Source organism: Misgurnus anguillicaudatus, chromosome 16 (assembly GCF_027580225.2).
Source record: "Misgurnus anguillicaudatus chromosome 16, ASM2758022v2, whole genome shotgun sequence".
NCBI lineage: Eukaryota > Metazoa > Chordata > Actinopteri > Cypriniformes > Cobitidae > Misgurnus > Misgurnus anguillicaudatus.
In genome coordinates this window covers 23,534,283-23,606,371 of record NC_073352.2, presented here as the reverse complement: position 1 = coordinate 23,606,371, position 72,089 = coordinate 23,534,283, and the positions used below count along the sequence as shown (strand labels likewise).

General features: G+C 39.0%; 1 protein-coding gene across 1 annotated transcript; it reads left to right on the top strand.

The window, feature by feature from the left end:
* Nucleotides 1–29,321: 29,321 nt before the first annotated feature.
* On the top strand, nucleotides 29,322–70,397 carry fgfrl1b (fibroblast growth factor receptor like 1b). Its single transcript, XM_055178863.2, has 7 exons — nucleotides 29,322–29,557; nucleotides 29,783–29,872; nucleotides 52,950–53,222; nucleotides 65,820–65,906; nucleotides 66,123–66,401; nucleotides 68,126–68,479; nucleotides 68,619–70,397. Exons 2-7 carry the CDS (start codon nucleotides 29,800–29,802, stop codon nucleotides 68,987–68,989), a joined length of 1,437 nt encoding a protein of 478 aa, XP_055034838.1. The 5' UTR covers nucleotides 29,322–29,557; nucleotides 29,783–29,799; the 3' UTR covers nucleotides 68,990–70,397.
* The last annotated feature ends 1,692 nt before the right edge of the window (nucleotides 70,398–72,089 follow it).

Below are 72,089 nucleotides of genomic sequence, written 5' to 3'. Positions count from 1 at the left end.
AAACAGATCTATCTGCGCTTTGCCGAAACGTCTCCAAATTTGCTGAACCGCAATGGGGTGGAGTCGCCATTCGCCGGGACGCGCAGCCCGAGAGAGCGCATCCGCCTCTACATTGAGCGTGCCCGGGATGTAAATGGCACGAAGAGACCTCAAATTCTTCTGACTCCAAGTGAGGAGGTGACGGGCGAGATGCGACAGGTGACGCGAGCGTAAACCGCCTTGACGATTGATGTACGCCACGGTCGCAGTGTTGTCTGTACGAACTAATACATCTTTGCCCCGTAACTCGTTGCTGAAACGGACGAGCGCAAGATATACAGCCCACATTTCCCGGCAGTTTATGTGCCAATGCAGCTGGGGTGTCGTCCAGACCCCCGAAGCCGCAAGCCCATCGTACGTGGCCCCCCACCCCGTGTCTGACGCATCTGTGCATACTATCGCGTGCCTGGAGACCTGTCTCAGAGGCACACCGGCTCGGAGAAACGCACGGTCTGACCACGGAGTGAAAGTGCGACGACACGCAGGTGTAATGATAACACGGTGAATGCCGCGCAACCACGCTCTCCTCGGGACTCGATCGTGAAGCCAACGCTGAAGCGGTCGCATATGAAGCAGTCCGAGCGGAGTTACAGCTGCGGCTGCTGCCATATGCCCCAAAAGCTTCTGAAATTGTTTCAGCGGGACCGCGCTCTTGCTCTTGAATGTATTCAGGCAAGTCAGAATCGACTGTACACGCGCTTCTGTTAGACGAGCTGTCAAATCGATCGAGTCCAGTTCCATACCGAGAAAAGAGATTCTCTGCACGGGGCAAAGCTTGCTCTTTTCCCAGTTGACCCGAAGACCCAAACGAGCGAGGTGTTTTAAAGTTAAATCTCTGTGATCGCACAGCGTCTGACGTGTTTGAGCTATTATTAGCCAATCGTCCAGATACGCGAGAATGCGCACACCTCTCTCTCTCAGGGGTTGTAAAGCCCCCTCCACTACTTTGGTGAATACACGGGGCGACAGAGAGAGCCCGAATGGGAGGACTTTGTACTGGTATGCTCGCCCCTCGAACGCAAAGCGGAGAAACGGCCTGTGTCGGGGGAGAATCGATACGTGAAAGTACGCGTCCTTCAGGTCGATAGATGCGAACCAATCGTTTGGACGAATGCATGGAAATATGCGCTTGGGCGTCAGCATTTTGAACGGCATTCTGTGAAGTGCACGGTTCAGCGAACGCAGGTCCAGGATCGGTCGCAAGCCGCCGCTTTTCTTGGGTACAATAAATTAAGGGCTGTAAAACCCCGACCTCATCTCTGCTGGAGGGACCGGCTGAATCGCGTCTTTCGCCAATAAAAAAGAGATCTCCGCACGGAGGACGTGCGCAGCGGCAGCTCTCACCGTAGTGAAACGAACGCCGGAGAATTTGGGGGGACGCCGGGCAAATTGGATCGCATAGCCGAGACGAATCGTGCGTAAAAGCCAACGCGACGGGCTGGGAAGCTGTTCCCACGCCCCCAGATACCGTGCGAGAGGGACTAAAGGCACGATCGGTGTACCCGCGGCGGGCGCAACGGAGGTGATCGCCGGTGTGTGCGTAACGGCCGCACCGACAGCAGTGTAGTGTGTGATAACACTCACCTGAGTCCGTTGCTGGGTGGTTGAGTAAGGGAGGCTCTGCTGAAGACACCTCACACCACTCGATGCACCCTCTGGCGAAGGAGGAGGGAGACGATGGGTTATGAGCCCGTAGCTGTCTCCTACCGGCTGAGAGCGCGGTGGGGTTATGAGCCCGTGCGTCGCTCTCGTTCTCCTCTGATGAGTCGGAGAACGAGGGGGGGTTATGAGCCCTCTCGTATCTCCGGAGCTCATCTGAAGACCTAGAGATGGAAGTGGAATTCGCTCTTTTTGTGGATTTGTGGGTGCCGACTGAAAAGTCGGCGGAACAGAAAAATGAAACAAAAGATTCCCCAACCGGCCCTCCTCCGGTGGGGGGAGTGGTGCCTTCACCATCTCCCGAAGAGCGATCCCCTCCATCTCTAGGTCGCCCGTCTCAGGGCCGCTTTGATCTTCTTTTACCACCCTTTGCAGCGGGCTGAGCGGGCGGGGCGGGCTGCTGACGACCGGTTCCTCGCTTCTTAGAAGAGCCCCGGGGAGGAACGGGGGCGGCCGCCGCAGGACGCCCTCGGCGAGGAGCAGGCTGAGGCGCCGACGTGGATGGGGAAGGCGCAGGACGCTTCCGACGTGGCATGATCTGAGCGATGGCCTCAGTCTGCTTCTTGGCCGCGGAGACTTGCTGGGCAAACTCCTCGACCGTCTCGCCGAACAGGCCGGTCTGGGAAACCGGAGCATTCAGGAGCCGGGTTTTATCAGCGTCCTTCATGTCCGCCAGACACAGCCAGAGATGGCGTTCCTGGACTACCAGGGTAGACATCGCACGCCCGACGGCGCGTGCGGTGACCTTGGTCGCACGAAGCGCCAGATCAGTAGCCGCACGTAGTTCCGAGAACTCCGCCGAGTCGTGACCTCCCGCGTGCAGATCCCTCAGAGCCTTAGCCTGATGGACCTGCAGCAATGCCATGGCATGCAGGGCAGAGGCTGCCTCCCCACAAGCCTTGTAAGCAGCACCGGACAGCGCCGAAGACTGCTTACAGGCCCGTGAGGGGAGAGTAGGCTGGTCCCGCCAGGAGGAAGCGACACCGGCCGGACACAACTGCATCGCGACCGGGCGCTCCACTGACGGGATACCAGTGTACCCCTTGGCATCTCCACCCTCGAGAGAGGTGAGAGGTGAAGGCTGATACGGCCGGTTCCGGGCGGAAAACGGGGTTTTCCACGACCGCGTCAGCTCTTCATGCACCTCGGGGAAGAAAGGCACCGGGGGCGAGGACTGAGAAGCCCTGGCACCCCCGAAGAACCAATCATCGAGGCGGGACGGTTCAGGTGGGGGAGGTTTAGTCCACTCCAAGCCGACCGCCTCCGCCGCCCGAGCGAGCATGGCTGCCATCTCAGGGTCGAACGCAGAAGCCGCAACCTGGCCCGAAGGCGGGAGCGGATCCGGATCGACGTCTGAGGCTGACAACCCCCCCTCCGACGTTACGGTGGATATCGCGTCAGGTGGAGGCTCGACAGAGCGCGAGGACACCGTAGAACACGGGCCACTCGTCTCCATCGGGACCTCCGCTGGCAACGGATCAGGGCGCTGGGAGCTACTGGACGAACCAGCAGACCGACCCAGCACCGTTATACGGAGGTCATCCTTCGCAAGTCTGGTAGCTGCGCCCTTAGCAGCACCAGACTGGGAAGGCGGGGGCCGTTGCCGGAGGAACGACACCCGTCTCCGCAAATCCGCCATAGTCATACCCTCACAGATGGGGCATGAGCTATCACGCAACGCTGCCTCTGAGTGCTGGAGACCCAGACACGAAAGACAACGCTTGTGGCCATCCTGGGGGGCGATAAACACACCGCATCCAGAAACGGAACACGGACGGAAATCCATCTTTAAAAAGACGACCCCGACCGTGACACGAATGAGTGGCTGTCTTTAAAAAGACACAAAGCTCAAACGTGCTGCTCTTTCAGGGAAATCACTCTTTTGTGCGAGCTGGTGAAACACACAGGGAGAGGCAAACGCACTCACTCGAACTCAAGTCCTAAATTAAGAGACAGAGAGAGAGAGAAAGGGTGGAAAAAAACACTGCGAGCCTCCGCTGAGGTGTCGTTGCCCAACCAACTTCAGCAAGCTGAGACTTTTCTTCCCAGAACAGGATCTACGAAGATCAGATTTGGAATAGCTTCTCGTGAGCAGATGTCTGCCGGCTTCGAAGCAATAAAGCTGATTTGGTATTATGCACCTGTGCCTTATATACGCACCTGGCGGGGCGGCGCCGGCATTATGCAAATACCTGCATGCCAAGTTCATTGGCGTTTTTGATAGTTCTCGAAGTAGATAGGTCACCCGCGAAGCGGTTCCCAATTCGTCGGTCACGACGTGACGTCGTAGTGACCGACTGAAAGGGAACCTTCCTATAGTTTTATAAATCCAAAGAGGGCAGATGGCTTTACTTTTATTAGTCCCATCTTTGAAATATGTAAACTCATATACTGATAAATAAAAGTCCCAATATGGGAATGGTATTAAGTATTGTTCAGTGTCTATATAAAATATACAAATATGTCCGTGTGCATGCACTCTGGAAAGTCCTGGGTTGTTTTCGGCCCGGCATTGGGTCAAAATGGAATGAGCACAGCCCGCTGGGTTGTAATTTAACCCATGCTAGGAGGTTGTTTTTACCCAAAACGCTTGGTTATTTTAACACACTGTTGGCTCAAATATAAAAAAAATGTGTTAACTGTAACCCAGGTGTTGGGGTCGCCCCTTTTTGACCCAGTGCTGGGTTGGAAACGGCCTAGTATTTTTTAAAGTGTGCATATGAATCAGGTTACCCCGGTGCAAGACAACAAATGCATAAGTAGATTTTTAAAGCAATTAAATGACAAAAGCACACGTGCACAAAATGTGTCTTAATCACGATACCCATGACATCAACGCTCAAATGTTCTGAATCTTCAACACACATTGAAAATGATTGAGTGCTCATATCCACATCACAACAAAGGGAAGTCCCTGAAATGATTAAGGGCCCAACAGCATGAAATAAGAGATTAATTAGTTTCTGAGATGAAAATCAGAGTTACCATAATTATGGCAGAATGAGTAATGGAGTGTGTTGTGATTGGGAATGGCTCCACAGTTGCAAAGTACCTGTCAGGCCTCAGAATACTGTGAAATCAACCAAAAAGTGCAACTCCCATTATTGCAGCAATTATGAAGTACAACTACTGGTATACATCATATTTTTCATGAATCTCTGAACAGAAGGACTTGTCCATCATTTTCATGTTGGGACTTCACTTACAGGCACTTGTTCGCTGTAGTCATTTGTGTGCAATAGTGTGAAAAACAAATATGTCTGAAGATTTATGCTGGGCATTACACTGAAGTATTAAACAGTGTCCCACAGATAAAATATAGCTGGGAGTATAAAAGTATGAGACAGCATAGTTCAGGCATGTTTGTTACATTACCTGATTTGCATAATTATTTTAGTGAATTGGTTCGTAAACTAACACAGACAGCGCTATAAAATATGTGGTGTATCTCAGAGCACGATAAATTCTGTATAAATGATCCAAAGAAAATTAACTTTAAACTCCAAACCAAGTAACCCAGTGAATGATTTAATCCTTTGATGTTGTTCTTTTATATTTCTGGAGAATTTAATTTAATTTAATTTAATTTAATTTAATTTAATTTAATTTAATTTAATTTAATTTAATTTAATTTAATTTAATTTAATTTAATTTAATTTAATTTAATTTAATTTAATTTAATTTAATTTAATTTAATTTAATTTAATTTAATTTATAATAGTCTATATAATAGATTAATAGACTCGGTTAAGGGTCCATTTACATTACATCCGTAAACATGAACGTTTTTAAGCGGTTTGGCTCTTTGTTTACATCACAATGGCATTTTGGAGTCCTGAAAATGCAAACTTTTGAAGTTGGGTCAGGGCTCGAAATTGCGACTATTCTGGTCACATGTGCTCCTGAAATTTCATTGCAGAGACCTCAAAATATATTTGGGAGCGTTTGTGCAAGTGCAAATGATTGTTGTGGTGCAACCTGTTTTATTTTTTTTTACAAAACATTTACATACATGTGGAGTAATGTGCAAATGTGCTTAAATGTGCCCTTCCTCTGTCGTTTTTATTGTTTTATACTGTTGTCTGAGGTCTACTCATGACGTTTGCATAGTTTTTACATCCAAAAACATCAAAAGCAATAAGTAATAGTCCATTTTGTACCCTGGTTTTGAGGCTGGTTAGAGAAATTATCCGTTTTAATGGGCGGGCAGCATTGACGACTTGGAAGTAAACGCCCACTGCTATGATTGGATAACAGTTTTTCGTAGTCAAACTAACTTTCAATACTTATTTAATCTCATGTGTAATCAGTTTAATGTTAAGTGAGTGTCTTAAGACACAGCGTCTTTCTTACACACACATATTTTATCATAAACCCTTTTGACACACACACGCTTATCTTTTATCGTAAACCCACGCACAAAAACACACAAACAAACACACACACAAAAACACACACACACACAAAAACACACACACAAAAACACACAAAAACACACACACAAAAACACACACACGTGTCTTTTATCGTAAACCCTTTCGATGCGTGTGTAGCAGTGCGCGCACGCACACACACACGCACGTGTCTTTTACATAAACCCTTTCAACGTGCGTGTAACGAACGTACAAACACACACATGTGTCTTTTATCACATTCGACGCATGTGCATCATGAATTCGCGTCCCTCTGAAGAGAAGTCCCGGCCGCAACTGATAGTGACACATAGTACTAAAGTGTTTTACTCACACACACGCGTGACTTTTATCATAAACCCTTTCAACGTGTGTACAGCATGAATTTGTGTAAATTCGCGTGCCTCGGAAGAGAAACCTAGACCTAGAACTTTGTTCTACACCACGCTTTTAACCTAAGGATCGTTTCACACTTGTAATTTTGAAGTGGGGTTATCCCTGAAATAAACCCAGGGATATGTGCTTTTGTGGGGTTAACCCCGTATTGTGTTGCCAAACGTTTTGGAATTTTGGAAAAGGGTTGGAATGTTATGACCCCAATTATACACAGCTAAAGCAGCTGAACAAGGTGTTTAGGGTTGCTTGATAATTACAGACAGGTGTGTAGGAGCAAGGTTGGAGCACCTGACCTAGGGTTTAGGACTGCACAGTGTGAAATGTCAGATTATGGTTATCTTTTAACCTGTGGTTAAGTATGAACAGTGTGAAACGAGAAACAGATAACCCAGGATTCTGTTAAAGCAAAGCTTCCAATTTACCCTCCGTTTAATCTCACTGCATTCAATTGGGATATTAAAGAGCTCTCATTTTGGATTTTTCTTTTTAATGGATATTGGAACAAAACAGTAAAGTCTTTAGAAAAATAAATAGATGTTTGTAATTGTATTAGTGACCTCCTGGAGTAAAATCCTTGGCACAGAGCTCTGTCCCAGTCTAAGACTAGTGAAGGCACTAATTGAAATGGCAGTTCATTAGGTCTGGGATTGCAGAGGAAGAGAATTGGTTTGTTCATCTCATTTTGGAGATCCAAGGAGAATTGACCTTGGCCTGCTAGAATCAGTGTTTGAGAACTAACAATACAAATGAGCCAATGTGACCTTATTGCAAGTCTGAGACACTTGGTGCTAAACTTGAGAAAGTGCACTGAACCACCGCTGGTGAACAATCATTTTAAGTGGAAGTTAAAAAATCGTATATAATTAAACATAGAAAATATTCAAAATATATTTAGTTTTAAAGGTGTGTTGTGTAACTTTAAGAAGGATCTCTTAATAGAAATGCAATATAATATTCATAATTATATATTATTAGTGGTGTATATTACGCTAATATGATTTTGTTTTTCTCTCCCTGTCTCGTCCTCGACCCCGACAATGACAATGACACAAACAGACCCAGTTCCGGTAAATGTGAAAGTCGGCACACCTCTGATCTACTGGCCGTCCTTCAACGTGATGCCCAGTTGATGCCTGACCAACGATCACCGGCAGAACCCGCTTAATCTCCGCTTAATCTCTGCTTAATCTCCTTATCAGTTTATATGTATATATATATAATCTCCCAAGGGTTTTTTTTCTCCTAGGACTTTTTTTATTTCCCCGGCTAAAAAGCCCGGGGTTTTTTTCTCCTAGGGCAGTGTTCTTCACTCCCAATCCTGGAGAGCCGGTGTCCTGCAGAGTTTAGCTCCAACCTTAATCAAACACACCTACCTGTGATCTTCTAGTGATCATGAAGACATTGATGAGCTTGCTCAAGTGTGTTTGATTAAGGTTGGAGCTAAACTCTGCAGGACACCGGCTCTCCAGGGCTGGGAGTGAAGAACACTGTCCTAGGGGGTTTTTAAACCCGGGGAGGCAGCCTTCTTGGGCTTAATTAGCATCCTCTTCTAGACGTTACATTAGTAATACGCTCGCTTATAATGTTGAGTCATAGTCACAGCAAATTTAACTGCTTATGCTATCGTGTATTATGTTGTGCTATCTGTCGTTTTTCTGTGCTTTTCACTGCTTCTATTAATGTAAAGCTGCTTTGAAACAATTAACTATTGTGAAAAGCGCTATGTAAATAAAACTGAATTGAATTGTATAAAGACCTTACATAATGAACTGTAATGTTTATAGTAACTTAGAATGGGTCATTTTATTGAGGGTGTTTCATCCCTACATTGTTTCAGACGATGACATGTTTGCCCTGTTGCCATAAACCATATGCGTTTTGAAATTGAGGAGTCAGCTGTTGGTTGCAATTTACAATCTTACCACTAGATGCCGCTAAAATGTACACATACACCACCTTTAGTATTCACAGTTAGCGGACGTCACCAAAATAACAGGAATGTAAAGTAAATCATTTAAATCAAATATAAGTTTAGGTGATTTGATGGGGTGTGTGAGTTACTCACAATAAGGATTCATCATTTTTGTGTTTGTGTGTGTGAGCACACGGGAGCATATGTGTGTCACGCATAGAGGGTTCAGGATGCATTAAGTGTTGAGAGAGGAGGTCACATTGTACCAATCTAACAGCCATCAGCTTAATGTACTATGATACATCATTAAAAACCCATCCTACAGGCTGTCAATCATAGTGCTAATGTGAGAGAGAAGGAGAGAGAAAAAGAGTGAGAGGCTTAGAGAATAGAAAAAAGCAGTTTGTGAAGGTTAGTCACCACCCCATCACTTCCTGAGAAATGATCGTTTGATGGTTTGAGGGGGCTGATCATCACTTCATAGAAAAGGATTAAGCTGTTATTAAAGAAAGGTAATGTCTTTGATGTTGAATGGTCTGTCTAATGTGCAAAGAAGAGCACAGACGTCCATGCTGAAACCTTTACAAAATACAAGGGATTACTCTTATTTTTACTTCTGATGTATGGACTGTAGAACAATTATATACAGCTACTGTTATACAATAGTCGATTTAACATCTAAATGTAAAGTCTTAAGGTTAAAATATGTGTTTTTTATGTATCCTTCTCACTTTAAATACTTTGGTGAGTTAATAAGAATAATGGCAACACTCTAGTGTAGTTTACAATTCTCACTATTAACTGGTTGGTTATTAGCATTAAAGGTGGAATTTGTAAGAAAATGTCCAAAAACCACTAGGCCAGTGTTATATATTTTGTCCAGCTGATTACTATCAATATCTGTAATGTTTTCAACTACTTGTAAATCGTGAGAAAATTGGCATTCAAAACATTGCCGCGTGGCAGTGCAGTCTCCTGTCAATGACGTTAATATCCATGTGACCCTTTGTCACCGCCTTTACTGACGTAAAAACCACATGACAACAGTGGTCGAGTTCGAAAATAAAATGGCGGCCAAGCAAGCGACTGGAGCACAAATTTAGTGTAATAAAGCTATATTTTCACTTTTTACACATTTTAATTGCATTTCTAGCGAGAAATTAGTATTGTAGTTTTCAAATATGTGATTAGTTATCACAAAGGCGCTCTCTGTTTATATTTCAAACACGCTGCCTTTGAAGTGCATCTGAAAGTCTTTCTCTGAGCTGCCTTCATGCCTCCGAAGTCATTTCCTCATGAGGCAGCGAGGCAACAAGTCACTGCCTTGAGTTTTCGGACGCAGACAGTGTCGTGGACAAATGCGGAACTATTCGTTAGCGCCTGTCGGGCTATGTGCTTGCTTATGGACTTATGGATTACTCTTTACTGTCTGTCGCTGGTTGTGTCAGCAAAGACAGCTCATGTAAGCGTACGGGCCAACCAAACGACCCAAGAAGAGTTTGGAACAAAACGAGAGTAAGAATGAGGATCAATTTGGTGTTGCATTATCTGGATGGAGAGAGCTTCACGACAACATTTAACCAGACAGAGATGCTGATCTTGCTTGTGTTTTACACGACAGGTGAGTTGTTTTGATTTGTAACCCTTCAAAAATCGTATGCTATTATATTGATCACAACATTAGTGTGCAGACTGTAATCAGCGCGTCTTCCCGCGGACGATATGCACATCAAGAGGTATTGTACAGCAATATAAATGGTCATTTTAAAACACTTCACAATAAGATTTGTGCTGTCAACATTATGTGAAAAATCATTGTAGATTGTAAGTTGAAAACTTAATTCTGTGCTGTGTTAACCATCAAATTTGGACTAATACTGTAACATCTATGACTAACAATTTCATTTTGAACATCACATATAAACTTACATAATAAAAAATAAACAATGTCTTCAAACGCAACGTTTATAAGACTTGATTACTTTATCAGTCAACGTGATTTCTTGTTCGCGTCTGATTGATGGCCATCAGCGGTTGAGTTAAAGACTACAAATCCCATAATTCCACGCTGCTTCAGAGCGTCATTAAACAACGTCATTTGATGTTATTGTGTTTTGGCACCATCTAGTGGTAAAAATTCTATAATTGCGTGTATGAGTAATTTATACAGTAATCTAATAACATGATTAAAGATGTAATTAATAATTAGTACCGTAATTAATTACTAATTTTGAGTGACTTACCCAACATTGCCTCTGAGGTACTCTTTGGGGAGCTTGAATGGTTGACGTCAATAAAACAGTTTTTGACTAAACTCAACACACTAAACACAACACACTAAACAAGCTACATTACACAATCAGAACTCATTACGTATTTCTGAAGGAGGGACTTCATAGAACAAGGAAGACATCAGTCTATTTTGAGGACAGTGATAACAGCGATACACAAATAAGTAAATTGTGTGAAAAATATATTTTTTACACGTGAAACATGAACATATGTTATTTTGCGCACTGTAAACACAATCCAAGCTTCAAAAACACAGAAAGAACGGGACCTTTAAGATGTACACCAGTAATGTTTTTGTAAGGTATGTTTGTAAAAACAGCGTAAATGTCCTAATATAACTTAACTAAGACCTAGTCCTGGCTTTTCTAGACACTGTCATGCAACCGCCCATTTAAATGCAGAGCTGTACTTTTTAAAAGAGCACAGCCCCAGTGACAGCTATAGGGTACCTATTTTGCCCATTTCTGACAGTGTACTATGTATTCTAAAGTGTGATCATGGTATTTTTGTGAGCTAGCAGTTTTAAAATACCAACAATTGACAGTTTAAGTATTGTTCACTGCTGACCACAATTTACGTTAGTCCATCCTTTGTAGCTTTTATCTGTAAAAAAATCAGTTTCATCTGTTTTAAAAGATCCCAACCAATCCACCCTTCAACTATTAATATAACAGTACAAAAGGCAGACAGAATTTAAAAATCAGCTGTATTTCAATTTATGAGTTGGAAGTTCAAATTTAATTGAACCTGCCAAACAGGATATTAAATTTGAATCAAAATCAGGATGCCAGAAAGATGTATTTTCAGGTCAGCTCAGTCACACAACAGAGGAATTTCATAATTAATAGTCATTAGTCAACAACAAAATGGTAACTCCATAGCTGAAAACTGATATGCTGTATACTAGTCAACATTTAAAGTGGATCAAAAAAGTTGCCCTAAGACAAAAACGGGTATTGGGTATTGGTTTTAAGAAAAAGTTTATGAACGGTTTTGATCCAATTCAAATGTATATAAATGTATATAAACATTACACTTATATCAGTTTTCTACATTTTTAAAATTCAATTCCATTTCAACTAACCTCCTTAAATGTAAATTATTCTGCATCTCGTTTGCCAAAACTTATTTAAATTCTGGAATTCAGTATAAAACACAACTCCAACACATCTAATCCCTTTTGCTTGTTTGATACAATACCCTCTGTGTGTTTTTGTGTGTGTTTTCCTCCCTTGTGTTTGCTGGAGGTAGTCCAGTCCCAAATACAAGCTTTGCTCCCTGTCATTAAAGTTTATCTGCAGCATAATAAGATTTATTGAGTATATTAAATGTGTGTGTGCGTGTGTGTGCATGTCTGCATGTCTATTGTGAACCGATATTGCTCATCACTGGTGCCAAGAGATGCCCACAACATCACCTGTGAATCCTATTAACTTCTTATCATTCGGTGATTAATGTTTGCTTTCAGCCAATACAATGGAATTTGATATCCATTATCAGCTAAATCACAAGATATGTTGACATTCTTTGACACTGCAATAAACAATGCAATTACATCTCTGAGAATCTATGCATAGCTCACAATTGGGATCCAGAATGGCGAATAGGTCTATTCTCTCACTTAAATGGCACATCGTAAACAACTTCATGTATTGTGTTTGTTTGTGTGGGTGTAGGCATAAAGTAAAAGGAGAGAGAGGGAGACAAGAAGCATTGAGAGATGGAGCGACATCAGCCAGGGCCTACAATGAACACTCACCATGCACCAAATGCAAGTAAAACCCCACTTGTGAGTATATGAAACAGTGTCAATCGACAATTGGTTGGTGACATTTTTATATTTTCTAGGCACAGCATTAACATGTGTTGTTGATTTTATGCAGCAGTGAACGGACCATTCGGTGATTATGACAATAAGGTAAAGTTAGAATGAGTCAAGAACAGTGCTTCTGAATTCAAGGTACTTCAAAGTCAAAATCCAGTCGCTATGCGCAGCACTACAGGAACTCGAACTCCACCAAAACATTACAAACTGACTACGGTGCTCAGTGTTTCAATGACGATAAATTAGAGAGACACTGGCTTGTACAGATATGTGAATAAAGACACACGAGGAGCATGAGGTGAAAGAAGAATTGGTGTAAAAAGAGACCCACTAAACACAGGACGTCGGATAGACGTGCAGAGCATGTCTATATTGGGTCTGTCGGTCAATGACCAATTCTGGACATCTATTTGACGTCAAAACTAGGTCCACTATTTGGACGTCCAACCATGACCCTACTTGGACGTCATATTTACGGGCAACATTTGACGTTTAAACTGGGTAATTTTTGGACGTCATTTGGACGTCTATGACAGGCCTATGTCTATATTACATGATTAGGCTTATAAAAATGTGTTTATTTACAAATATCAGCATTATTGTACCAACATGTTTAAAACTTACGAATAGTCTATATTATTTATACAGTACTGTTTTTTCTGCTTTCTTGAATTATATACAAATTCATCTAAATGTACAATTAAAAATCTGTAATTAAATGTGTAGTTTGTTATATTAAAAGTTTATGACCATACTAACAATTTAACATGAAAATATTGTCACATATTCTCATAATATATCCTGTAGTGATATGGCTGTGTGGCTGAGTGGTTAGTGAGGCTTGCTTTTAACCCATAGATTGGTAGTTCGAATCCCATGGCCAGCAGGTAATGACTGAAGTGTTTTGGTGTTGCAATGGATGGGTGAAGTGCAGAGACAATCATCTCTTTTAGGTTTTTTCATGTCTCTTTTCCGTACACGGAGGTCCTACAGATGTCAACCTTTAGACGTGCAGAAGACGTCAAAAAAAAGACGGCGCCTGTCGTTACAAAACAACCCTTTTCATCGACCGGAATCGGACGTCCAAAAATGACACTTTGCGCAGTGGGGAGTGACTGAAAGGCATAGGCCTATGTTGTTTTAAACCTCACTAAACATATTTAAAGGGATAGTTCACCCAAAAATGGGAATTCTGTCATCATTTACTCACTTTCATGTTGTTCTTAACCTGTATGAGTTTTTTTATTCTGTTCAAAACAAAAGAAGATATTTTGATAAATAATGGTAAACACACAGTTTATGGTACCAATTGGTACCCATTCTTGTTTTTCTGACCGTGGGAAAACTGTGTGCTTACCATCATTTATCAAAATATATTTTTCTGTGTTCAACAGAATAAACACTTATACGGGTTTAGAACAACATGAGAGTGAGTAAATGATGACAGAATTTCTATTTTTGGGTGAACTATCCCTTTAACTATGTTTAGTGAGTGCAGATTTAAACATGGCCAGTAAAAAATAATTATGTCCGGTAAATTTTCTCAAGTCACCGGCCATTGGCAGGTGTGGTAAAAAGTTACTTTTAGTCCCTGCCTTTACCCATGGACTCTCTGACATTTTAAAGGTCAACAGTAAGTGTAGTCGGGGGAACGAAATGTGTCGAGGTACAAAAAACATCTATGAAAAATACTCACACATTGAAAGCCGAAGCATTTTGTTTATGTACAGACTACGCTGCTGATCACTCTGTCTAAATGTATTACTGTCATTGTAGATGAATGCACAAACATTAAAACTGAGTAGGAAAAGTTACAGTTGTATTAATTGTTAGGCACAGAAGATGACTATAAATAGAATGACAATTCTATAAATCACACAAAAATGCTTAGACATACAGTAGACATTTATTAAGTAGATGATGCAAATTAGCAGGCCATAATTATACGTTTGTCAAGACAGCTGACATACTTGAGACTAAGGACACCTGGGGCCACCCTGCTAAAAAAAAACAATAGACACCATCAAAGAAATTCTATTGGTTTTAATGGGAATTTTATTGGTTCTAATGGAATATGGCCCAAAACACACAGTGTTTTGGTGTTTGTTGGTCTCTAATGGTATGTATTGGTTCTATGTATTGGTTCTAATGTAATATGGCCCAAAACACACTACAGTATAATGGTTTTAATGGTAAAAGCTAATGGTTCCTATATTGGTATTTTAATGGAAACCATTTAAATTTTCTGTAATGGTTTTATTTATTTTTTCTGCAGGGCATTTTCAGTAAGGACGTTCAATCAACTATGAGTTAAAACTTTAAATACTCTGAGTTGACTTACTCTGAGATGGGAAACTCTGAGTTTACAGAATATCGCCTGCTTTTGATCAGGTTAGGATCACAGAGTAAGTTACCCATGAAACAGATGAGCATAAGTTACCTCTCCTTCTGAAACATGCTTGATCTACCCTGCTGTCTTGGGTTTGACATACGTTCCCTCATTTCAGGGTTAACATACTCAAGAGTTTTTACTTTAGTTTTTAGCTACGTTTAGGTTTTTTTTCTTTAGTTTTACTTAACCTCCTTTCTGAAATGGGCCCCTGGGGCTGTATTCACAAAACATCTTAAGGCTAAAAGCAGCTTCTAACTTGCTGATTTATGAGAAACTTAAAATAATGGGTCTGTTAGTCCTAATTTTAGGACTCCTACATTTTTGCTCTAGGAGTATTTCACATTATGTTTTAGCACTCTTAAATCTGTGAAAAGTTGGGGGTAGTCAAAGGGACTCCAAAGTCACTAAGACCAAATCACAAACAATACTAACATGGCTGTTCTTTACATTTACAACTTGGGCAGGAAGTATCAGCTGTATCCAGTTTGATGATACTTTTTTGTTTGTGAACACTGTAAAACATTATATCAAGTTTTAAGTGTATGCAGCCTTACTACTAACCTGAGAAACACATAAGAAAATTGTAAGTGTTTCCACTGAGGACTAGTAAATCCTGTATATACTTTATTGGGTCCACTTACTGAAAGCACAATTATAATTATATAAGTTTGATATTGTTGGTGCAGAGTGTGCTCACTGGCTCACTATACTCTCAGACTAATTGAATTTCTTCAGTGGACGATATGAAGATATTAAACACCCACAGACCATGCGAGACCTGTTAACTTCTGAAAAAAGTATTAAGAAAAAGGTTATCTATGCATTACTTACTAAATCATATAGATACATTGCACAGTGGAATACAGTGATGTTCTTTATCGCTCCACTCTTTCGTTCTCTCTCTGCAGGATAAATTAAATTTTTGGAATAGAGGGGTGTAAGAATAGGCTATGCGAGTGAATAGGGTGATGTTGGGTGAAATGATGCAGAGCGGAAAGACAGAATGGGATGGGAATTACAACCGGACTTGGTAATGGGAAGCCTGGAAACAGACCAAGTTAATAAAGCCACCGGCACTCTGGCCCAAGCTCGAGAGTGATTCAGGCAAACTGCCCAATCCAGTCATTAAGCTGATGATACAAATGAGAAGCGAAAAACGAGTGTGTGAGTGTGTGATCGTGCATCTCTGTGTGTGTTTCGGTGGGAGGGACATCAAACAGCAGACTGATTGGTGCCTCTTCAGCCTGAGGAAGAATAGTCTTGAATTCTGGCTTGCGTTCTTGTCTTCGGTCTGTGCATCTCGTGATTAAAACTAATTACTCTCTTGACTGAGTTCCCCTTCGCCAAATACTCTTACACACAGTATCAACCGAGAGCTGCTCACATACCAAAAATTTTCGCACTGGTATTAAATAAAGAGCTCAGATGCAAAACCCCCTAAGTGCATCTTAAATGTTTTGTTGTAAATTAGCACTTTTATCACACTCTTAATGGATTTTGCCAAAATTACGGTATTTCGTAATGGCCTGAGGCCATGATTAAGCAGATTTGAAGTGAAAGTATTTCATGAACATACAGTATAATACATGCGAAGACCATTTAGTTAATGTCATTATCTCATTTTTGACATTTAGTGGATTTTGAGCACCTCAGCGATCACAGCTGGGTTCATACATGGGTTGAAACAACCCAGATATTTTAACCCAAAGTGTAGGGGACATAAATAAATAATTATAAAACGGGCAGTTCTGATTCTTCATTCTGATTGGTTGAAACGCGTTCTATGCCGTGATAAAATACCCCGGTAAACCCACAGTTCAGACCGCATTACATAAGTATCACTGCACCACTGTTGCTGCGTACTGATTTATGAAACTAAACACCACAGTCTTTAATCATATTTTTAACTCTTTCACCGCCAGCGTTTTTTAAAAAAGTTGCCAGCCAGCGCCAGCGTCCTTCATGACTTTCACCAAAGTCCAATGCCTTCCAGAAAATGTTCTTCTTCAAATATATAAACATACAATATACCAAATGAAAGAACAGACCCTCTGCTTTCAAACAAAAAAAAACCCCGTTTCATCCTACCTTCAGTAGCTCTTTTGTAATCAGCTTTGTAATATGGGTAGATTTCTGCAAAAACACCACATTTTGAGCAAAAAGCTGAAATAATTCCATTTTTGTGCCGGACTTTTCATAGAGATCCCATTCAGAGCGATCTTTAAAACAGACACGGACATGTAGCAGCTTGCCATAGGGCAATACTTCTGGTTTTAAAAAGTTGCGGAACTACCCACCTTGCAGAACTACCCACCTAGTGAATAATAGCGGTATTGCGGAAATCTCGTCAATGGCGGGGAAAGAGTTAATTTGTCTACAATTGCACAATTAATGGCGATATCCAGATAAATGTCAACAAATATTGTTGAGTCATCTCGTCAATAAAGAGAAAACGCTCCCTGAGGAGTGTATGAATCAAATCCGTATTTCCGATATTATCCACTGGATGGCGATCTTACCCAACTTAAAAACTGACGCATTCACTCAACACTAAAAACACAGTATAAGTTTTGATGGCTTTGAGTCTTTTCTGAAAAGTTATTCACAAAAAGGGAATTATCTCAGCTTTAGCTGAAAAATTGAGAGGTGATAAGAGAACAAATGAAGGTAGGATAAAACTTTTTTTAAGGCGGAGTGTCTGTTCTTTCATTTAATATATTTTATGTTTGTTTAAAGAAGATAATTTTTCTGGAAGCCATTAAAATAAAACTGGGTGGCAACTTAAAAAAAACGCTGATGGGGAAAGAGTTAAAGTTAAGCATGCTTCCACGCATAATTGATCATCACTTCAGCAGTTGCACAATATAAATGTTAATGTATAAATGAGATGAATGTTGATTTAAAAAAACACCAAAGTGTTAAATCATATTTTCATTGTGTCTTGCTGCATCTGTGTTGGTTGAGAACTATACACTCACTTGATTCTGAGGAACTACTTTGTTTGGCGGAAGAGTAATATTTGTACTAATATAATTACAACTTATTTGTGTTTTATTTTATGAAATCCTGCTATGCATATGAAGTAACCATTTTATAAACGCAATAAGCCCCGCAAAGCAGTGGGGTTACAGTGCATTTCATATAAGGGGCGTTGTTAAGCACGACGCGAAGCGAAGTAAACCACTGCTTCTTGGGGCTTATTGCTTTATTAAACTATGTAGACGGTTGATAAAAAGAGCCATATTTTTTACAAAATTATGGCATTTATTGAATTAGGTAAAAAATGCTTTAATGCAAATTTGTGTCCTTAATATTTTATTATCTGCTAGCCTTTTATTAAAGCAATAGGTCACTTTCTGTACATTGTGCCTAATGACGACCATTGTTTTACCACTTAGGGTTAACAGGTGGGGTTTTGGAGAGTTCTGCACAATATGATGACATTTAGCAAATGCTTTTTATTCAAAGCATTTTTTTAATGCAAAGGCAGTCCCCCGGGAGCAACATGCGGTTACGTGGGCACATTGGTGAAAGGTGAGCACAGCAACTCTCTATGCCTCTTTAGGGGGGTTTGAAGCTACGACCTTTAGGTTACCAGCTCAGATCTTTAACCACCACAATACACCATAACAGAGGCATTTCTCTGCATCCAAAACATGATATTGATTCGCTTCCCTGTGGTTGTTTTGTTCTGCATGCAATTGTATGCGGACACATTCAGACAACAGGAAACAAAACATCCTCTTTTATATTTAGAAGACCATTTAGCAAAGCATAATTGTGTGTGTGCGTTTGTGTGTGTATAGAGTTGTGCATATGATTAGGTGGCTCTTATCCCAAATAATTTCCTGCTGTGGGTCAGATTCTGTCAAGCAGACTGATGCTAACCCAATTAAATTTCTTTTACATGTTTAATTTTGCTTCTTTGCCTCGCAGTTGTAAGCGGCCTGCTTGTTTATTTTACATTTTTATAGGTTGTAACATTACATAAACAGAACTAATATGCCGGCAGTCGATTAGATGTACAGAATCATTTATGTAGACTTGACAAACCCAACACCCAGTTACTCTACATAAATTTGTAATTGGTTATTTCCTTAGCAGTACAAAGCTACAAGCTGGTTCATGTGCTTTTATTAGTGTGTATTTATAAGAGAGTGGTTTCATGATGTTGTAAACTGAAAACAAGGTCCTTCAAATACATTTGCTCACACAATTCATCCTTCAGAAAAGATTAAGTACATTTTACTGAATAGTGTGAATAGTTTTGATTGGTGCGTAAACAACATAATGTCAACTAGTAAGCCCATAAAAACACGTTTTAACTTTGAAATATCATGTTTAGCAACATTCATTTGCTAAAGTGATTCAAAAGCAAGCTGGTTAATTTTAAAATCTTGATACATTTATCAACATCAGCCAGAAGGTATTTTAAGTAATGTGTCAGAGACTCTACACATTTTATTTTACATGTTTGCAGTAAATATTCACAGACCTGTGACTTGAATAATTTATTACAGTACCTCACAACCCACCTAACACAGTTAAATACTGTTCTGTTACTTTTCTAATGGAAGCAAACACTAATTATACAGTGCATGTTTACCAGCTTTGAAGGTTGCCAAACAATAAATTAGTGTGATGCCATCTGATGAGGTCAGTAACCAGCCTTGTGATTTGACTTTTGAAAACTGGCATGTTTCTTGATTAAATAGCAATGTCTAATCTATTTTAGTACTCAATAAATTATACTCAACTGCGAAAACCCAGCTAAAGTTTTTTTTGTTTTTTTACTGCATTTTCTGTACTGTTTTCTAAAATCATCCTACATAAAGAACATTCTGTGAAAAAAATATAATCTTGATATGTTCAGAGTAAGATCACGCCAAAGATTGAAATCATAATGAAATCAATGGTTGAACTTTGACACTTGTTAAGAATTTGATTTTGAGATTTTAGGCACATTGTTTAAAACTAATTTTGTGGTGATGCATCTTTTTGTCTCAGTATTCTTTTAAAACATTCAATACTGTAGCTATCCAGTCATTTAAATAATGTTTTGCAAATTTAAAATATAAACCATGTTGTATTTTCCCCGAAAATTGTCTTTTATTCCTAAAGCGTTTTTTGTTCCATTTAAAGCTAAAATAATGGGATGCACTGCAATAGTAATTGAGAATTAAATTACATATTTGTTATGTGTATGCCAACGCACAATAATAGTGTCTGTGAATACTAAAAGACAGCCTTGAGGAAAAATTAACAGATAGATGTTGGTCTTATCTGACCTTGAGTGTAGATAAATAAATGGATGAGGCCATATTTTAGAGTATATTTAGGGGGAAATGTCAAATCAAGATTAAGATAAGAACACGTTTTTTAGACAATTATGAAAGACAATTTTGTTCTTGAGATTTACTAGACTATTCATCTATGGTATTAGGTTTTTGGTGTGTGTGTGCGCGTGTGCGCGCGTGGGTTTGTATATGTGGTTTACGGGACGTGCGTGCGTGTATGTGTGTGTGTTTGCATGTGGTTCACAGTAAAATCATCAGTGTTAAATGCAGTGGCAATCGGTGACTTTTTTTTTCGAGGGCGCTTAATGCTCAATTGTCACAACATACACTCTTAGAAAAGATGTGTTAATTTTTTACACATCATTGTGCGGTAAGCTTTTAACACATTATGTGTAATTTAAACACATTTTGTGTCATTTTGTGTTGATTTTGTGTTACATTATAACACATGTTGTGTTAAAAGTAACACAAAATGTGTTGTTTCAATAATAACACAGAGATGGGTGGATTCTGGGACAACGCATTTAGTGTGCTGTCCCAGAATTAACACTAATGTGTTGTTTTTAACACATTCGTTTGAAGAGTGTATGTAGCTCGTCATGTGTGTGATTCGTAATTTTAAAATATGTGTTCTGCGCGTCGAGTGATCCTATGTGCATCACGTGTCTTGTCTAATTAAGTGCCTGCTGCAGACGCGTCTAAAGGGTTTAGGATAAAAGAGACACTCACGTTTGCCAGACCCTCGCATAATCTCATGCATAATCAGAGTTTACTGTTAAGGGAGTGTCCCGCGTGTATTTTGTGAATGTGAGCATCTCTTTTATCATAAACGGTTTTGACACGTGTGCAGCAGGCACCCACTTTGACAAAACACGTGATGCACATGGTTCACATTATGCACATATTTTGAAAACAGGAGCAACACACATTGAACACTTATTTTGAATTTGCGCCCCTTGTATGAGCAGTCACGAGCCGCCACTGCTTAAATGTACACTGCTGGTGTTTATTTGAGTACCACCAGACCCGGTGGTACCCATATATACACCAGCAGTGTATTTAACACTGGTGATTTTGCTGCGTGCGTGTGTGGTGTGATATTTTTGTTTAAGAACATAATGGCTTAAATAGACAAGTGTGCACAAACACAAACCACAAACTTCTTAAAGCGCACATAGACCAACAGTGCCATCTATTGGTGAGATATTGGATTATTAACTTGCTTATTAGAAGCATTGTCCTGCATGGTCCTGTTTGTTGCTTGTTATTTTTTGTTTCTCCTACAGGATTGTCTACCTTATTCACATCCCAACCTGTCTATAAATAAATGATAGAATCCTTAATAAGTCATTGTTAATAACATGCACAAAGAAGGGTTCTTTGTGTTTGTAATAAAAAATGCATTTTCACAATCAAATAGGCAGATGTAGATGTTTGTGCAAACATCTTGAAATTGAGAAAGAGCATCAGATTTACTAAAGCAATAAGAACTACACTCTTAAAGTGATGGGTTATTTTTAACCTAGCATTGGGTCAAAAGAGGAAAAGCCCAGCCATTGGGTTAAATAAACCCAGAAAATGTTTATATTTGACACAACAATGGGTTAAAACAATTCAGCATACTGTAGGTTAGATTATAACCCATCGTGCTGGACTCGTTCCTTTTGACCCTACGCTGGGTTGAAAATAAACCAGCATTTTAGAGTGTAGATCCTCATACGCAGATTTTTCACTTCTGTACCTCACCTTCTTTCTCTGAGCTTAGAAATGGCCCTCATCCCTTTGAAGTGCTCAGGAGGAGCACTCCAAATCCACCAAATACCTCACTTAGTCCCATTATACAAACCAGTCAAAATGAGTGTCAACCAGGGATGGAAAATAAAATGTGCCACTTGATTTGCAGCAGCCATCAGGTCAAGTGCATGAAAACCCCTCGAGTTTATAATGAGAGCCCTAACTCCACTGGAACAGACTCAAGCACGTTTGTGTATTTCTTTGGAACAACCAAATATTCATGAAAGATGGAGTAAGAATGCCAGAGGTTATATGGCAACAAACAGAGTAAATGGAATTTGGAAAAAGGACGCTTAAATGTTACTTTCAGAAACTGTGGTCAAAATAAGCGGTTTATAAGCAAAAGCAAAATGCTTATGATCCAGTGACTCTCAACATGACATAGATTTTGGAGAAGTGCTAATGGAAGACAGAGGAGCTTGGAGGGTTGCTGGGGTTGAGAGAAAGCTCTTCACAGATTTGTTCCCTCAATCCAATGTTTCTTTTTGAGAGATAGATAGACAATTGTCATCTGTGTGTCCTGTGAAGACCCTAACCCATCTTAACTAAGAGAGTTGCTGCAGTCTGGCAGTAATGACTCACATGCATACACACAGATGCAAACCCATTACACATGATTGTGCCTGTCCTTCACTGTCATTGTTTAAAAGACAGTAGATTATAGGCATCCATTTATTCCTCTCAATGGTCTGTGGTCTATTTTTGTTTTGATGGTGCAAGAAATACATGTTTATCACATGGTGTGCACATCATACGTACTGTTTTTGTGAAGCATTATAGCATTAAAGGGGTTCACGTTGGGATCCTGATCATTATGTGAGAATTTATTTTGTGATAGTCACTTTCAATCATCACATATACCAAACAATATATTTGAGTTTTTTTTATTTTAAAATTCATTTTAATAGTTTATTATGTGACAAGAAAGTGATGTGAATGACAGGAGACTAGAATAGCTACACTGTTTAAAAAATGGGTTAGTGAACTTAAAAATATTAGTTAGAGAGCACCTATTTCATTGCTAAAAAACTACATACTTTTGTGTATTTGGCATAATGCAATGTGTTTATGGTTAAAAAACACATTATTTTCCACACACCGTACATTTTTGTAGCTCCAGATTTCACTCAGAAACGCACAGATTTGAAAAGCACTGTGTCCCTGATTGGCCAGCAAAACTGTACGTTGTGATTCTGGTCTGAATACCTCTGACGTCAGCCGGAAATGTGATGCTCCTTACCATGTTTGAAAGATTTGCGCACAATGCAATGCTAACAGGTAAGAGTTAACTTACAGGCTGTGAGTCCAAAGTGGGAGGAATTATAATAATGTCGGTCTTGTCTACCAATTGCCCACAATCGGTGTGTTTGTTATTGTCCAAGATTTACATTGGAGAAGATAACTCGCATCATTGTTTACTTTGGGGTTTGTACCTTTTGCATATTAACATGTGCTAATACACACCTACACACCAAAGGAAATGTAAAATTGTGGATCAGACCATTGGCACTCTTTAACTTTAACTTGCAAAAAAGTTGTGCAAAAGTTATTTATTTAAGTTGAATTTACTCAAAATGTTATGTATGTGTAATAAGCTTTAATATATGCTGCAAGTTAACTTTACTTTAAAGATGGTACAATTACTTAGATACAAGAATGTGTTTATGTGTCTATATGGAATGCAGTGGCGCAAAAAGTGGGTATGCGCTATATGGGGCATGGGGCGCAGCATCATGGGGTCGCCAAAGCGATGGTATAAAAAAGTGTTATTTTGTTTGTTTTTTCTACATGTAGCTGTGTTGTGCGTTTCTGAATCATTTCTGTATTTCCTCAACATTATATAACACTTTAGATTACAAACAGGCTAGAGTAGGCACCCTCATAAGATTCCATAATAGAAGTTTGGATAATAATGGAATATCTCCAGCGGGCGCGCCGGCGCCATGAGCGCGCTGAGCGAGCAGGTACGTACAGTTGTCACGAAAGATGGATAAAGCAAAAAGCTTTCGGGGGCTAAAAAGAAAAGAAAGGGGGAAAAGGAGATGGAAGCACGAAGTAAAGCGCTCTTGACACTGGAACCCATAATGTTACCTTTGTGTGTTTATTCTGAGTCGTTTGGTGCACGATGAGCAGGGCAAAACGGAATCCGCGCCTGCAGATTTCCGCGGATTTTTTATATCAGTGCATCACTAATAGCAGCCAAATAGGGTTTTAAATTAAGTTTAGCTTAATATGCAAAACCGAGGTTGCTGAGCTGAAAACTGGAAAATAAAAGGTAGCATACCATGTACAATAAATGACAATAATTTGGAAAATAACGAATGCAATATCTCTGGTTTACATGGAATCATGCATAGATTGGCTGCCAAACTTGGAGGCTGGCAAATATTAATGTTAACAGACTGGTTATTGTTTGCTAACTTTATTAATTAATGTTGTGTGTGTATGTATTTATGTGTGTGTGTCATTTGTACTTTTTAAAACCCAAAATGTGAATGTATTTTTTGTGTGGGGCGCCAAAATTGTTGCTGCACACCCCTCTGGTAATGGGTAGTTGCGCCCCTGATGGAATGAATAAATATATAATAAACATTAGCTTAATTATTAAATGTAATACACAAAACTAAAAGTCTGCTTGTGTATATTTCCTTTGGATCATGAGCAGTGTATTAGATGAGATCGTCTGCTTTCTGCCTGGACTTTGGTTTATACATTCACTGACACACACAGACCAGAGATTTAAATCTCCAAGTCTCTCTTATCTGTGCTTCAAATATCTTTAACTTGATTTACCCTGCATTCCCTTTCTTCCTCAGTGGCTCAAGCTGAGGAGCGTGACACTTGGCTGTTTTTCACATTTTTTTAAATAACTGCTTCATGCATTTAAATCAAAGCTAGTGCTGCATATTTCCTAATAAATAACATTAGCTTGCCTATCCAGACTACTTAGATAGATGCTTTTGTCTGTTGATCTTCTTTGATTTACCACTACTGTTACAATCCAAACTTCTCTCAGGTGGCCTCTGGGGGAGTACTGTCAATATTTACCAAGGCTGTGACAATTTGGATTGGTCTACAATCAAACCCAAGGTTTGAAATGCCTCCAAAGAGCTGAAATGATTGCGTTCATCTGATCCACATAACAAGAGTTCGACATTTTCTTTTCATTGTGGCTCTTTGTGGCGTGTAACAGCAGACTTTCAATCGAAGATGTCAGGAAAAAAAGCTATTCTTTTCAGTGAGTAGTCAGCCTTGTACAATTTGTGTTGCCAAGTTGTTGCTACCTCTAAAATAGTTCACACAACATCACAACACCAGACAAAAGAACATACCAAGTCAATACCATGCTGGTATTTTCATTTAGCTCAACTGATTGTTCCAGCAAAGGCAAAGTTATGGGTTTGATTCTCAGGGAATGTGAATATTGTATAGAAATACATACAGTATACATAGCCTGAATGCACTATAAGGCATTTTGAATAAAAGCATCTGCTTAATGAATAAATGTAAATGCCACTTACTGATCTCATTACTAATAGACAAAACTCCAAGCAACTTTTAGGCAATCTAGAAAGCAAGAGAACAGAAAAGTGCCTTATACCAGAGAGGAAAAGAGCCAGACCCTCCTATGGGTATAAAGTACTGTTAAATCAACTCCCACTGTCGGACTAAAGAGTGGGTGGATGTTGAGGACATCTTCATCCCAGATATCTAAGCAGAACTGCCAAGGGGGCCACGGGGGTGGTGAGAGGACTATGTGAGGTTTCTCATCCCGCGCCAGATCGCCCTGGGAATCCGCATCGTGTTTAAGAAAAGAGGGAGATGAAACCACCCCCCATCCCCCAAGAGCTTCTGCACACACAAAACGCATTTATGATTCGTGAAGCAGTTGCAATGACATTCAATTGCAAAGCGAAATGAAACAAATCGGTTAATTATTAACTGTTTAGACATACATTTTAGCCAGCCACAATTGTGATAAATTGAAGCTAAACAAACCTATGTAAATCTTAATTTACCTAAGCCTATATCTCTTAATGCAGTATTAAATGCATTTTTGTGATATAATACTGGAAAATCATATGATTTGTGTAATTGTGTTTTCTTAAACCCTTAAAAGAAAGCTATTAAAGATAAAGGTAATGTGATTTTGGCTCTGGTATATCAAAAATAGTGTGGAGCTCTAAACTTTTATAATTAGGAAGATGCTTAATATAAGCTCTTCGGGGGGCTTAAAAAACTTGGAATTAAAAGCTAACATCACCTTAATGAATATCTAAAAATCTGGAAACATTGTGCATACTTAGAGCACCATCTAGTGGCAGAGCCGTATATAAAAACTTTAAACCAGCTTGTGGAGTTAACAAAGTAACAAAGTGAACTCTTATACATAGAGTACTTATCAATTAGTAATAAGTTCAGATATGCCGTTAAGCTCACATATTTTGTATTTATTTATGCTTGTCCAACTGAAAAAAAGTAACGGCTGTCAAAGATTATACAAGATCAACAGTTACCATCATTGCAGTGGTTAACCACTGTAAAGTAAGCCGAAGGTGCAGGCAAGTTGCCTAACCAATCATATTTGACATTTTATCTTGAGAACGTGACATTTCCAGCAGAAAGTAAAAAAAAACTTTTTCTTGGATTTATTAAATATTATTTGTGTTCATTTTATGAAAATATTTACAACACCATTGCAAAATTGTAATGCTCTTCAGGCCTATCTCGATCAAAGATGTTTATTAGGCCTTTGGGTATGTATTAATGTTAAAGCAGTAGACCAGGGGTCTTCAACTCCTCTTCTTTGAGGACAGATTTTAAAAATGTATCCCTATTTTACCCTTTTATATATTGTTTTACTTTTACCTATTGTGTATATTATTATTATATATTAAGAGTTTGTTTCCAAAACGAGATCACATTTTTTGTCAAACATGTTTATTTTTAAAATGCTTTTGTTTATAACTGTTTAACTTTCATAAATTGTTAAATTTCAAGTATTCACAACATAAAATTGCACTTCATTATTTTTTTTAAATAATTTAAGATAAAAGCTAAACCGCCTTTCAATTACACTACATTTGGACACAACTTGTCGTAGTTAATTTGTCAGTCGTAATAAAATTTCAGTTTAATCGTAAATCCATGTAAACATGCGAGAGAAGATCACTCCAGCGCAAAATAAATCAGATCAATCATAAAGATGATTGGAGGGCCACATTTGGCCCGCGGGCCACCAGTTGACCATGCAGTAGACCTTCTGTGCCAGGTTACTACTAATAATGCTAGGAAACCTGAGGTTTGAGCCATTACATGAGTTTATCAAATGTGTAATAAACATAGAACATAGGCTGTTGAACAACTAATGGGGTATTGGGGGCTGGTGGATTGTATTTTGGCAAAAGGGTGGGCTGTGACGCTAATGGATTATATTTTAGTTCAACACACAAAACAATTTTTTGGAAAATCAGCATTTTGCTTCAGAAAAAATCTGCTTCCAAAAAACAAAGAAGCCATTGGGAGTTTAAATGACATGAAGATTAGTAAATAATGTAACAATTTTCATTGGATAAAATACTAGTAATAATACAGTAATAATCACTGAAATGTTTGTCCTGCGATCCTACATCTGACTTTCTGATGGCCATAAGCAGAAATGTGTTTCTTAACACTTAAAACCTCTTAAATGATTATGGAATGTGATGCTGCTGTACTGTAGCTCAGTTGGTTATATATTCTGTTAGCAGTGCACAGAGACTGATTAACCCACGGGCCAGCAGGGGGCATGGCAAATTTACTGTGTGTAAATATTTTATTTTTTTATTATTCCACTAAAATGGCTGAAATGGGTGTTTTTAATAAATAAATATTCTTCCTGTAATGCATTCCTGTTGAGAGCGAGTAAAAACAACATGTTTTAGAATCACGCGTAAAAGTACTCACCATTCAGACACTGACACTCACCAGTTAGTTCATTGTCTTTAATTGCAACCCATTCTCACCCCATGGCGTCAACACCTGACGCACTTGACCATGCGCCAACATGTGACGCGGAGGGTTACCTTTCGCGTCATTTTTTGACGAACTGGGGACTTCAATACTATTACGTCCGTTGCATTCTCTTTCCTATTTTCTTACCATTTTCGCGTCGGTTTAGGGTTAGATTTACATAATGACATCCCTACCCAAACCTAACTCTAACCCCAACCCTAAACCGACGCGAAAATGGTAAGAAAATAGGAAAGAGAATGCAACGGACGTAATAGTATTGAAGTCCCCAGTTCGTCAAAAAATGACGCGAAAGGTAACCCTCCGCGTCACATATTGACGCATGGTCAAGTGCGTCAAATATTGACGCCATGGGGTGAGAATGGGTTGGCTAATTACCATTAAACCGTCCTTTTAAGGGAACTGGATTTTGATGATGTTGTGGAAGAGTTTTCCCAAAGGAAATCAGGAAAGATACCCATCAGCTAAGGTAAAAACCAACGTTTTATAAGCTATTCCTGTCAGCTCTTGGCACCTTAAAACGCGCTGTTATTGTTGTCAGACGAGATTCTGTGAGACAAAACCCTATGTTATGTTTACATGCTGTTTTCATAACTCTTAAGCAACTGAAATAAGTTGTTGTGAAATTTAAACATGTCCCAGTTCAGAGAAACGCAGACGCCATTCTGCTGTGCGCGCTCTGTTCTGAGTGAGTTCAGCAGAAGGCTGGAGGCTGGTTTTAATTCCCATGTAAAGGGCAGCTGTGGTGTATCTAATCTATTATTACTTATCTAAGGGACATATTTCCAACGTACAGACTGAACACTTTTTAACAAGTTAACTTAAATACAAGTAAATATTGTTTGCATTTTACATGCTATTTACGCAATTGTAAATCCTGCATTATGGCAGCTACATGTGCCGTTGTCAAAAAATCTGTCATTAATAGTCAACTGTCATAAAATAATTGTCAAAATATGTACCTCAGCTGTTACTGGAGCTGTACCTTTTCAAAAAGTACATTGCATCTAAAGAGTTCATTCATATTAGTACCTCAAAGATTCATGTACCAAACAGATACATATCTTTACCTAATGTAAAATATTAGGAGCTTTTAAAAGGATTTTGCCCTACATATTTTGACAACTTCAACAGTAAAGGAAACACACTGATAGAAACGTATAGCTTGAAGCACTTTGGTCTCTGAGTCTCTTAAATGTAAATGTATTGTAATTGCATTTCGTGTCCTACAGGGGGCGCACGCGCGTAACTCGTGTGCGTTTCCAGCTGTTGCTTTGCTTTGACGGAGCGCTGCTGTGATTCACAGCTGTAGATCTTCAGTACGCGGTTAGAGATGCTGACGGGACATGTCAAGAGAAGAAGCCAGCGGAACCTAACTAGCTGCTCCTGGACTTTTGTCTTTACAACCGACATACATATCAATCTAAAGCATTTAAAAGGAAGACCTGGGTGCTCAAGAGTTTAAAAGAAAAACGATTCATCTTTACATGCTGTAACTTTAGGCTGCGGAGGCTTTTTAAAGAACACGTGAGTACATATTTTCCTTTGCTGCCCTGACAGAATGAGCGTTTATTAGGCTATAATGATACAATATAAACACTGCTTGACGTGACGCGCGTTCTTATAATTAACACTCATGATTCGGCTTCGTTCGGTGTGGCGATAGAGATCGTCGCGTCGCGTCACAGACTAGTTCAGGTGTAAAACGCAACTGTACAGTATTCAATAAGTCTTTCGTGTTATTTCTCTTAGTGCCGGAAGGTCATATAATGTTATCAGAAGGAGGAAGCTTGACTTTTCTCACTGGAATTTTGATCTTGGCGCTGTCATGTGAAGCGAGAGGTGAGTCCTGTTATTCATTCATTAAGACTTCATTAGTTGTCATTAGAGACTGATAATATGACTACAGTCTAGTGTTGATTTTTAATTACAGGCTCATAGATAACGTATCATCTGGCAAGCTTTTGTATGTTTAGCTTTTTCCAACTTTGCCTCTTGTTGTAAGAAAATTCTAGTCAAAATAATTTGAAAGGAATTCTGAATAAAAACAGAGACGATGTGTGGGGTTACGTCTGCGCTAGATGTTTCAGGCTTAAAGAGTAGGCAAAAAAAATATTTTTATGAACATTTTTTGTTATGCTGTTTGAAAATCGTTTTACATCCTGATAGCAAAAAATAATGTGATCTAATTAAGTATTAAATATATTTTATGGAAGTCTCCATAAAGTAGCCTATTCAGTTTAAATGCAGTGATAGGATGTCCTACCTGCCCAAATGTGTTTACATAACTCTGCACACCCTACTCATGCTCAAATAACAATCTTACAAAATCCCTTTAATGGGTTCATTTATTTACAAAATTAATTACATTTTTCAAACTACGGCTTTTAAAGTGACCCTTTTCTGCCAAATTTGTTATTTTACTACATTAAGCACACATGTGCTGTGTTTACTGACAAGCAGACTTGCTATGAGCACACATAAAGTCTTTCTTTTAAAGTCACATCTATATCTGCACTGGGGTGCATCGGGCTAAACAAGTGGTCCCTGTTTCTTGTACTACAGCAGGGGTTTAGACGTACATAACTCCCTGTACGTCTAAACTTCCTGCCAAGTATAAAAGAGTTTTACCTAAAATCAAATTAAAACTAATGACACCTACTGTGCTGGAGATTGTGTACTGTTTTTCAAAGAGTCACTTTACTGTGAAAAGGGGTGGACCTTCTCTGTATGCATCATCACCCTGCTGTGAACCCAAATTACGTTTTACTCTCTCACAACATAAACAAATGTGTTTGAAATAAAGAACATTCCCGAGTCTGTTATATAGTACCCTAGCTCATTAGGATATTTTTCATTATTGGCATCTACATTTATCCTTGATTAAAGTCTCTTGATTATACCATGCTGGGATGCCAGCCCTCAAAGTCCTTTTTTGTCAGACAGTATGCACAAGTGTGTACATGTACAATGAAAAACTTTTTTGAATGCTTCTTTACAGACTATTGACTCAGACACAATAGTCAGTGACTGTTATAGACAAAATATGTATATTTATAGAAATTAAGAAAATAATAAAAAAAACTAATTATAGACCATAAAACAATGGGGTGGTTTCCCAGACAGGGCTTAATCCTAGTCCAAGACTAAAATGCATGTTTGAGCCAATGTTGACTAAAAACAGCTTGCCTTGTACTGACATATTATACTGTAAAATATATCAGTGGCATTGTTTTGTCTGAAGATGCACATCAGTAATGTTTATTTTAAGGTATGTTTGTAAAAACGACTCAAATGTCCTTATATAACTAAAGCCTATTCCTGGCTTAATCCAAATCCTGCTTGGAAAACCACCCTAATACTGTAAATGATTAAACAATAAGACAGTAAATTGGCCATTAGACAATAAAGTGACCAGTTATGAAAGAGACATAAAGTGACCGGTATTATTTTTGTCATGGAACATGAATGCGTGTTGTAAAGTCTTATTGCATTGAGGTAGAAATTATTCCTAAATCTTGTAGTGCATGTTCAAATAGTCCTGCACCATTTTCCAAAGGTCAGAAAAGGTGAAAAGTACCAATGTAAGGTGACTGTGGTCATTCATGATATGTTTTGTCTATCTGATGCAGCCTATAGATGTCCTCAACTGCTAGTAGCTGCAGCCGATGATTTTCTGAGCTGCTTTTACAACTCTTACACCTATTTCGCTTTTATGGTAGCTTTACCACAGTTTGTTTAATTTAAATCACTTATCAAAAACAACATTGAGTCTACCATAATAAATCTAAAGGAGTTAATTCTAGTGTTTACTAAAGGTGATTACTTTTACTGAGCCCATAAAAATGCCAGGTTGACCCCGAATTGAAAGCCTGACCTCTGCTTAGGTAAACAGTCTATTGTTATCCATGTTTATTGGTCCATCTGTTGACTCTGTTTCTAACTGATTGTGTACCAAATCTTCGTTCTTGCTCCACAATCTGTTATCCTTGGATTGCTCTTTTCCCCTATCACAGCCATTCTTGGAATGCTGCAGCCCAGTTTTTCCCATTATCTGTGTTTGAAGCCAGGAATGAGGAAATGAGTCTGAGGTATATGACATGTGGGTTAGGTAAATTTTAGAATCTACACATTCTTGTAACACAGGATGAGTTGAGTGTGGTGGACATTGGCACAGTATTACCTGTTCAAGAAAATTAAGTTTTGTTCTGAACACAAACACACACACACACAGTGTTTGGCACAGTCTTTAAACTATCATTGATAAAACTAAAAAGGCTGCTCTCCGCCTCTTCATGTTTGTTTCACTTTGTGAGCATGCGGAATTTGCGCAATCTTATTTTATCAATTGCTCTAAAAATAACACAGAAAGCTTTTACATATACATGTACAAAGCATTGTGCAGCATGTTTACTAACAACATGACATAATATTAGTGCATGTACATATTAACCTGTCATATCTCCCGCTAGCGTTTAAACAAAACCAGAGGCACTCGTCCTTAGAGCATCACCTCAAAGTAATCAGGACAGAACCATAAAAAAGTGGATAAGAGACGTATAGTGTTCATCAACTGAAATGTATCTTAATACCAGGTATAAATGTGCTCTACGACAATACAGTTACTGTGTGTGTAATGGTATTTTGGCACACTGAGTCAAGAGCATTGTTGTGTGACACTTGTGTGACAGATTTTATCAGAGCAGGTCTTTCATGAATAAATGTGTACTTCAATACAGGTTTTTACGATTGGCTAATTTGTATCACGAAGTGAATTGTATTAAAACATATGATTATTATAAAAAACAATAACGAAACCTACCTCTACACTGCAAAAAACGATGTGTTAATTTTTTACACATTTTGTGTGTCATGCCATTTAAGGCGTTATTTCATGTTAAAATAAATGAAAGGGCCAACACAAGTTGTCCCTATACTAACACACCTTCTGTGTTATTTATTGGAGGGGTGCACCGAAATTTCGATCGCAAAGGGCATTATCGGTTTCGGGCCGAAATAAAAAATCCAGCCGAAAAAGTCAACCGAAAATGAATGTCAACCGTGCCCCTTACATCCGTTGCTAGCGCTTGGGTTTCACTCACGGTGATCAGTCGCCTCCCACCCCTCCCCTTCGTGCTCAAGCAGGTTTCACTCACGGTCGAGCTATTTGCACGGGTCTGCAAAGATTAAGCATGTCTTGATGTGTAAACTTTAGAGAGAGTCGCGCAAATGTGTCTCATACTGTAATCCATTAACATAGCTACATTTGGCGAATAAAGCAACGAAACACAACGTAACGTTTTTATGTGGAGCGACTGTTGCGATGTTTGGGATTCACCCTCTGTCTCTGTGTGTGCGCGCATTTAAGTGCCCTCAATAGTGCACATACGTGAGAAACGCGTTTAAAAAAAAAGCAAGCAAACATAAAATCTCTCTGTTATTGACAGGGCACATATAAACAAATTATCTCCACAGTATTCTTTTTCTAATAAAAACATTTGTTTATGTCTTAAGTGTATGTACAGATTACAGTCAGATTAAGTCTGTGTCATTAATGTTAATCAAACAACCCATGACAAAGAGACAAATAGCTCTAAAAATAATAATATATTTAATTTATTGTGTTATGATTCATTTAATTTGATTTCTGTACCTAATGCTAATTTCAGACCTTATTAATGTAAAACTTTGTTCTTTTTTGTAAATGTTTGCAATTTCTTTATTGTTTATTAGATTTTTCATTTCATTTAAAATAATCTGATCTTTGCCTCAAAAACTGTAATGTGATCCGAACTGTGAGGTTTTTTTTATCCGTCACACACCCCTAGTAAAGTTAGTACACAGTAATAGCCATCAATGCAGTTGTACTAATAATTGGCATAATAATTTCTTTCGGTGTTTCGGTTTCGGTTTTTCGGACTTGGTTTCCTTTTTTCGGTTTTCGGTTTCGGCCAAGAATTTTCATTTCGGTGCATCCCTAATTTATTGTGCCGCCCACCACAGTCTTGCGATGTTAAATCAGAAATGTCTTGTCTGCAATGTTCATTTATCACAAAATAGAGTAACACGAGTAACCAACTCATTTAAATTTCTGTAATTGTAACTGCGTTACTTGATTTAAAAAATACTTTGTTAATTACCGCTAAAAGGAGTGGAATAACAGTAATGGAATTACTTTGTAACACGTTACTCCCATCACTGTTTTTAACACAACTTGTGTTGTCCCTTTCATTTATTTTAACATGAAATAACGCCTTAAATGGCATGACACACACAATGTGTTAAAATTTAACAAAAATGTCGTACAAGTTCATATGAATCAGCCACTTCGTAAAATGCGTACCAGTTGCCATGAGATTGCATTGGTTTTAATGTATGTGGCCAACCTTAGACAGATATGATATTGCTCCAGGAACCCTTACACACACAAACCCCAGCCAGCTCAGACAAAGTGTGAACACAGTGGTTTGAGAAATGTTCTTATTTCACCTTTCTCTCGTGTGATCAGATATTTCCTGTTTCTCACCAACGTAACTGCTGATGGAAAGACGCTGACTGCTTTCTCCCAGGAAAACATTCAGTTCCTTTGGCGCTTTGCCGGTCCGTTATGAGGCGCAGCTTGACATTTGGCCGTTTTTCTCGCCGCCAGTTCTGATCTGGCGCGTGATAGCTGCTGCGGACCCTTTACATGAACTTGAAGCGAAGCAAACCTTAGCCTCACTTATAAATAAAGCGCGGAGATTTATGCACTACTCCGGTAGTAGGGCTTAATAAAAGAAAGAAATGTGTATAACAGTTGTGGTAGTTAGCGACTGTTTAAAAAGGCACGTGTATCAAAGCCTTGGGTCGTGCTCTGTTTAGAGGTCAGATATGGTGAAGGGCTTCCTCTATATTTTAAGCCTGTCTTTTCCCCTTCATCTAGATATTTAAATCAGTTCCAGACTCTGGGGTTGTGAGCAGGAGATGTTGGCCCTCACGCTCCATTTACTGCAATGATCTACCTTTAAAGTAGAAATGGCTTTGATAAGAACAGGGGGAAACAGGCTTTAGTTATGCTGAGCTGAATTCAGCTGGTTTCTCAGCAGGTGTCAGGATCTCTGGGTTTATTAGATAGATAATGCAGCACTACACGCAGGCCATGCTTATCAAACAAATGATAATGGGGCAGCTCTGTTGGGGCCATGCTGTGTCTGTGATCTGCCTCTGCGGGACAACAGTAATGTAGGCGTCAGTCCCCGGGCTGCTTTGGCCTAGCAATAGAGAAGCCACAGGCACTGTAATAGCATAGACTCGTATATTAAGCTATGAATTACTAGTCTACGTCCATTCCTGTAGAATACAGCAAAAGTTTAAGCTAATTCGATAGTGTGATGATGGAGTAGCTCTTTTTAACACAGTTTAACATATTTACCATATTTTCAGGACTATAAGTCGCTACGGAGTATAAGTTGCATCAATCAAAAATGCATCATGAAGATGAAAAAACATATATAAGTCGTAATGGACTACACATCGCATTTATTAAAAAAAATATTTCACAAAATCTAAGCCGAAGAACAGACATTTAATCAATAGCACACAGAACAGCAGGCTGAATAGATGTCCGTACGTTAACATAATACAAACTGTTATTTACACGATACACAATAGCATACAGAACATACCTGGAAGGCTGAAAAGGCTAAATAAACAAAATAAGCCAACGAGCATCAGCAGGCTCGTCAATCCACATCACTGAATCCATTGAATTACATAAATACAGGAGCATATAGCGGACTCTCTAAACCATGAAAAAAGTGTGACTTATAGTCTGAAAAATACAGTAAATCTATTTGACAACAGGCCATACCTTTTCTCTCACAATTAGTGTATAAAATGTGAAACAAGTCAGCAGAATATACACTTACCTAAAGGATTATTAGGAACACCTGTTCAATTTTCCATTAATGCAATTATCTAATCAACCAATCACATGGCAGTTGCTTCAATGCATTGAGGGCGTGGTCCTGGTCAAGATAATCTCCTAAACTTCTGAATGTCAGAATGGGAAAGAAAGGTGATTTAAGCAATTTTGAGCGTGGCATGGTTGTTGGTGCCAGACGGACCGGTCTGAGTATTTCACAATCTGCTCAGTTACTGGGATTTTCATGCAAAACCATTTCTATGGTTTACAAAGAATGGTGTAAAAAGGGAAAAACATCCAGTATGCGGCAGTCCTGTGGGCAAAAATGCCTTGTTGATGCTAGAGGTCAGAGGAGAATGGGCCGACTGATTCAAGCTGATAGAAGAGCAACTTTGACTGAAATAACCACTCGTTACAACCGAGGTATGCAGCAAAGCATTTGTGAAGCCACAACACACACAACCTGGAGGCGGATGGGCTAGAACAGCAGAAGACCCCACCGGGTACCACTCATCTCCACTACAAATAGGAAAAAGAGGCTACAATTTGCACGAGCTCACCAAAATTGGACAGTTGAAGACTAGAAAAATGTTGCCTGGTCTGATGAGTCTCCATTTCTGTTGAGACATTCAGATGGTAGGGTAAACAGAATGAGAACATGGATCCACAATGCCTTGTTACCACTGTGCAGGCTGGTGGTGGTGGTGTAATGGTGTGAGGAATGTTTTCTTGGCACACTTTAGGCCCCTTAGTACCAATTGAGCATCATTTAAATGACACGGCCTATCTGAGCATTGCTTCTGACCATGTCCATCCCTTTATGACCACCATGTACCCATCCTCTGATGGCTACTTCCAGCAGGATAATGGACCATGTCACAAAGCTCGAATCATTTCAAATTGGTTTCTTGAACATGACAATGAGTTCACTGTACTAAAATGGTCCCCATAATCACCAGATCTCAAACCAATAGAGCATCTTTGGGATGTGGTGGAACGGAAGCTTCATGCCCTGGATGTGCATCCCACAAATCTCCATCAACTGCAAGATGCTATCCTATCAATATGGGCCAACATTTCTGAAGACTGCTTTCAGCAACTTGTTGAATCAATGCCACATAGAATTAAAGCAGTTCTGAAGGCAAAAGGGGGTCAAACACAGTATTAGTATGGTGTTCCTAATAATCCTTTAGGTGAGTGTATTCTGTATTGGCCTAGTGACTAATGCTCCCAAGGACTAAGGCTACATATCTTTGTTTCAGTCTATTTAACCTGCATTTCAGCTTGATTTTTATTCAATTTGAGATGTTTAGAAAAGTGCAGTGAACTTACAATAACTACAGTACAATTATTCCTTCAGGCCGTAATGCAAACTTTAGTTAAATCAAAGCAGTTTAGTTCAATTTTATTTTCAAGTGTAACAAGAATCGCATTTCATGCATTTGTCATAAGTGTGTCTTTATTTGTTGTTGTTTTTACCAATCAGTCCCTTCTGTTAATTCATAGATTTATTAAAAGTCTTTTAATATCATGCAATGTAGTTTACAGCGATATGACAAAAAAAGGGTAGACAGATGTGCACATAATGTTTTTTGTGTCATTGTATGTGCCTATTATAGATTCAAGAAGCTTTAACACTGAGCACTGATTTCTGCATGAAATGTATACTGTGTTTCAGAAATTATGTACCTGGCACAAAGTTGAAATTGCCTAAGGATACAAACAGATGTAACCAGAGCAGCTCTTATCTGCCTGTCTGTCTACATGCACTGGAGACAGAGTTATTGTTTGCCTGTCTGTCTGCAAGGGCTAAACAGTACAAGTTAAATAACACAAATATACCTTTTGTTATGCATTGTCAAACCCATAAGAAAAAATCATTGCACATGCTGTTGAAAGGAGCTTTAACATTTGTGATTTTGAGTTCATGTTACGTGCGTGTGCCTGCACGTGTGTGTGTGTTGCATGCATTTGCACATGTGTTTGTAATCTGGTTTTGGATATATTTATGATGTTGATAAAGGTGATTTTACTTAACACATTATCCGTTCATAACATTATTGTCCTGCTGGGATTTTTTGTCTTGCCACTGGAAGTAAGTATTGGTAGGTGTACCTATGTGGCAATTGAGTTGATTCCCTAAAGCTTTTTGGCAAATGCAACTTTTTGTGTGTGCGCACGCTTGTGCTCCTTGGCATTGTAAATGCTGGGCAAGTTAAGCAGCGTGTTTTAATGGGAAATAGTGCAGTTGTTAAATTTGAACATGATGTTTATAATATCAGGTCCTGCAGTAAGAGTTCAGGCATACGCACACACAGGCACGCACACGCACGTTAGAACATTAAGTCAGAACAGCACGAACCCAGTTCAACTAATGTCTTGTTTTACCCCATATTTTTTTATCTTAGATGGAAACCAGAACCATATTCCGATTATTCTTCTTTTGAAGGTCTAAACGCTTGCCTTTGTAGTTTGTGATCTATGTTAAATGCGAGCTGCCATCGCAAACCCTGTTGGTTTTGTGGGTGAAAAGTCAGTTTACGTAAACAAAGCAGTTAATGAGCTGCGTTTGTCGGCGCTGTATCATGTCGACGCTGCTCTTTTCAGTGTTGGTATTTATGAAGGAGGTATTAAAACACTAAGGAATAGCGCCTAGCCTTTGAACCTTTTTTTTTATAATCGGGGCTTTAGTGCTTGAATGGTTCTGAGAGTTCAATGATGTTTCCTTCCCTGCGAGGCTGTTTGTGCTACCTGTGACCTACCAAGCTGTGGTGTTTGCGCAGGTGGGAGAGGGCAATGACAGATTGTGAACTGCCATCCCACTTTTGTTTTCCCCCATTCCAGTGTACCGAGCTTGTCGGAGCAGTGCCCTCGTACAAGACCGGGCCGTGGGTTCGTCATGTGCAATTTGTTCTGTATGGGAGGTTCTCTGTGTCAGTGGATGAGGCTTCGTGGGAGTTTCTTTATCCCCCGTTTAAAAGAGGGATTATGTAGTGTTTACATGCGAAGATTACATGTGTCTAACATGACAAGCGTCAGCCTTTCTATCAGCCCATTTGCGAGAGATGCTTGTCATTGTCACATGGTCCTGAAAGTGAATCAAACATCTAGTTTTGTGCATATAATTGACACGTTTTAGGACAGGAGGAATCTAGGTCTTTCCCAGCATTTTGTTATGTTCACTCACTTTTATTGTCGACTCGAGTCCACTTTTTCCTGGGTCATTGCAGTAGGGCAGGAGAGGCACTAAAGCTGTTAACATAAACAGTTACCCTACTGTGTCCTGTGGCATACCAGAAATATAGTCCCCAACACTATGAGGTTTCTGTAGGTGAACTCGTGGGACCTGGTGTAAGCAATTCAAAAGGTCACAGGTTCGAGTCCCTGGAAACACACAAACTGATTAAATTGCCTCTTTTGAATGCCATATAAGATGAAAGCATCTGTCAAATGCATACATGCAAATGTAGACATTGGCATCTGAGAACAAGGTGAACGAGAAGAAAAGGCAAGTAATTCAAAAGGGATTTTTCCTGCTCTTAGTGTAATGCCGGGTCAATTGTGATTAATAACATCAGCTTCACAAATGCGTTGTGTGCAGTCTTGTCTTTCACGAACAGCTGCGTCTGCTCTAGCACGCAATTCCGTCAATGTCGTTGCAAAAACAGTAGCTCGCGCTGCAAGGCATACTTCAGTGTGTAAACAAAAGAAGAAGGGAGAAAGCAGAATGGAGAAAAAAGGCGAGAAGCTAAGAGAGAGCCAAACCAGGATTAGAAACCTTGCGTGTGATGGCTGTCGGCTGGGATTTTGACACAAAGGCCGAGCTTTAATAAGCAGGTGCTCATTAAGGTGCTGGAGCCCAGGTTACTCAATTTTACCCCCGAAACCCCACAGAGCTGTGGGTCTGTTTACAAGGCTGGGTTTGGCATTCTGCAAACCCTTTCCCTGTGGTCTAAATTACTGGTGGTCCATATGAGGAGGAAACAAATAGCGAATGCTGTTGTCCCACATTGAAGAAATAGGAGATGCGGTCCTACATTGAGTTTCTGAGGTTGACGGATGATAGCTTCAGACTGGGGGATCTCAAATGCTGAACAACAAAGTATTCAATTGTAGTATCCAACCAATTATGGTTTCTTATAATTACAAGAAAATTAAAAAAACTTGCAGTTATGGAGGCGCCAAAAGCCTTATGTGCTTGCTCACCGACATAGGTCACCCAAACCACTACTGCGCCATAAACTAGAGTCCCGGCTCCTGGCCCATTTCTGTCTCATGTTCCCCCCTCTCTCAATGTCATATCATTTCCTTGTCTCTACACTGTACTATCAAAAAATAAAGTAGAAAAGGACAAAAGTATAACTTTAAAAACTCTCAGTTATAGATCAATTGTAATTTATATAGACCTACAAACTTGTTGGGATTCATTTTATTTCTAAATTATTAGAAGGCAGAGTTAAAGGGGACATATGGTGAAAATCTTACATTTTCCATGTTTAAGTGCTATATTTGGGTCGCCAGTGCTTCTATCAACCAAGAAAATGTGAGAAAGATCAACACAGTAACTTAGTTTTGGTAATCCATTCTCTGCAAGCATGTGAAAAAATAAGTCATTGAAATTTGGCTCCCCCTGTGATGTCAGAAGGGGATAATACGGTTCCTTAATCTGCACTACTCAACCACGACATGTAATTTAGTGCAGAGATCAACTCATTTGCATTTAAAAGGACAACCAAAACGGCACATTTTTGCTCACACCTACAAAGTGTCAATTTTAACATGCTATAATAAATTACTTCACATATGTACTCTGGGGATGTACCAAAGATTTATTTTACAGCTTTAAAAAGTATTGTGAAATTACTTTACTTAAGGCATATTGTAAGTAGTTTGACAATCATTATCATTATTGGATCAATGGGAATGTCTTTCCCATGGCATTACAGACCTTCATGGGTATAAACAACATGCGAGATGCCCTTTTTTATTTAAAGGGAAAACCATTAAACCATGTGCATACTGCAAAGGTCAAATTTACATGATCAAAGACTTATTTTAATAGATTTCATATTTTAATCATCTGTTCCATCTTTGTATTTCAATGATCCTTACACATATGGCCTTGTAAACACTGTTCCATCCATATGCATTAAGAATACATCATCTGACAGATTTAGCAATATGCTGTCATGCACAACTTCTGGGAACATGGTAGCCTAGTGACAGATCTTGACTCTCTATACACTCTAAGAAATGCTGCAGGGTTATTTTAATCCCAACGTTGGGTCAAAAATAGGTTAGGTTGTAACTTAACTTATGCTTGTTTGTTTCAACCCAAAATGCTGGGTTGTTTAAACTCACTGTTAAGTCAAATATAAACATTTTCTTGGTTAATTTAACCCAACGGCTGGGTTTGTCCCTTTTTGACCCAACGCTGGGTTGAAAATAACCCAACATTTTTAGAGTGTACTCACAGCCATGGAGGCTACTTGTGTCTCATCTTCAGATCTCAAAATATCCCTGTCATGAGCGAAGTTTTGGCGGGTTGATGGGGCCATAGAGTCACGCACCAAATGTCATGGGATCTCCTGAGATCATTGGCATCCCATCCTCTCCAGCCAGTGTGCTTCATTAGGTAAGATGAATGTCATCAGGATTGTAAGGGTGACACATGACAGCCTTCTGTCATTGTAATTAATGGGTCAGTGAATGACAGCTGCTTTACGTCCTCTTCAATATTTGACAGAAGGTACAAGACCCCAGAGAAATGACAGTGTGGCACACAAAGTTCAAGTTGCAAATACAAAAAAAAGGATTATATTTTTGTTCAGAGGATGCTTTATAATAGCTCACGAGACTTAATGGAGATCTCAGTTGTGTTTCATTAATGCATTAATAACACAAGTTTTTTCTGATCTAAATCTGATGTTAATCTGGAGTACCTATAAAGTAGTATTACATCCTTCATATCTCCGACTCCGAAAAGTCTTTAGTTTAATCAGATTTATAAAAGACAGATCAGCTTTAATGATTCTTTCTGATAACGTACGAACAAATTTGGAAGGAGGATTTACGAAGTGCGGTAGGAGCGAGTCACGAGTCAACACTTTATACAACACTGGATAACTTATGATTCACTACATGTTTGTGTCGTTTATATAATATGCACTTACCTGCCTATTTCCAACATAACACAGAATTCTTACCACTTCATGCAACTCATGACCCGGTTGAGACTTTTCAATCAAATCCAGCGTTAAACAAACACACGCAAAACTCAGCTGCTACCCTAGATAAACAAACTATATCCATTGTTTCTATATTGCTGGCTTTCTTCTCCTTACATCCAAAAACACACTTCTTCTTTCATGCCATTGCCACGCATTGAGTCTTGATATAAAACAAAGCTGTCGCATGATGTGTGGATGTGGTTTTCTGGGAAAAGTGCCCATAAAAAGAAGTGATACGTATAGCTTACCCCTAAAACGTCTGATGGTCTCGTAATCTTTTTTGACAATTTGCATTTGTTTAGCACAAGAAAACCAACTCTTAAACGGTGTAAATAAGTCAGAATGCATGAAATACAGTTGAACCCCCCCCCCCTAACTTTATCCCATTTGTTGCTGTTTGAATTCATTCAGAAAAATAAGAAATGTTGACAGTAAAACTCTAGTTCAGGGGTTTTCAAACATTTATTTACATAAAGTACCTCCTGAGATTTTAAGTAAATATTTCTATAATTTAATAGCACATTTGCATGTTTAACTTAAAAAAACTTATTTAATTTACTGTTTTAACTATTTTATATTGTTGTTATTAATACCTGTTATCAAACCTTCATCTGGTAATTTTCTTTCTGTTAATTTTGCATAAATTCTCAGTTCTCTGATATATTGTAGTGTTGTGTAATAGTCACATGACATGCATATTGAACAAATAAAATATATATTTTATGTAAAATTGTTTATCAAAGCAATAGGCTCAAAGAAGCAGTGGGTTACCAGTGCATTTTATAACAGCTAAGGGGCGTTGTTAGGCATGAAAGAACAGACCATCCCTTTCAAACAACAACAAAAAACTTTCATCCTACCTTCATTTGTTCTCTTATCAGTTATCACCTTTCAAATTTTCAGCTAAAAGCGGAGATTATTCCATTTTTGTGAAGAACTTTTGTAAGAGATCAGATCCATCAAAACTTTCACGTCACGCTAAATCCACCACAACGCTGTTGTGTCGAGTGAATGCGTCAGTGTTTAAGTTGTGTAAGATTGCCATCTAGTGGATAATAGCGGAAATATCAATAAGACAAAGCAACTCAGAGAACGTTTTCTCTTTATTGAAGAAATGAGTCAACAATATTTATTGACATTTATCTGGATATCGCCATAAAAATGTAGAAAATTTAAAAAAATGGTTAAAGACTGTGGTGTTTATTTTCATAAATCAGTACGCAGCAACAGTGGCGCAGTGATACTTGTGATGCGGTCTGAACCGTGGGTTTACTGGGGTATTTTATCACGGCTTAGAACGCGTTTCGACCAATCAGAATGAAGAACCAGAACGAGCCGTTTTATAATTAACACATTTTTTTATTTGTTTATAATTGATTTTTTTTCTCAACTCAACCCCCTGCACTGCGAACCACCAGTGGTTTGCGAACCCCAGTTTGGGAGACCCTGCACTGGTTCTTTACATTTAAAGCTGCAATCCCTGCTTTTTTTTGGTAATTTTATTTTACATAAGTATATTTATGGAAGTACAGAATCAAAACTGTTTCCTTACCACAAACATTCACAACCTTTTATAATTTTTTAGAGATTGTAAAGTTATTTATTTCATTATTGTGTTTTTGAGGTATTCAGTAAGAAATGTTTTGAAATAATTACATTTTGATTAGAGACTTTTGAACTTTGTATGGTTGTTGTCTTGTTTTGGAGTTTGTTGTCTGTGTGGTATTTATGTTCTGCAGAGCAGGAACCTGCTGAAAACCAGTTTTATAGTCAGGCCCGATTGTTTTTATCCTTTCCTGTTCAACAATATAAAATAGATAAAATAAAATTCTAACAATTTTATCACAAGTTGGCTGAGATCTCCTCCAAACCACAGTGGATTACAGAAGATCTCAGCCAATTTGAGATCTAAGTACCTAAAGTATAGGATTATAAGATGCACCTGTAGGAACCTAAGATGCACCTAACCTAAGATATAGGATTTGTTTCTTGAAAGAAATCTCAAACAAATCTCATTTTCCTCTGCGTTTTATTCTTATGCTGTGTGATCTAACACTGACATGGCTCATTCCACGTCCTCCAAAGAACCTTAAGCAATTCTATCTGCCAAAAACACGCCGTCAAAGCTTTCTCTAGCATGTAAGCACGCGAAGAATCGCACACATGTCGTCAGACTGCAATGGGGCCTTATTGAGTTAGCGTGGCTCCAGAGAGCAATTGGTCGAGGCTCAAGATCTGATTACACACAGTAGAGAGACAGCTGTAAGCTATGGCTCTGAGCGAACCAGAGCTTTACCTTAAGACCATCTAAGACTTTCACATCGCACTAAAGAGGAGTGAAGGTGTAATTGGACCTGTTTACCTAGTCTTCCTCTTAGTCAGAGTAGGTGGCTCTGCGCAAACAGCATCAGGCATCAATCTCTGACTTTATCTCTCACTGATAAAAGAGTCACATTCCATACCCAAGACCAGGCACTGCAGTGTTTGGTCTGTTTGACTTTATCACTGATCACATGCAGAGTCCTACAGTATATCATGCTTCTGTACACAACTCTCCTCCCCTTCTTTAGCAGATTCACCAAGAAAAAAGATAAGGCAATAAAGCAGATCACATGACAGTAGAAGATCAAACTCTAGATGACCTGGAAGAAGCTGCCCTTTGATTGGCTGCTAGTGCTATATCTCCTTGAACTTTTATAGAGGAGATGACATCGTATCAAAACATCAAGATACATAATGCATTCTTTTTAAATGATGTTCGCAATGTCCTGAAGGTGCGACTTAGTCTGGTACAACCAGACTCTCATACATTTATTTCATTTGTACAGAGAGTCTGGCCACGCTCCATTGCAAAGTGTTACTTCCATTAAGGAGGGTTCTCTGTTGAAGTTTAAACTATTGGATCTGCCCAGAGTCACTCAGGATGAAAATTAAGCGGAAGCACGTAGGTGGGCGGAGCCAGGCTAGGTGCGACTTACACTAAGGTCAAAAAACTCTAAACCTCAGGATGACAATATTTGTGTATTTATGTTTATAATAAGTTTTCAATTCCAATTTTTATTAGTATTTTATTGTTATTCAATCCTTCCAGAAAAATGCAGAGGTTTTTTTTTGTGATCGTTGTGGGCAAAAATCCTTGATCTTATTTTCACCATTAAAAAAATGCGGTGGAATATGCAGGATATTTATGCAATTTTATGCAATGAGACTTGCAAAGACTGCAGGAATTTGCAAAAACTGTTTGCAGCTTTTGCGGGTTTCAATGATGTGTACGCCACGTAATTACGTCACTTCATAACGTTCCCATGGCAACAGGGGACATGGCTGCACTTGTGTAAAGTAATGCAACATTTTTCAACTTTCTGCTAAGATATATGTGACTTTTTGCTAGGAAAATACAGGGATTATGAATCTATGCAAGCTCGGCATATTTTGCGCGCGGAAATCTGCAATTTATGTGGCAAATCTGCAATTTATGTGCGGCCTATTTGAAAAAATTTGGTCCCGCATAAATGGCTGATTATGCATTAAATCATGCGGTCACATAATCACGTTTTTCTGGAGGGACTGGTTATTGTCATCATTTATAGTTTTTGGAACATTTGCTTTAAAGTCCATGTAAAGTCATCTCAGAGAAGTGTTTCTAAACACATTATAAATGTTAGAAATGTATTGCTAAAACACATTACAAAGACTTGTAATGAGATTTGTGAACTATGTAGTACTGAATTGTGGAGTTACACCATCAAACAGTTTTTCCACATTTCTATGTTCAGAATATTTGGTTGGGGCTAAAACGGTGGCTCGATGGCACACTGGAGCCACCGGACATGACTTAGCCCCTAACACAATCAGGTTGCAGCGGAGATGTCAGCTTTCCCGCTAGTGGGGAGGTTTCTGTGCCAAAAGCGGACACGCCCCCAGCATGTCCGGGAGCAGAGAATCCTGCCTGTTTTTCCAAGATTTTAATAACCCATTTTATTTAATTGGCGGTTTTCTAAATCATTCAAATTTGGCTGGGTGTTTAATATCACTTTTTTTTGTGGTGTGACAAACTGAGAACACATTTAATATTGAACTTTACATGGACTTTAATGACAGCACGCACTTCAGCCGACATGGAGTCTGTAATGGGAAATATTTTTATCCAAAACAATTTTCTTTGTGTGTTCCCTGGAACTCAAAGCCATGATATTGGCACTGATAGCGTCAAACAGGAACTAAGTTTGCCATTTAACATTTCATTCAATTTCTACTAAACATTTCTTTATTATGCGGTGATTGCGGTCATAGGATCTGTCGAACAGATTCATAACAGCATGCGGGTGATTTAAAGCTAAAATAATCCAGGGCGCTCCGACCGAAACATGTGCAGCATGTCCCCTTGCTCTCACAATGGTTTGGACTGTTTGGATGTTGTGTACTTGTGTCCTCTGACAGCAGCAGTTAATTAACTGGCTGCCATGCCTGAATCATTCAACTGAAATAGTCTTCAGTGTAACTCCTGCAACTTCTCTTACACACCAACCCCTGCCCTTTTTTTCTTTGCCTTTGATAGCCATGCCGCTTGCTCTATTACAATCATTTATCCATGCAGTATGCTGGCATGGTTCATTTGAAACTGTGTATGTGACACCCGTGATGTTCTTCTAAAGCCGTGAAAGCTACCCAAGCTTCAAAGTATTTTGACTGCGGTCTATAAGGGATGTACATAAATCATTTGAGAAATCAAAAACCCATCAAGATGCCTGAAACAGACCAGCTTCATAGCATGAAACACCAGTAATCTATAAACTGATTCTTAAGCACATAAGCATTTAACAGTTTATATGTCCAGTTCATTCTATAGTAAATATCAAAGTAGGATTGATTTATGTCTCTGTATTCATTTATTGCAAAGTCAGGGTGGCAATAACTGTGCATGAACCTTAATGGAGCATCAATTGATCTGGTTATAAACATTGTCTTGGTCTCAGATGTGTTGTGGAAGGGTGTTTCCTGGGAGGTCTGTCACCATGCAATGCCTGCACATGGAGACAAGATGATGTTTCTCTTATTCTCCTTTTCTTTTTCTGTCTCTCAGCTGTGGAGATTCTAAAGATACACAGATCCTCATGCATCAAACCAACATAGTAACCAACAAATGAAATATGTTACAACATTTGACTGGATAGCAGGGGCACCAGAAGATGTTTTAGGTTGGGGTGCTGTGTGCATGGCCGTATCCAGCTGTAAATCTTTAATATCCTCTCTGCATTAATAATAATTAGATTAAACTCTTTGGTTGGTCGGTTGGTGAAACTATAGTGTTTGGCATGAAGGTATGCTATTTGCACTTAATTTAAATAGACACTTTGAATGAATAAATATGCAGGGTTCCTACGGGTCTTTGAAATCCTTGAAAGTTTGTGAATCTGGCGAAAAAATTCAAGGCCCTGGGAAGTTTTTGAAAATATACATACACAGATACAGGTCATTGAAAGTGCTTGAATCTATTTTATGCAATAAGTTTTCTGGGGAAAAAATCCATATTATTCCCTGTGTAGTGTAGGATAATATCACAAAAATTCTAGACTGTCTAAACTGTTCGCTTTAAATGCTTATATCTTCTGTATGCGAATGTTGATTCATACCAAAATGCTTTTTTCCATAGTTGTGTTTGACACATAAAAACATCTCGGTTATGTATGTAACTGTTGTTCCCTGAGAAGGGAACAAGGCACTGCGTCTCCCTTGCCATACTTCCTGCGTCCCTGTAACGCCGTCTTTGGCAATATTTCAGATAGCTATATACTTCGGCTCCTGCGTCACCCTGTCTTTGTCGTTAAGCCTCACCATTGGTTGCATTTGATATACACATTCAGACCCACTTACCCTTGGAGGCGTCCCCAAAGTGTCACCGCAGTGACGCAGCGCGAGTTCCCTCAAAAGGGAACTGTACCTGTAGGGAAATGTATCTTGAAAGGTAACACAATGTAACCTTGTTCTCACTTGAAATGTGTCCCCATATTTAGGCATTGAATTTGAGGGTATCGGACCTGGAAAGTCCTTAAAAGGTCCTTGAATTTGAAGTTAACTAAGGTGTGGGAACCCTGAATATGAATAGACCAAAATTTTTGTTGCATTTACAATCCTGTGCACCCTCAGCACCGCTACTTCCCGCATACCTGCTGGATAGATGTTGCTTCAAGCACACTGCAGAAAATGGTCAAAAAAGGTCACTGGGGCAGTAAAACGGTCATAATAGCTACAATTTAGGTACAGTTATATGTATACTACGTATATATGAGGTACTAATATGAACTGTAGGTTCAAACGTGTACATAATTTGAAGGTTTACTGCCCCGGTTACAGCTAGGTACCATTTTTTTACTATTTGTTCTGACAGTGCACACATGAAACATAGAGGTCAACAATACTACTATTATTACACATTTTTTTTAACCCAAAATACCTTATTCTCAGTCTTTAAGGTAGACCATGCTCCACAAACACCCATCAGCCTAGACATTTGGGAGTTTCTCAGCAACCAGTGTGTAAGGCACAAGCTCCGCTCAGATAGGACAAAACCCTTTCCTGCCATCAGTTTCCTCCAAACATGTTTTTGGTTTGCGGGTCGTGTGTGTGGCCCCATTTTTCTCTCATCTTTTCCTCTGTTGTGGGCAATATTTGTCTGTCAGCAGCACCCATGGAGTGTGACGCTCCCCCATCTCACTGTCGGTTTTGACGTGACTCTGTGACAGATAGGTACCCTGAGTGATGGAAGGAGATTGTGAGTTATGCCTTTCCGCAAACACATTTTTAATGCACTCATTGCACAAAAAATGACTTTCTTACTTAGTATTTTTGTCTTGTTTTCAGTAGAAATATCTAAAAATTCTTAAATCAAGATGTATTTTCTTGATGAGCAAAATGACCTAAGAAAATAATAATAGTTTTTAGACAAAAATATACAATTTAAGTGAATTTGTGCTTAAAACGAGCAAAAATAACTGCCAATGGGGTGAGAAAATTTTACTTGAATTAAGTGTTTAAGAAAAAAGAAATCTTATTTCACGATTTTTTTTCTCACCCCATTGGCAGATCATTTTGCTTGTTTTAAGGACAATTTCACTTAAATTGTATATTATTTGTCTTAAAACTAGACTTATTTACTTAGGTCATTTTGCTCATCAAGAAAAAGCATCTTAATTTAAGAATTTTTAGATATTTCTACTGAAAACAAGACAAAAATACTAAGTGAGAAAGTCATTTTTTGCATTGTGGATGTAAAGACTGTGGAATAAAGAGTCACACCCCTACTGAAAAATCCAGCTAAAACCATCATAAGCTGGTAGCTGGTTTAAGGTGGTTTACGCTGGTACCCCCCAGCCTAACAAAGCTGGTCATGCTGGTGGGCCAGCTTAAAATGCGACCAAAACACACCTAGACCAGCTTGCTACACCAGCAAAACCAGCTTCCTACACCAGCAAAACCAGCTAAAACCAAGCTGGGGACCAGCTAAAACCAGCTCACCAGCTTATGCTGGTCTTAGCTGGATTTTTTAGTAGGGACGCTGTTTATATCATCTGCTCTATTATAGCCACCACGTTATTTTAAATCAAACTTAAGCAAAAAGGTAACATTCTCCATTCACCAATCTGTTGAGAAGTTAAAAGATCCATTGTTTACAATTAAAATAAATCTTCATTATATACTTAAGCAATATCGCTCGAGTAGGAGTGTGATATACTGTAGCTCTATATCATCATGGCTGTGATTAGGCCAGAGGCACGAGGCCGTAGGCCGAGTGCCGGAGGCAATCACAGCCGTGATGATATAGAGCTATATCACACGACTCCGAGAGCGATATTGCTTTTATACAACAGTTCGACGGCACACGTTTGAAAAACGAAAACTAGAAAACAACAACGGAGTTATTTTAAAAGCTTCTTTGTTTGAGAACTACTTCTTCCGCCTCGGATTTGAGGGCGGCCAGAATGACAGGTAAAACTTTCGGCTGCTTTGAAGCTCATAACAACTCAATGAACGGAAAAGGCGTAACTTTATATTACCGTTTCGTGGTCACAAAGTGTAGTTTTAAGATTAGTTCAGTCGAGAATGTATATGTATTATATTTAAATCTGCTGTCGATTAGTAAAGATATAGCGCCTGTTTGAACGTTTGCTTAGTGAGATTCGGTACGAATGAGAACCAAAGCATGAGCGGACGTCAGTGTTCACTTGCCCCGCTGACCACCGCCCTCTCTGGGCTACATCTCTGACAGAGATACCCTGGCTCTCATGTTGGCCTTGTTTGTTTATGATCGTCAAAATGAGATCAAATCAGCAGTATTTGGTGTCATGATCAAACTATTACTTGTTTTTTAATTCATATTTAGTGTCTTATGTGTTGTTATTGTTTTGGCGCGAGGTAAAAGTTAATAAAACTACTTGTATAACGTTACTATTGCTTTCTCATTTATTCTTAACGTGATACAAGCACTCGATTATTATTATTAAACTTTGTTCTTGTCAGTACTATATAAAACGGTTTTTTTATAAGTGTCAGAGAGATGTTTTTGCATGGTGCTTATAAATATATCAGTGGCGATATCTCATAACATGTTTTAATAGTCAGGTCACGATAAAGTAAATGATCAATGTCCACATTTAAAAGCTGCGGTGCCTACCTGCAGTTCCACTGTGTTTTCGCGTTCTGATGAGAAATATAGCTCCAGAAAAAAACGAGTGTTTATATTCCTCTTTCCAAGTGTTAATCGTCCACACGATGTGACAAGACATTTCTCCCATTAACTTTAACGTAACATCCAAGAGCGCTGATCTTTGACAGACTGATTTATGAGCTAGTAAACTAATGAGACACACGGAGAATGAGAGTCTGTGTTTTTCCATTCAGAGATGAGCCTGCTTAGGACCTCCATTCACTAGGTGGCGGAATGATACGAAAGGTGAAGCGGTTACAGTGCCGATATCAGCACAATATCGCATAGCTCTTAGCCAATCAGATTCGAGAACCAGAAAGAACTGTTGTATAAACACATATACACTGTACTTTTACTCACAAAACCCCCAAATATTTATTGATCTACCAACTGATTGGTCCGACATGTGTGTGATACATCTTAGGTAGGTTTCTCTCCAACAGTGATGTTTGTTTCCCCCTTTTTCCGCTTTGTTGGCAAAGAGGAATTTCTTTGCCATTGTCTCAGAATTCTACTCTTAATTCTGGAATTCATTGTAATTTAATTCCTAAACCAAAGCAACAATTTATTTTCCCCCTGCCTGCCCTCTTGCCACTTTCCTGGATGGCAACCAGCAACTTCAGGTGAAAACATTTCATTCCAACTGAGAGGCATGAAAGGCTGACGAAAACGAGAGAAAATATAGGTACATTTATGGGCAGTGTCATTTTTCAATTTCCATAATTTCAGCAGCTCTCAAAGCAGTGGCTGAAGCGGTAACAGGATGTGACAGTACCAGGCATGAAAGAGAGCTGCCTTCCAATGTACACATACACCAGTGCTAAGGCTGTCTATCCAGGCCAAAGGAAATGGAAAGCAAGTGTTCATGGGAGTTTTCTCAAGCTGCAAGGAGCTGATGAAAGAGACGTTGTGCACACGGAGGCTACGCGGGGAACGAAATTCCCTATAAACTTTCCTCTCAAAACATTTCTTTATTTTGTGGGACAAAGTGTGTCTAGAAGACCGAAACATATTTTGGTAGTGTTGTCTTGGCACCCTAAAGCCAAAGAGGAATATTTAAATCCACTGCATAAATCTTCACAAATCTTCTGGCTCACAAACTTTAGTCACTCTCTCATTTAGGTGTCCTTGTTCCATACAGGAGTAAACTAAACTTTTTTTCTTACTGGCAGTGGAATATTATATTTAGATGTATAATTGTCCCTGGCAACCTATGTGCTTCATATCTCTCGTAATGCCCTGATATTACAATATATTATTTTTTAATTAAAGGTGCAGTGTGTAACTTTTATGAGGATCTCTTGACAGAAATGCAATATAATATACATAACTATAATATCAGTGGTGTATAAAGGCCTTTCATAATGAACTATTATGTTTTTATTACCTTAGAATGAGACGTTTTTATCCACATACGCCGAGGGTCCCCTTAGATGGAAGTCACCATTTTGTGCCGCCATGTTTCTACAGACGCCCTTAGCAGACAAACTTTTTTACTTAGTTGTCTCTGACAATTATATGTTTGTCCTGTGATAGCCGTAGCTTCTCTATGTGTTTCAAAAGCGAGGAGTGAGCCGTGAACTAAGACGTTGGTTGCGATTTCGCAATCTCACCACTAGATGCCACTAGAATTTTCACACTGCACCTTTAATAAAAACCTAATTAAAGTCTGATTTAAATCTAGGATGTGATTTCACAATAAAACTATATGAATTAAAAGCATGAAACAACATTACATAGATTATGTGGTCATCATTGTGTTTTTCAGAAAGAAAAACACTTTTTCTAGAATTTACACACTGCACCTTTAAGTCCATATATTTAATTTATTTGTAATTACTTACTTCATAGCACATAAAGCAACTTGGTAAGTCCACAATATAAATAATTGTAATAATACAGTTAAAGGAATGTTGAATGAAGGTTGTGTCTGACTAGTGACTAAATACAGTACAGTAGAAAGGTATTGTTCATCAAAGTACAGACCACAAAACATCCCTTAAAATGTTGTTATGAAGCATGTTGTTGTTTTTTGTGATATAAAATGCTTTACTATTACTCAAGACTTGTTTTTCACTCCAGGTCCTCCATGGGTAAGTCGGCAAGTGGAGGAGAGACCGACGGCAAAATTAGGCCGCACGGTGCGACTGCCGTGCCCGGTGGAGGGCGACCCTCCTCCGCTAGTGCTGTGGGTGAAGGATGGCAGGAACGTAAACCCGGGATGGAGCCGATACAAGGTTCTGAAGCAGAGCCTGAAGATCAAAGAAGTGGAGCTGGAGGATGCTGGAGAGTACATCTGTCGCGTCACCAATGGATTCGGCAGCATCGCGCTTAACTTCACACTAATTGTAATTGGTAAGGACAGCCTCCCACATTTCACATTCACCAAGGTTATTCCAAGTTTTGCATCTGTAGGCCACATCATTCATTCAGTCTTAATCAAAACCTGCACCAGTACGCACACACAGACATGCACAGGAGTTTGAGGTTGGCAGTAACCCTGTTACTGCACTAACCAATTGGTATTTGAATTATTTAAATAATTTCAGTATTAAGTTTTACATTTATAAAAGTCTAATTGTGGCACAGGATGGCAGACGGATTCAAGTTTTTGACAAATTATATATGACAAAACTGACACCGCTGGCACGGTACTACAAAGCAATCATGGTTTGAAAAAAGAAAAGGCACAAGAGAGCATTGTACTAATAGAAATGTATGACTTGTTAGCATTTGTAGGGGCATATGGCGCTGTTGCCGTCCTGCATTATCAAATCTAGAGAACAAAGGAGGACTTCATGTCTGCTGTCACATAATACCTGCTGTTGTTTATGTAGGATGTAATTTAATACAACATTCTTCCTTTTAACCGGGTAGTGGAGGCTTTTTACATCAAAACTTGACAGGCAAGAAAATTAATACACGGAAGAAGAAAAAAAATGAGTATGGCGGCACATACTGTAGTCAGTGTGAGGATGTTCGGAGGTTTGTTACGTTCTGATGCTGCTCAGGATGTGTAGCTTTCCAAAAGACTGCTGAGGGACCATTTCAGCCAAATGGTTCTGCAAAGGGAAATGAGACTTGCCGCCTTCTTTGCCATAAATCTGTTCCAGTCCAGTGAACCCAAGAGGTTCGGAAGGGTTTCAGGAGCCCTCAGCTCTTCCTTTACGGCTCCTCACACTCGAGAGGGGATGCAAAGGCAGTGATTATTCTGCTGAGCGAGCTGGTTAATTGTCCAGGCCAGCGTGTTCCTGTTCCCTCCCCTTGAAGTCTTTGCTAAGGGCCTCCTGTATGGGGAGTGATGGCGGCCTGCTGTTTTCCTGTTTCATCCCCGAGCGCACTGGGGAGCTCAGAGTTATGGGGCATTGGACTGGTTCACTCCCCTGAGGAATAAAGTCAGAGTTTACTGGAGTCATTAACTGCAATGACCAGTCACCCCAGAACAAAAGGCCCGTTAGACCCTTCTGTTTTAGTGATAATGTTTTTAAAGCTGTGACTATGTTAACATTGGAACGTTATTAAGATGCATGTCTGTATCCAGATTAGGATTTGTGAACTTAACACTGGACAGTGGAAGATTTAAGGGTTTAAATATTCAATTATTAGCTTTGAAAGTATGAATTACGAATGCAGTCTTACAGGTGGTCTTTTGGAAGATCATCTTGCAAAACATCTATTATCAAACGGGCATTTCTGGTTCTTCTTTCTGATTGGTTGAAACGCGTTCTAAGACGCGATAAAATACACCGGTAAACCCACGGTTCAGACCGCATTACATAAGTATCACTGCGCCACTGTTGCTGCGTACTGATTTATGAAAATAAACACCACAGTCTTTAATCATATTTTTAATTTGTCTACAATTGCACAATTAATGGCGATATCCAAATAAATGTCAATAAATATTGTTGAGTCATCTCCTCAATAAAGAGAAAACGGTCCCTGAGGAGTTTCTACCTCAAATTCATATTTCCGCTATCCACTGGGTGGCGATCTTACCCAATTTAAACACTGACGCATTCACTCAACAATAAAAACAAGTTTTGTAAGTTTTGATCGTGGCTCTGAATCTGATCTCTTACAAAAGTTATTCACAAAAATGGAATTATCTCCGCTTTTAGCTGAAAAATTGAGAGGTGATAAGAGAACAAATGAAGGTATGGGGAAAGAGTTAAGCATGCTTCCAAGCATATTTTATCACTTCAACAGTTGCACGATATAAATGTTAATGTATAAATTAGATGAATGTTGATTTATTACAATAAACACCACAGTCTTTAATCATATTTTCATGGTGTCTTTGCTGCGTCTGTGTTGGTTTGGAACTACGCTCTGTTTCAACCACACTTGATTCTGAGGAACTATTTTGTTTGGCGGAAGAGTAATATTTGTACTAATGTAGTTACAACTTATTTGTGTTTTATTTAATGAAATCCTGCTATGCATATGAAGTAAACGTTTTATAAAAGCAATAAGCCCCACAAAGCAGTGGGGTTACAGTGCATTTTATAAAAGCTAAGGGGTGCTTCGCGTCGTGCCTAACAACGTCCCTTAGTTGTTATAAAATGCACTGGTAACCCACTGCTTCTTGGGGCTTATTGCTTTATTTAGTTATGCATAGCAAACACACAATGGAGAAACATCAGCCACAACTAATTATATCAGGAGAAGGTAAATTGGTGATGACATTAAACAGCATCTTTTATCATCAGAGAGGGTCGAATCTTTGGCAGGAGTTCAATATACGTGTACACAAAGCATAAGCAGTACCTTATTATTTGGGTTTACCTAAACCATAAATATTTTTAGTGTAAGTGTAATTTTTGGTTATAGTTCATAGTCTTCTTGTATCAAACCTGACTGCTGATAATGTGGTGTAATCAGTTTGCAGTTACCTCAGAAAGTGAGATAACAGCTATAATTAAAACCTTGCATGTTACTTTCAACCACAGTCACCACAAAGTTTTTCTCACATGCGTAAGCAGAAACACTTTTTTATAGAAATCATGATTGCAATTGACATGAGAACAACAACAAAATGCTTACGTTTTAAATATAGGCAGAGATTAGTGCTGCTTTATGGCATTTTAATAGGATTGTTAACTTGCCACTTGCATATTTTGTGCCGTTTTTCATTCTGGGAACGCTGGGAAATTGCACACATTGAATGTTCTGTTTACCAAGCGATAACATTTGTAAGATGTTGGGTTTGTGCATTACCATTATCCAACATTGACCAGTCTCACCAATCACTGATGTGTCAGGTCAGATCTTCGTGTTTATATTTTAAAATGTCCCACAGAACCTAGGCCTCTTTCCTCCCTGTGGTGGTCCCTACACCCCTGCTGTTTTAAACAGCACCACACACTGCCTGCATTGTTTTCTCAAAGCACTTCTTTGCAGGAGTCCAGAATAAACGTTTTACATCCAAAATTGGTTCACCGCTTTGTAAGATTATAGGTTAATTAAAAAAATGAAATTTATGTCATTTACTGACCCTCATACTCAGCAGGGGCTGTCGAACTGGCAAAAATAAAAGCACATTTTTTAAAAATGAAAGCATAATGCTGTAGCGCTTGTCATCATTTAGATTCGTGGTATGGAAAAAGTGTAGACATCATGCAACATCTCCGTACAAGTTTACATTATAGAGAATGACATGAACGTTCCCTTTAACAGTGCATAGTTTGAGAAAATGATAAATATACGAAAAGGCTACATGAATGAGAATTGAATTTCCAATTTCTTTCCAGCACACAATTATTCTGTTCTCAGACGTTGGCTCCTATTAGTCTGCATTGCTCACCTATCATGCAGTAGCTTGCGCTGTGTAGGGACGCAGCAGGGGAGACTGTGGCTTCCAGTCAGACGGTGGTTTGGGCTGCTGGTTTTATGAGGGGACTGATGGAGAACTTCCAGCAGTGGCCTTTTGTTCTTTGTTTGCAGGCCGCGGGTTACATGTGTTGCAGTTTAGCCAGCGTCCTCCTCACCTAAATGGGTAATTGTATCAAAATTGCACTCGTAAGCCAAGCCGAGAATGCAGAGGGACGAAGTAGGTGGGATGTGGGAGGGGCTGAGTTCGGGACCGCAGGGTCTTCCAGCGCTGCCAACACCTTTGGGTCATCCTATGTTGAACAAGTTGGGGTCAAACGGGAATCCCAGCACTGGCGTTCATTTATTGGAGATGGCACTCGTAACTTCTCCCACCGCTAAACTCTTTTCCATTCCAATAGACTTGGGTTTACTCATTTGCTATGGCTGGCCCGAGTACAGCGCGGGCTCACTGCAGCAGTATTTATGTTTAGTCTGATTTACGCCTGTTTTCCACCACAACAGCTCCTTTTTCGGTTAATGCGTCTTTCCTATTTAAACAGTCCAGAGAAGAACCAGCTTAAGACAGCAGTATGCGCATCCACGGCTGAATACTGTACAGTAGAGTATTTATTTGTCTGATGTCTTACGTGTCACAAGAACTGAAAAACGCCTCATAGCTCCACTTTGATCACGACTGCGGCACTCTAACACTGATGTAATCATGATTACTTGTAATATGACACAGAGCTTCACAACTTGGGCTCTAAAGAGCGTGTTTGTTTTATTTCTTTCATTGTAGGGAAATAAGCTCAGGCAAGTTCAAAGCACAAACACATGTGGACACAAATGAATTCATGCTTGGAAGTAACAGAAGAAAAGAAAAGGGAAAGATGAAAGGATGCTCGACGGAATTGAAACCAGTCCGGTCTCACATGAAATTAAGCTTAACAGAGAGAAAGAGAGTTTGTAGTGGCACATACAGTACTGTATGAGTGAGTTCAGGCAAGGTAGTAAGTAAACCAACAGCAGACGCTTAACAATCTGTCAGTTTAGCAGCAGATGGGCACATAACAGATGAGGCAGTTAAACTGTGTTTAAGATGAAAATACAAACTGGAAAGTTTGTGCTGAATATAATTGACCATACTTCATTTGTTTAGTTAATATTTTTAATGTATATGAGATTAAAGCATTCATTGTCCATGTGACATTACGTAAGTGCTGATATGTGTAAAAATTGTATAATTGCATCTTTGTTTAGTTTAAAGCATTTGTTTTCTTTAATTCTAGTATCGCTCTGAACAGCATTTCTGTCTAAACAAGATAGGGAAATGGAAAAGACCTGGAGTGGATCTGGTCTGGACTGATTACCAATTGCGTAGAGTGAGAGGGAAAATAAATTTTACTTAACATCACTTGTCGTTATTTTGGTCTGTGCATTGCTCAGTTACACCTTTAGAGCTGTTTGTGATTGGCTACTTGATATTGATATTTAAAGGGACAATAAGTACAGTAGGATTTACCCCATCTAGTGGTGAAATTGTATTTTGCATTCAAACAAACAGTGCTCTCTAGCGCCTCGCTTTTCCAAATGCGTGTTGCAACAACGGTAGCCATTATGTACTCACTGATCTCCTTGTCCGTTTCAGCTGGTTCACGTGTTCTGAATGAAAACGCGTTGTGGAAACGCGTTGGTAGGCTAGTGCTTTTTGTCCCTCTCTGCTATTATAGTTTATCAATACGGCGGAACGACATGGAAGCCTCCTTGGACTTACTTGTTCAATGTAAGTAAAGAAAATAAATTCTAAGCTGACAAAGAAAAGTCAGATCACTGGAAGAGGTCATTTGACACCAAAAAGGAAATATTTATGAATAAAGACATTGATTTTGATTAATAAAATCCTACTTACTGTCCCTTTAAAGCTAGTGTGTAAATTCGAGGATGTAAATAATAGCATGGTTTTCAGTTTAACAACAGCAGTTGATAGTAGAGGTCGACCAATATGTTTTTGTTATGGCCGATACCGATATTAAAAAAGCTGTATGGCCTATATGAGGCCGATGTAACACACGTTATCACAATAAATAAGAGACAAACAGAAAATTAGTGAAACTAAAAAAAAAAAATACATAAACATAACATTTATAAATATACCATTTTAAATCTTTCCCCGCCATTGACAAGTTATCTCGTCAATTAAGAGAAAACATTTGCATAAAAAACGTGTTCCTGATTAATTTTTATTCGCAATACCGCGATTATCCACTAGATGATCCACTAGACCCAATTTATAAAAAAACTGAAGCCAAAATGTTATTTACAAATTTTAAACTCTGTGTATGTTTTGATAATCATTCTGAATCTGATCTCTAATCCTAATATATCTAATCCAGATCTCTAATCTGATCCTTTACAAAAATGTAATTATTTCAGCTTTTTGCTAATAAAATTTGTATTTTTAAAGAAAAATATCCGTATTAAGGAACAGTATGTAAGAAATTTATATAAATGAATCATAAAATGGCCCCAATATGTCACTAGACATTAAGAAATCATTTTCAATTTAAATACTTATATCACTGACAACAGTGGTCCAGCCAGGATATTGTCATTTAAAAAGCAGAGTTGCAGCCCTCAACTGATGTTTATGTTGTCATGTTGTGTATTGGCCACCAGTTGTGTGATTGCAGTACCAGTTTTGGCCACAATCCTACATACTGTTCCTTTAAGTGTATGTATGTATATGTATATATATATATATATATATATATATATATATATATATATATATATATATATATATATATATATATATATATATATATATATATATATATATATATATATATATATATATATATATATGATGTATACATTAACTGCTGTTAAAGTGAAAATTATCCTGGTATTTACATTATTTAGCAGACGCTTTTATACAAAGTGACTTACAAATGAGGGAGCATTAACATTTTGTTTGCTAAAATGAAGTGCAGTTTACAAAACCATGTTTACAAGACTAGAGGTTATAGCTTGGAAAGGTGAACGACATAGTTTTTTTATATGTATACACTGCTGGGTTATTTTAACCTGTTAGGGGATAATGTTTACTGTATTTTTGACCCATGAATGGGTTAAAACAACCCAGCATTTTGGGTTGAAATGACTCAGCATAGGTTAAATTACAACCCAACAAATTAGGTTTGCTCCTTTTTGACCCAGTGCTGGGTTGAAAATAACCCATCAGTTGGATTAAAAAGCTTGATAGTTTGGGGTTAGTTAAGTGAAATCAGAAAGGGTTTGTTTTCAGTCGTTTCTCGAAGGTTGTGATGAACTTCGCAGCTGGTGATTGTACAGCAGCACTCCGGAATTCCTGATCCCCTGGTTTTCCTGCTACAGTGTGTGCAATTCAAACCAGAGCCTCACACCATGGTTTTGGTTTCACGGCACACAACTGAGCTCATGTTCAGCTGCAGGGGCAGCAAAGGTTTTAATTAAACTAAGAGGATGCAAATTACCCACCTTCATCAGAGTGCCACATTAAAGGGCCTTTCATCCAGCTCATTAGAAGGGCCAGAGGCTGGGCTGGGTCCTCTGCAGGATGCTCCGGGCCCACTCCACTCATGACAGAGAAGAAAAGAACACGAGCACATTAGGTTTGGCCAATTTCCTCCAGGGTCGCCCTAGGACTGTTGCTGCAAACCACTTATGGCTCTATAAAAGATACGAGGAAACTTCTAATTACCCTTTTCTCCTTTGCTTCTCAATGTCTTCTCCCTGCTGTGAATGCAGCAACACTCTCTAATTTGCCTCACAGACTTCAATCAGCACTCATGGTTATATGGCAAATATAAAGATGGAAATTAGGTGTGTATAAAAAGCTAACATTAATTCATGTCAAATTGTTGAAGATAAATATCAAATCATATTTTCTAAGACCATAAAAGCTTAATCTGTTCTTTTGTGCTTCTCTTTCATCTCTTTCCAAAATTATTGAATACATTTGAATAGATGAAAACGTATAACTGTACTCTCTTCAATAACGATTAGTTTTCATCAAGGACTCTTTTCGCAGAACAAAAACATTGAAAGAACTCAATAGGACCGGAAAGCACTCCAAAGCCAAAAATGTACCAGCTCGTGTCTCTCTCATTCTTAGTACTATAACCATACTACAGCAGACAGCATTGCCTTTCTTTGATTTACTGGAACAGGCATGGTTTCAGTTAGTGATAGATTACTACCTTAAAATACAGCAGGTTTTTAGCCACATGAACTCAGTAATCTTTCTCCTTAATCTTTGATTTTACTACGTCTTTGATAAAAGAAAGGTAAAGAGACCTTTTTCCTTTGATGTTTATTTTATTTCATCAATGAAAATCAACAGTGACATTTTACCCCGCTTTCTACTCTGTGTTTGTTTTGCTTTCGCTTTTTGTGGAGCTCTACTGCTACGTATGTTTGCGCACAGGTATGAATGAAGAATGGACCTTTTTGAAGGTGCTGCTTTTAAGTCTTTCCCAGTTGGGAAAAAATATGTGAGCCCTATTAACACTCAGTCCACGTGAAGATCATTTGTAAGCTGATCTGTAGGCCTTTAGACCTGTCTGGACCAAACCCCGCCTTCCTTGGAAAGCCCCTCCCCTTTGTGCCTGTTGGTTGTGGTAGAGGAAAAGACCCCTGTTCTTTGCTTCAAGGCCTCATGGCAGCTGCTTTCCTCTCCAACACCTAAGCCATCAAAAAGCCAAGACAACCATGAATCCAAAGAGTTTAAGTCGGCTCTGGTGATGTGCATACTGTAGTAATACCCATAATGCTGTGTCAGGAAGAACCTTCATCTTTCTGGATGCGTGTGTGTAGAGAATTCACCCTTCGATAAAGTACAACATGGGAGTGTGCAGGGTTGGGCTCCCAGTAAGACCACTTTAGCCAGCGCAAAGCTTTGCTCAATCCACTTTGTTGCTCAGGAACAGTTCTCCTCCCCTGAGCGGCAGCAGCTTCTTTTTTTCCTTTCTCCTACCCCCAGGGCCAACGTTAACAATGGACTGAATGCTGGTGAAAACACTACTGCTAGCTTTGGCCTGGTCTGTCTAAATGCTTGCGTTGAGCATGCAAGGCCTAGGATCAGCATACGAGGATTAGTATGGACAAAGATTTGGCACTCCCTCATCCCAGTTAGGCACACGGACTGTATGAAAACAAATTGGCCTGGCTAGCTGAATGCCATTATGTTAAGCGCTGTGCACACTAGAATATACTGTAGGGTTCAAGTCTTTAGGGGTGGCACAATGGCTCAGTGGGTAGCACCTCACAGCAAGAAGGTCCCCGGTTCGAGCCCTGGCTAGGTCAGGTGGCTTACCTTTATGGAGTTTGCATGTTCTTCCTGTGTCAGCGTGGGTTTACTCCAGGTACTCTGTTTTCCCCCCACAGGCCAAAAATATGCAAGTTAGGTGAGTTGGAGATACTGTCCTCTAAAAATAACAACCTCATATGTCGTTTGTGCAAGCACCTTATTACCACGTAAAGAGACGTATTAAGGGATTAGTGTCCTCTAGCGGCAGTAGCTTATAAAACTTGTTGTTACGTTTGAAGGTTTTTGCCTTATACATCAGATTAGACACATTTAATTTTATGAATTTGTAAATGTAGAAACGGTTTCATAAACATTTATGGTTTTAAAGATATTTTGGAGCATCTAACCCCACCCTCACTCTTACCCTAAACCCAACCACTTCTCAACCATATAAAACACAACACTCAAGAAAAAGTACAATCAAAGGTATTTATTGCATAAAACATTATGAAAGTATTACAAACCATTTGCGGTGCGAACTGAAGCCATACGATTACTTTATATGAAGACCTCTGTGATCAAAACACACAGTCAGATCTCATTCAAACATAAACCAGCATGACCAGGGCTGGCGTCAAGGGGGGCATTCGCGGGCCGTGCCCCCCCAAACAGGTCGTTGTGCCCCGCTACACAGTTTTTTATTAATATATATCAAGAATAATTAAAATAAATTAAACATTGAATGTTTCATGACGTTTAATGTAATCAAATGAGGAAAATATAGTGGATATATGTTTTCTTTAATTAAAATAGACCAGTTTTTCTGGTTGGTTGTATTGCGGCATGCGTCTTTACGTCTTTAGCATATTTGTGACTTCATACTAGCAACGTGTTTTTTCTCTGCATGTTATGGATCGTGTAAAATATGGTTATTAGAACATTTAGAACCAACCAGCACAGCCTGCTCCATCTGACTTCATGCAAACACGGACTGGCTCAAACTCAGAGATTAGAAGTCGAGGTGGAATTTACAAATCTGCAGGACACTGTTTTAAGGAAGTTTAATGTTCATACACGCCGGCTTCAGCTATTTTAAAGGTAAGTTAGCGTTGTTTTAATTTACGTAAGCTTAAATGTGAAGTGTGGCTTTAGACCGTTAACAGCATTCCGACGTGATTATGGTGCAGCGGCTTTTAGGACGCGGTGTGCGCTGCGCTATGAAACCCATTCATTTCAATGGCTTGCGCCGCGCGAGGGTGGTTTGTTGTTGCGTCGTGCAAAGTGTCGTGCTCACGCCATGGTCAAGTTCAAAATAGTTTTGCGCATAGTTTGTGATCTTTTGCACTTTATACGGGAAATGAGCTGACATTGGGTGGTTTGTTGTTGCGTCGTGCAAAGTGTCGTGCTCACGCCATGGTCAAGTTCAAAATAGTTTTGCGCATAGTTTGTGATCTTTTGCACTTTATACGGGAAATGAGCTGACATTCTGTACCAGTTGTATGAGTGTGTGCTTGCACTGTATTTGTTGTTTTAATGCCTTGTTTTTGCAAGTTATTGTTGCTATTGCTAAATTATATATATTTAAACTATCAGCTGGTGATAGGACAATATATTGATTTCAATTGAATTTCAATTTATTTTAGAATCTGGAAGATCATCTAATTAAATGCAAGCCAATATGTGACATATTAAATACTTAGTACAAAATGTCATTACTTTCAGATTCCCTTAATTTTATTAAAGTTTGTTTTTCATGAAGATTTCAGATGGTGGTCTTTATTTTATTACCATTTATAGCTTATTTTACAAGCCATTTGACCACTGAAGAGTTCACGGTATATCCAAATGTTCATTCTAGTACTCATCACAGTGACCCTGCTTTGGAATGGTGCAGAGTTTAAACCTGTCATGCCATGTGAATAGAAAAAACAAAACATTTTATTTTACATTTTCCTCTTTACGTAAAGTTTTGGCTGTACCAACCACTGATGACGATGGCTAAACAGAGCCATGGAAAGAATTCGAGGGGGAACTACTCATTTAGTGGTTTCATCACCTACAAATGTGAGAGCCGTTTGTTGCCACAGTGTGGACACATGGCATGTTGATTTGGAATTGCCCAGAATAAGTAATGTTGTGTACATAAAAATGTACACACTTGTGCATGTGTATGTGTTGGGTCTGCTCTGGATTCAAGTGAGTGAGAAAGGCTTCTCTGTGCATTCCTGTGTGCCAGGCCAGAGAAATTCATCCCGAACAAAGAAGGGCTCTCAGCTCTGTCTGCGCAGTTTAGGTTGAAGTCGGTTAATTGGTTTCCTGTCCAGGGTTAAGTCAACACGGCATTGTGTCTTAAACGGTGTGGTAACTGGAGAGAAGAAACAATATAGCAGTGTTTTCTCACCCACGACTCGCAAACGCCTCTAAAATAACACACCGGTTTATCGTTCCTATCGAGTTCTAAAACTTCACCGGCTCCGGAGTCAAACATGCTGTCTTTCACACACCTTGCACTCCACTGATCTCTAAGCAAAATCATTCGTTTTACGCACAGCGGGGTTGCGTTGGCTTTTCGAGCACAACAAATAAATCTCACCAAGTGTTGCCCTTTGCATTGACCCATTCATTCAATATGATTTACACAACACCATTTGTAGCCTTTAATAGTGGGTATGGAGATGAAAGAGCTTATATGGCTAGAGAAACATCTGAGTGCTGATTTATAGACCAATATCTAAACAATCCTTTCAAGTGTAACTGAGAACACAATTTTAGTGGTTTCACTTATGTCATATTATCTTCACATTGTGTTTATTCTGTGTAATGCTCCATTCATAAGAGACTTCTTAAAATCATTTGTCAATAAGTCTAGACCTTTAATCTAATTATAAAATATATGTTTTCACAAGTTGAGTTTAGTGGTAGATAACATCAGTACTGTGTTCAATAAATGCTGTGTTATTTTCAAGCCAGCACTGGGTAAAAAGGGATAAATTCAACTCCTTGGGTCATAATATAACACGTGCTGGGTTGTTTCAACCCAAAATTGATGAGACAAATATAAACATTTTAACACTTAACACGTAAGTTAACCCAGTGATTAGGTTCGTCCATTTTTGACCCAATGCTGGGTTAAAAGTAACCAAAAGTTCTCATATGAACAGTGAGAACATAATATTTAAGGTTTTTTGCCACAAGTTTAAAGGAAAACACCACCGTTTTTCAATATTTTACTATGTTTTTACCTCAACTTAGATTAATTAATACATGCCTATCTTTTTTCAGTGCATGCACTTTTAATCTTTGTACAGTTCTTCTTGTATGTGTTAGCATTTAGCCCCATTCATTCCTATGGCTCCAAACTAAATTTGTATTTTGTGCCACCATACTTACTCGTGTAACTATACTCATGTAACAGTCTTTAAATAGGGAAAACATGGAAGTGTTGGTGGCTTCTTAATTCATCCCTGTTTGGAGCCATAGGAATGAATGGGGCTAGGCTAAATGCTAACACATTCACGAGGCACTGTACAAAGATTAAAAGTGCACACATTGAAAAAGATAGGTATGTATTACTTCGTCTAAGTTGAGGTAAGAACACAGTAAAATATTGAAATATTGTGGTGTTTTCCTTTAAGGTATGTGCCTATAAAGAAATGCATTTTCTGAAGTGAAAAGTGTCTAAGTTAAAAAAAATCCTATACTGTATACAGTCAAATATTATAATGCCCATTTCTTAAAACCTCTGGTAAAAAATATCTTATTTATGATCTCCATACAGAACGCTGAAGCAGAGAATGTGGTGCAGTAAATATTTCTCATACTTCATCAATTTGGTTTGTATATTTCAGACGATGCGTCTGTGCCACCGAACCCGCCTCCCACAGCAGAACCCATCGAAGACCTCCCTCTCCAAGACCCGACCGGACAGCCGTGGGGTAAGTGAATGTTACACACCCTCCTCCACTTTTACTCTGCCTTATACTCATGTATTGAGGTCATCAGCACAACCTATGTAAAGCCAGCGTCTTGAAAGAATGTAACACGAAAAGACAGTTCATTTCATCAAGATCTACATGACTGATTACTCAACCTAGTTTATTTTGTCATCCAGTCATTGCCTCATGCTGTAGGTGTTTTTTATGCCTCTGCAGTGAAGCCACGCTTCAGTCATCCCACAAAGATGCGCAGGCGTGTGCTGGAGCAGCCTGTTGGCAGCACGGTGCGTCTCAAGTGTCTGGCCAGTGGCAATCCAATACCGCTCATTACGTGGTGGAAAGACCAGATCCAGCTGCCCAGCCGGCACCAGAGTAAACGCCCACAGTGGACTCTGACACTGAAAAACCTTCAGCCTCAGGACAGCGCCAAGTACACCTGTCACGTCTCTAATGCAGCTGGACACATCAATGCCACTTACAAAGTGGATGTCATTGGTGAGTTAAGAAAGTCGCACACCCCCATACAGCAAAACATAATAATCATTTTAAATCTATTTCAAATATAAAAAATGGCCAAATAATATACAATAAAAATGTCTTAGGCCACTATGCCAGAATTGCAGAATTTGTTGTTTTTGCAATGTTTTAGTGATCATATATAATTGTTTCTCAGTCTCTTTAATAGAATACATCCAGAAAATACAGGAAATGTGTATATAGTATTAAAAACTATAAAAATGTAAACTGATGTATCAAGATTTTAGGGTAAACTCCTCTTCCACTTGAGCAATATCAGGAAACTGCAGGATCTCTTAAACCTAATTAAAATTAAATCCTAAATTCTAATTTTAAAGAAATTAATATTTTTACTGCTCAAAAACGCTCAAGATGTGTTTAGTGCCAAGAGAGGTCACAGTAAACACCGACGATGCCTAAAGAAGACATTTAGCCCTGATTTTTTTTTACTTATTTCCTGTATTTTCTGTTTGTATCTTAATAAAATAGATTGAAAAATAAATATGGATGGACATTAAAACTTCTAAAACAACAAGTTTGGTGGTGGTGGCCTAATGCTGGGTTCACATCAGCCGCGGTAGAGGCTTTCATGCGCGAATATAGCGAGTAAACTCAAAATGACGCCTCAAACGCGGCTGGTGTGAACCCACAGTAAGACTTGCACAGTACTGTATGTACTGAAATATATTTTAATAAATGTTTACAAAAATTTGTTTTTCACCAATTTATATTTTTTGGCCATTTTTGTCTATTTTAAAATATTTTTAAAAAATAAATATATTTTTTAAATATTTATATTCACGTTGCATTGAAAAACTTTGTATGTTAGAAACTTGTAAACATAACAGTTTTGAAAATATTAAAGTTACATATATTTTCAACTGCAAAAATATAATTATAAGTTTGTATTTTATACAAACTTTTATATTTTGGCCAGGAAAAATAAATTTGGCCATATGGGTTGTAAAATTAGAAATGTATTTGTTGGCCCTAAATACATTTTGAAATATATGTTAATGTAAATATGTTAGAGATGGAGGTTAAAACTAAATATATTTTTAAATTCCAAAATATATTTAATTAACCTTTACTTTCTACAAAATCTATTTTGCATATATTTAAAAATATTTTTGGCCACAGAAATGTATTTTTTGACGTATGGGCCAGGCGAGAAGTGTTGCGTCACAACATGTATCTAAAAATCAAAACGTGTGTGGTTCCCTTTTCCAAAATATGTGTCCTGCGTGTCGAGAGATCCTGTGTGCATCACGTGTTTTGTCAAAATAAGTGCCTGCTGCACACGCGTCAAAACCGTTTATGATAAAAGAGACGCTCACGTTCACAAAATACACGCTAGACACTTCCTTAACAGTAAACTCTGATTACGCATGAGATTATGCGAGTATCTGGAAAACACGAGCGTCTCTTTTATCATAAACCCTTTAGACGCATCTGCAGCAGGCACTTACTTTGGCATAACACGTGATGCACACACAATCTCTCAAAGCGCAGAACACATATTTTATAATTACGAACCACACACATGACGGGCTACATACATGTTGTGACGAACTTCGCATCGTGCCCTTCAAAAAAAGAAGTCACCAGCCGCCACTGGTCATACTAACTGCATACAGTAACTGATCTCACAGTTTAATCTTAATATATCTTTTTTTATTTTCTTTCCGAACCATTTTCTCTAGAGCGTACAAACGCGAAGCCCATTCTCACTGGTACCCATCCAGTCAACACAACTGTGGAGTTCGGTGGAACGGCCTCTTTCCAGTGTAAAGTCCACAGTGATGTGAAGCCAGTGGTCCAGTGGCTAAAAAGAGTTGATCCTGGCACGGAGGGCCGCTATAATTCCACGCTGGAGGTAGGAGGGCAGCATTTTGTGGTGCTTCCCACTGGGGATGTGTGGTCCAGACCTGATGGTTCTTACCTCAACAAGCTGGCCATCGTCAAAGCGCGCGACGAGGATGCTGGGATGTATATCTGCCTAGGAGCTAATACCATGGGCTACAGCTTCCGCAGTGCCTACCTCACGGTGCTCTCAGGTCAGTAAAAGATTTTAGACACATACACAGTTGAGATGTAACTTTTCTATCCTCCGAGATGAAGCATCAGCTTTTATCATAAAAGCAATTAATAATGATGTATTTTATTTTGTAATTTGGTATGCTTTTTTGTAAACAGGTCCTAAGGAGACACCTGAGATTCCAAGGCACATCAGCCCTGGTCTGCCTTGGCCATTGATCATTGGCATCCCAGCTGCAGCCCTTCTGATTGTGGGAGCCATCGTGCTCTGGTTGTGCCACAGCCGTAGACGCCAGAGCGCTTTACCTCCCAGACCGATGCCTTATCGAGAACATCACATTCCAGATAAAGACCTCAGTACACCGAGCAGCATCACTTCTGACCTGCCCAGCCAAAGACTAATGGTGCCTCCGGTCCACAGTGGTCCGCCAAAGATTTATACCAAAGTCTACACAGACATGCACACACACACTCACACACACTCGCACATGGAGGGAAAAGTGCACCAGCATTTCCATTACCAGTGTTAACCGGTTGGCTTTATCGATGGACTTTCATCTGTTAACCAGTGCTGCTGTTTCTCTTCTCATAAGCTTTTAAGGACCACAGACATATTGTAAGACTACATAAAAAACTATAAGTAGCGATTTAAGAGGATCTCTGAAGGAATGGACCAGCATTCCTGATGTGTTCATTCGGGTGGATCCCATTTACTTCATGTCTCAGGTCAGGAACAAATGCATCATGCTGTATAGCAACAGTGGACTTATATTTTCCATTATGCTTTTGGGGCGGTTTGGAGAAGTAACGCAAGCAAACTGAAAACAATACAGGTAACTTTTGCTATTGATATTCAAAAGCCAAACTTTTCACAAGACGTACAGAGGAAATATTTTATATATGGGGAAACTGTGATGATATCTATGAATGCTAGTAGCACTAGCAAGGCTGTTTACAAAGTGTTAATGTCAGTAAATTAGTATGATGTGGTTTTTCTTTTTCCTTTTCTTGATTGTTTTGTATTTTGTTACATTGTATTGTGAAGAAATGATGCAAGAGTTTAGGTACTGATGCCAGGGATGGTTGACTGAATGGAATGGGGAGTAAAGCCTTTTGTTGTATTAGCTTTAAGAGGTATTTTGTGCGTGTAAACATTTAGTCTTGCAGTATTACTTTACCTTCTCTATGCCAAAGCAAATCACACTGTTTTTGCAAACTGTATTTTATTTTTAATAAATTGTGTAAGACTATTATCATTGCAACATAGGTGGGCTGTAACAATGGCATTAATATTTGATAATAGTCCAACCAAAGCTAGTCACCAGACCTATTGCTGCCTTTGTGAGCCATGCTCTCTACAGTATACAGAGTTTATAAATATGAGAACATGTTTATCTGAAATACTGCATGCTGCAATTTTAACATTGGTGCTAAGTGTATTTTAATAATATTTTTGTAAGAAATAAATCATTTTCTATTTTCCCCCATGCATTTTTAGTTTTACCCCCTATAGTTCACACTAAAGTTTGCATATTTTCGGTGGGAATTAAAAGTTGGATGCCACCACGTTGGCTGTTGACTCTATGCACCCTCCCTAACACGGCCTCAGACCGATGTTAGTTCAACAGGCCGAGGAATGCCATGAGAAAATCAAGTTATTCTTTTCGACACCAGGAAAGAAGGGAAATATTCCCAGCAGGATTTTATGGGTATTAATATTGGGATAGGGTTACGCAGATGGGCTGCAGTTTATAATGCCGTTTCCTCTGTTTTCCCTGTGGATGACAAAAGTAAGAAAAACTCTCGCTTAACACCAATAGCCCCAAAGGTGAGTTCAGACTGAGCCCTGACATTTGACCTGAAGAAAGAAGATTGAAAGAAAAAGAGAGAAAATTGTATATATTTAATTTGTAATGTTTCATTTTGTTAATAAAAGAACTGCCAGTACCTGTGAACTGCATTTACTGTACACCAGCAATGTAGCCAAGGAAGGTTAGTGCGCCATCTAGAGGTGATGTTTGGTCACCACTAAGAATTCAATACTGCCATTTGCAATCAATACATGTGTAGTCTCTACAAATGTTTTTGTTGTGCCAGTGTTTTCAGCTGACTCACAACTAAAGTTTTATGTTACCTTTGGTCATGTGATGTTATAGCATAGAAATCAGCATTAAACATAATCTCATGAAATCAATAATATGACTCAGAATGGCAGTATTGCAAATTAATAATTAATTATGAATGACTGCACCCCACAAACTCAAACAGAGTAAAAATTGTAAATGGACAGCCCTGTTTTATGTGTCACGTTTTAATTTCTGGTGGGAACTTGGTTGCAAACCAATGCATTAAATTTTTTTAATGCACTATGTAGCAATTAATAATGCAATTACTGCAAATAATGTAAAAAACTGCACATAAAGTTATAAGTATTACATTATTATTTTAATCAAATGTTCATCATTTTTTCAAAACATAATAAAATCTTGATCTCTTAGGGGCGGTTTCCCAGTCAGGGATTAGACTAGTCCTAGACTAAAATAAATGTAAGAGGTATCCAAACTGAAAACAACTTGCTCTGACATATCTTAAAATACATCAGTGCCTCTTGTTTGGCTTCAAAATGCACAAAAGTAATGTATTTAGTAAGGCATGTTTGTTAAAACTAGTTATATTTCCTAATTAAACTAAGGCCTAGTCCTGGATTAAGCTAATCTCTATCCAGGAAACCACCCCATAATGTAATAAAAAATTATTATTACATTATAAGTAATGTATTACATTATAAACTCACTTATTATTAGTGGTGCATGCATATATGCAATACGTCGTATAGAGACATGGGGGTGGGCTTGTTTCACTAAGCATAATCATTGGTGGATGCCAATTCTCTCCCTAGCAGCCAAACAGAGTACCCTAGCAACTGTTCAGCGAAACATTTATCTCTGTATCAGAAGAGACGTGAGTGGTCTCATTTTCATTCATAGCTTGGACTGTAATCATTGGTGGATGCCAGTTCACTCCCTAGCAACCACCCTGTACCCCAGCAACAGAGCAACCACCTCGGGTATCCTAGCAACAGCACAATAACACCTAGCAACAGCATTGCAACCACCCCAGGTCCCCTAGCAACCGCATAGTAACACCCTAGCAACCACATAGCAACAGCCTAGCAACCACCCCACGTACCATAGCAACCACATAGTAACACCCTAGCAAACCATGTAGCAAGAGCCTAGCAACCACGGATACAATAGAGGGTTTCCACTTCGGGGGAAGTGACTGCAGTTACGCACACTGCAAAGCGTGGCAAAAAGACAGCATTAGCATGTAGCGTGAAATCCGTGAACACATGGGGAAATGCGTCTAAAGATGGAGGTTGCTGTCTGATCGACTTTGCAAACAGATTAAAAAAAATTAACTATCGTTTGGTAGTATTAGGCAAGACTTACAAGTTGCCACAGTGTGTTCATAATGTAATACGTTTCTCATACAATAACCTCTTACATTATGTAAAAAACTGGTATAACATTGACAAATGTATTACATTATAAGCTCAGGATTTTATTACGTTTTGAGAAAATTATTACATTATGAACATTTAATTACAATAATAATGTAATACTTATT

What these genes read in the sequence shown, in the direction of transcription:
- fgfrl1b (XM_055178863.2), top strand. Translation starts at nt 29,800, where the DNA reads ATGTTATCAGAAGGAGGAAGCTTGACTTTTCTCACTGGAATTTTGATC. An exon ending in CTTCACACTAATTGTAATTG is followed by an intron (nt 53,223 to 65,819) that starts GTAAGGACAGCC and finishes TGTATATTTCAG; the next exon opens with ACGATGCGTCTGTGCCACCG. An exon ending in TTACAAAGTGGATGTCATTG is followed by an intron (nt 66,402 to 68,125) that starts GTGAGTTAAGAA and finishes CATTTTCTCTAG; the next exon opens with AGCGTACAAACGCGAAGCCC.